At 36.4% G+C, this 72,089-nt stretch overlaps 3 protein-coding genes across 11 annotated transcripts in view; 1 reads left to right on the top strand and 2 right to left on the bottom strand.

The window, feature by feature from the left end:
• Epp (Ecdysteroid phosphate phosphatase) overlaps positions 1-1,958 on the top strand; it is a 52,488-nt gene extending 50,530 nt beyond the window's left edge. For 2 of the 4 annotated variants that reach the window (XM_067088331.1, XM_067088328.1), the window contains one exon: positions 1-1,958. This exon is cut by the window's left edge and continues 3,550 nt beyond it. The gene's annotated coding sequence lies outside the window, so the exon portion shown is untranslated. The other 2 variants (XM_067088330.1, XM_067088326.1) reach the window with 2 other exon arrangements.
• Positions 1,959-13,962: 12,004 nt separating this feature from the next.
• On the bottom strand, positions 13,963-66,568 carry Cad74A (cadherin-74A). Its single transcript, XM_067088325.1, has 35 exons — positions 66,420-66,568; positions 51,720-51,848; positions 50,690-50,874; positions 50,301-50,521; positions 49,788-49,910; positions 49,492-49,632; positions 47,145-47,369; positions 46,812-46,932; positions 46,249-46,470; positions 45,157-45,259; positions 44,695-44,784; positions 44,181-44,463; positions 43,010-43,196; positions 42,488-42,607; positions 41,812-41,981; positions 41,018-41,125; positions 40,212-40,396; positions 39,736-39,866; positions 38,421-38,576; positions 38,111-38,235; positions 37,889-37,996; positions 37,151-37,306; positions 36,612-36,728; positions 36,282-36,468; positions 32,849-33,075; positions 29,290-29,416; positions 28,794-28,969; positions 28,437-28,557; positions 28,138-28,226; positions 27,886-27,981; positions 20,205-20,353; positions 18,480-18,696; positions 17,949-18,136; positions 17,498-17,612; positions 13,963-14,953 (listed from the first exon to the last, which is right to left on the bottom strand). Exons 2-35 carry the CDS (start codon positions 51,845-51,847, stop codon positions 14,564-14,566), a joined length of 5,487 nt encoding a protein of 1,828 aa, XP_066944426.1. The 5' UTR covers position 51,848; positions 66,420-66,568; the 3' UTR covers positions 13,963-14,563.
• A 3,501-nt stretch (positions 66,569-70,069) lies between these two features.
• The window catches only part of LOC136829520 (serine-rich adhesin for platelets-like), a 46,952-nt gene continuing 44,932 nt past the window's right edge, over positions 70,070-72,089 (bottom strand). For all 6 annotated transcript variants that reach the window (XM_067088322.1, XM_067088321.1, XM_067088319.1 and 3 more), the window contains one exon: positions 70,070-72,089. This exon is cut by the window's right edge and continues 227 nt beyond it. The gene's annotated coding sequence lies outside the window, so the exon portion shown is untranslated.

The raw sequence follows: 72,089 nt of genomic DNA, 5'->3' as shown, positions 1-72,089 counted from the left end.
CAGTCTTCCCCAAGTATCTATTTCACAGCAGGATTGCTGTTCTATTGCATATTGCTAAATATTACTAAACAGTTTTTACTTTGCCTTATGTTATCATCATCTCATGAGCTCAGTTAGTTAGAACCACACTACCATCTTCAGTCCCCAGAATTTAACATAGAAATATAGCAGAAGTGGCTTCTGCTGGTAGGAGCTTATCACCAGAAATACTGGTGATCTTGTGGTTGGTATAGGTTATTTGATTTGGTTATTGATTTTCCCTTTTTGGAGACAAGCCCACCACTGTCACCTCTAGTAGACTTTTGTACATAGAGCCTCAACCCCAAGAGGTTCCAAGCTTTGTACAGCAAAGTGAGGTCAGTGTTGCAGAAAGAATGTACAGTATTTGAGACATTCTTGAGGCTCTACAAGGCACATAGTAAAATTGAATACTGTCTAAGAGTCAAAAGACCGTCACCTAGGAACATTTAGAACGTACTTGTGAGGAATGTATGATTGAGATGTTTGTATGAAAAAATCTTTCGTGTCATAAAATCTATAGTTATTTTACTAATAAATCTTAAGAAAACACTTATTCATATAAATGAATGTTAGAAGTGTTAGATATATTTGTGCCAAAATATTGTGCAGTAATGCACTGCAATTATGTAACTGGTGAATATTGTACCTGGTGAATTATAAAGTGGGCATCAAATTGTATGATGATTCACCTTTGCTGAAACAGTATTTATTTGATGCCTTCTTGATGATGAGTGACATGGAGCTGAAGTTTAATTTATAGCGTATAAGTAAGATCTTTGGAAAAAATTTTTTTTATGGGTTTCTTTTTGAGCAACGCAGATTCTCATATTTTGTTGTTGCCTTTAATCTCGTCATGAAACCGAGATAAACTTAGTACAGGCAGTCCCTGGTCATCGGCGCAGGATCTGTTCCGATAGAATGATGATAAGCGAAAATTGCCGATAACCAAAACTCGCCGATTTTTGGGACTTATCGGCGCCGCTGTTAGGTATGTATCGGCGCCAGTGCCCGATTATCGGTGCCGATAAGCAGAAATCAGTGCCAAAAATCACCGATTTTCATTCATAGACAAGCACCATAAAACCAGATCGCCAATAATTGGGGACTGCCTGTATTGGTGGCACTGATGGTTAGTGGAGTGTGGGTAAGCTGAGCTGGTAGGAGGAAGTTACTGGCTGTCATATTAATTTTATTTTGTCATTTTCCATGATTTCAGAACTTATTTAGTAACACCGCAGTTTAACAGATGCTTTGGAGTCTTTCTTCCTGATAAGTAACAATGTCCCTATACTTGATTATTTCCTTACTTGATTACTTCCTGGATGCCCTGCATCTAACAGCAATTCCACGTAGTTCCTAAACTAAACTAACCGGTACATTAAACTTAACATTTAATTTAAAAAGTTAAGCTAAAAACGTATCACTTCTGAAATGGTAACATAGCAAAAAATAATCATCGTAATGTAGCTAATAAGTACAGAAGCTCTCTAAGTAGAGATGTTTGTAAGTGAATATCCTTTTCATGTGTATTTCTTCATTTACATGTAGTACACTCCATTCCCCTGATATGTAAAAATATGGTCACTAGGAGGTATCTTGTAGGGGCTTTTTATTAGACACAATTGTTGCAGGAGGATGGGAACAGATTCAGAGGTTAAAGAAAACTCTTTTCACCTATCCTAATTTATTAACCTTAATATTACAGTGGCCCGAAGACCTTCAAACAGAACCTTATCCTATGCCTATTTACATTTGCCACAGTTTATCAATTATCTTCTTTCAGTACTTAACCTAGCTTATTTCCTACTTACCACTAAAGTTTATCAAAACAATCTTCTTATACTTAACTTAGCGTAACTTAATACTACCAGTAGTCAAAATATTATCAACAAATCTCCAACTCTGGCGTATGTCCCAAAATAGTTCCTTATCTTTCTCAGCACTTCATCTCAGAATAATCCAAGATGATCATGAAAGTCAACACAATTTGGGGATCACTACAGAGTTTATTTTAGCTATGACATCCAAGCTGAGGGCAGACATTGCTTTGGAATTTCTTCATGCAGTCTTTTTCTACACAAAAACCCTTCTCTCCTTCCAAACAAGAATCTGAGATCTCATTCAACAAAATAAGCCTACAGATATTAAAGCACCTTCTCTAACCCCGATCCCATTTAGGACAATCACTGTCTTAAGTAACTGACATATAATAACTTCACACTGGAACTTGAAAATGGTTCGGTCACACCAACTGTTCGACTGCTTTGGTAGTTGCCAATGTCAGTTTCCTATTCCAGGTAAAGCCTCTTCCGGTTTAGGTGAAGGGAAGCCAATTACTCTACCCTATCACACTTGAGCAGACTGCAAATAAAAAATAAAAAACATGAAAACTTACATCAGACATTCATTACAAAAACACAAACATAATAAAAAAAATCACAACAACAAAAACAAAACAATCAATTCACACAAACCCAAACTTAGCCCACCACACTCCCCCTTACTAAAATGAAGGAAATCTCACTTCCTTTTCTTCAAAATCTCTTTCTTACCACCCAGTCATACTCCGGAACTGGACCTTGACTTTGGGTCCATGGCCTCTCAAGCACCACCTCTTCTTCACTCATTTCCACTCCAACCACACTAGACTCACCTATCCTTGGTTTCAGACTACTTACACCAAGCTCATTCCAACTCTGGAAACTTAGGTCGGCTCTAACCTTATTCACACCTGACATGGCTGCTATCATCTCTTCCATGCTCTCATTTATTTCTTCCACACTGTGCCTCAAGCTATCCAAAACTCCTCTACTTACACTCTCCAGCACTGCTAACTCTCTCCCATTCACACTCACTCTTTCAACTCTTTCACGCAAAGGAAACACACACACTATACGTACCGTCTTCCTCACGACTTGGCGTTGTTTCCAATTCACCCAACTCTTGCGTATCCTCGTCAACATTCCTCGTACTCACCAAGTTCACTCCTTCCACATCCCACTCAAATCCTAGCATACACTCTCTGATACTTTCCCTTCTGACATTCTTTGCATGTGACTGCCACATCATACAAATCTTCCTCAAATACAGGGAAAACATCCTCTCTTTCATACACTCGATCAACTTAAACTTCCCCATATGTCCATATTTCTCATGGACTAACATGCACATCCCTACTGCTCCACTCATCGAGAACACTGGAACATACATCAGCTCTCCAATCTTCTCTCTCAAAGAATATACCACTCATTCACACAGCACAAATCTCTCAGCAAACTGCATCTGTTTACTCAACAACAAAGGCCATCTTCTTCCAGGTACTCCCTCTCTAATACATCTCAACACACTCACCACAAAACACTTCTGCTGCATCTCCTCAACGTCCTCCGCTGTCAACAATTTATTCTCACTCTTGTCCAACTCCACTACATCCTCCTCCTCACTCAGACTCATATCAGTCATTCCCACAAACCTTGCCATATTCACTGCCTCACTTTGAATCTTCCCTATTACAACCTTGTCTTTCAACAGATCTGTCCCAACATCCACTACCAATCCATTCTTCCTCAAGAAATCTATCCCAATCTAACACCCTTCTCTCACATGCAATACATCTATCCCTTCCATACCAGAAGGCTCACTATGGTAAACCCCCTTCACACTTAGTTTCTCTGAGGTTGGAATTTGGTACAGCAGACTCCCTTCACATGACCCTCCATTCCACATCCTCCACACTTACTCCGAGGGTTCTTACATGTTCTGGCAAAATGCCCATTCATTCCAGTTTCCACAATGACTTCCATTTACTCCTACTCTCCTTCTACTCTGGCAGTCTCTCACTCGATGCCCTATCTTTCCACAGCCAAAACATTTGAACTCTTTCACTTGCAGACAATCCCTCAACATAAGCCCTCCCTTTCCACAGCCAAAACACTCGCCATTGGCCCATCTGCAATCCAGTTTCACATGACCAGTCCTTCCACACCTGAAACACCTCTTACTACTACTACTCACTCTCATCTGCCTCTCCCTCATATTCCCATTTGCTCCACCCACACGTCCACTCCTAAACCTCTCTTGGCTTCTGCTCGAGCTCCTTTTCCCATTACTCTCCACATTCACTCGCACATTCTTTTTTCCTCTTTCTATCTGGTCTTTCCTGCACTCCTCCAACAAGGCTGTCATCACACTTAGCTCCTCACTAACCAAAGCGTCCTTATATGTCCTTCCCTTTACCACCTCAGACCCAGTGTACATCTCTTTTAGCTCATCCTCATCTACTCTCATATCTTCTAGGATCTCTAAAACACCCTCCCAATTTAAGCTCTTTCCCGAGCACCGCTTCTGATCTTTTTTCTTCTCATTTAAAATTACGCTAATCTTCTCAGGGATAGTGACCAAGAACTTCTGCATGAGGTGTTTGTTTTCCTCAATTCCTTCCTCTCCATACTTCCTTCTGGCCAGCACTTCCAGCCTGAGCATACAAGCCCACTTCCTCTCCAGCCTTCATCTTTGCCTCCTCAAACCTATCATCCTTCTTGTATACAACACTTCCTTTCATTCTCTTTGCCTGCTTAATCACTCTAGCCTTCACGGACTCTTACCCTGATTCACGCTCACACATACTCCTGTAGCATATCTTCAACCACCCATCCAAGAACTCTCCCAGCTGCTTGATTCACACACTTTTATTCTCCCCATACTTTTGCCTACAATACTTCTCTTACTCATGAAAACCCATGTACATCTCTTCCCTTCCCAATGTTAAATTTCTCAATCTGGGGAACCTCCCTCAGGAACATTGGTTTGGCCTCCTTCTCTTCTGCCTCACTACTACTACTACTACTACTACTACTACTACTACTACTACTACTACTACTACTACTACTACTACTACTACTACTACTACTACTACTACTACTACTACTAGTCCAAACTATGCCTCAAAATCTGGGAACTCAATTCCTTTTTCCTCACACCTCTCCCCTCTCATGTTTTCTTCTTCCCTCCCTCTTTTTTCTTACTACTGTCTTCCCTATCACTTTCATACGCCTCACTCACACTGCCCTCATCAAAGGCAAGTCCTCCTTTACTCTTATTTAACAACTCCTTCCCTTTCTTAGGGATTTTCTCTGCACCTTTTGCCTCAGCATCTTTACTTCCCTTCCCAACACCAGGCTCAGTCCTAGCCACCCCAGCCACTTTCTTCATCATCTCACACATCTTCTTATGTATTGCCTCCATTCTAGCAACCAAATTACTTTCCCTTACCTGGGCTTCCTCCAACTTATCCTGCATGCTGACCATCATGCACATCAGCCTATCCAACCTCTGCTTCCAGCCCTTCTCCCCTTCACCTGACACAACACCTTCTAAACCTCCTCCCTCTGCCATCTCCAATTATCCACCCCACTTTTACTTTAATATCAAAGAGCCCCAAGTTGGGTGCCAAATTATTATGTAGGAGCTTTTTATTTGACACAATTAGTGTAGGATGATGGGAACAGATTCAGAGGTTAAAGAAAACTCTATTCACCTATCCTAATTTATTAACCTTAATATTACAGTGGCCTGAAGACCTCCAAACAGAACCTTATCCTATTCCTATTTACATTTGCCACAGTTTATCAATTATCTTCTTTCAGTACTTAACCTAACTTATTTCCTACTTACCACTAAAGTATATAAAAACAATCTTCCTAAACTTAACTTAGCTAACTTAATACTACCAATAGTCAAAATATTATCAACAAATCTCCAACTCTGACATATGTCCCAAAATAGTTCCTTATCTTTCTCAGCACTTCATCTCAGAATAGTCCAAGACAATCACGAAAGTCAACGCACAATTTAGGGATCAGTACGGAGTTTATTTTAGCTGTGACTTCCAAGCTGAGGGCAGAAATTACTTTGGAATTTCTCATGCAGTCGTTTTGTACACAAAAGCCCTTCACTCCTTCCAAATGAGAATCAGAGATCTCACTCACAACAAAATCAGCCTACAGATATTAAAGCACCTTCTCTAATCCTGATCCCATTTAGGACAGTCACTGTCTTAAGTAACTGACATATAATAACTTCACACTGTGGAACTTGAAAATGGTTCGGTCACACCAACTGTTCGACTGCTTTGGTAGTTGCCAATGTCAGTTTCCTATTCCAGGTAAAGCCTCTTCCGGTTCAGGTGAAGGGAAACCAATTACTCTACCCTATCACACTCAATCAAACTGCAAATAAAAAAGAAAAAACAACATGAAAACATACATCAGACATTCATAACAAAAACACAAAATAAACATAATAAAAACATCACAACAACAAAAACGAAACAGTCAATTCACACAAACCCAAACTTAGCCTACCACAATCTTGTGTTATAAATTCATATTTTATGAACTGCACTTTTTACGGTAACAAATGCATATGGCTGACATATACCCTTTGTTAGTCCAGTATGTATACTTATTATCACCACTTTTTCTTGCACAAATCCATACATTCATGCTGGGTAGCTGTTTTCCAACACTAGCTTTAGCTTACTTTTGGCAACATCAACATCTGTTATCTAGCCCCTGACTCCTTCCATGTTGGTTAAGTCACAACACTTCAGTAACCATTTTTGAATCCCAAGGCAGTAGCTTCAATACTGGTTAGCTGATTTCACAGCGGATTAAAGGCACATGTAAAGTGAGGATTTTTACGTTGGGAAATATATGATTTTTTCTTTTTAATGTAAGCCTACAAAATATTCTGTATTTTCATTCAGGGTAGTAGAGGAATCCTGTCGTCATTATATACTTTGAAAATATACTTTGAAAGATATGTGAATTGTGCAGAGAATTGGGGCTTATGATCTTACAAATATTTGCTCACAAACTGTTTTTGCAATGTTAAGTAGGGAATATGAAAACTGTGATTAGATTAAAAATATTGATATTTTGTTGTAGTTTTGAGGATGTATGATATCCATTTGTTATTCAAATTTCCACTTAAGTTTAGAGGTGACGAGGACTGCAGTGATGTGGTAGAATTAGTGAAAAATTTTGTCATGTACTCTGGAATAAGCAGTAGATTTTTTCAAAGGAAAAAGGTGTTAGAGTTTCACAAGATTCATCATCATACAGTGACATTAAATGCACTGTATTCTTATTTTTCTTTCTCTGAACTTGAATGATTGAATGAAACTGCAGACCAGTTTTTAAAAACTTCATGTCAAAGTTCCCACCCACCGATGAAATATATTTCTTTGCCTACAAGGTATGCACCCACCACCATATCACCAAATTGGCTTAGTGTGATAACAATGTACTGTACTTATATTTATAAGAATTAGCCATTTTTATTATTTAAATATTTTGTTGTATAGATATATATGCTCAAAGGATATGATTATGTAATTTAATGACTTAAGTTATACCGCAGTTATTTGTTTGCCACAGTTGCTAGAATACATGCAGTTTTAAGTATGATTTGTTCTGCCACAGACCAGTTATTTTACGACAGCCATATGTGCATCCATACACTCCTCTTCACTGTCAAGCATATCCTATATTGTATAGTTCTGCTTCACATTTCCCCTAGTATATTCTTGTTAAGTATTTATGACCTGAATGAAAATTGAGAAGAAGGATGCATTTTATTACTAATACATGAACTTCATCAAAACATTAGGCAATTCTTCTGAAGAGAGTAAAAAAAATTGTGCAAATGCACATAAGGCTATTGTAAAGTAATAATCTGTAAATTGAGAAACAAATTTTGTCTGAGAAATTCAATTTAAACTGTTAACTTTTATGATTTTATTCTAACAATACTCTGAATGCTATGGAAAATGTTCTTATAGTATTCTCTTTCCATCCAACTGCATGACTGAGTATTTTCGACCATGTTGTCAAAGAAACCGTGATTGTAATAGTTATAGTTGAACTTTATAACTGTAATTACTACATGTATGTGATGGATATCCCCTGGCTTAACTGTCCTGTGCATACTGCAAATATCATGGTCTTATATTGAAAATTGTCCTTGTTATTTGAACTGCACATTTAAGCTTGCAACTTGTATGGCAAATGTTGCTAGAAAGTCTCATGTGAAAGTTATTTCTGTGACTAATAAATTGTTAAGTTTTACAGCAGAAAGCCCTTTTTTACCCAGACATTTTGTGTAAGGGAGTAAATCGTAAATTACTTCGTTCTTGAATGTTTCCTTTTAAGTATATTGGCAATAATATCATTAGGCTTTTAACAATGATTAAAAAATGAAAAAGACATTTGTGTTCAACATTAGACAGTAAAGTGATTATTTTATATTCTACCAGTGTCATTTTTGCTGATTAGTGGTTGTTCAACTGGACTGTGGCACAGTTATTTTCATGTATGTACTGTTTTGTAATAGCCCATTCAAGTATTAGACAAGAAAATCTGTTGTATATATTTCAAAATTACCCCCAGAAAGTTTTGTTTCATCACAATCACAAATTGTAAAGAATATTTGCTTTTACTCATGTCTCAAATATTCCAGGTCTTCAGTCTTTTGTTTGTTGGACAGTAGAAGGTAGTCTTATTATGCAGGCACACTCTGCATCCTCAGGTATGTCTTAACTAGTAACCTCACTTTTTTTTTTTTTTTGTAAACTTGTGTCAATACTCTGTTCACTGTTTACTTTGAGAGAATTGCCATACTGATGCTGATTGCTAATTAATTTTCCATTTTTCTGCCATAATCATCATTTACTGCAACCCATTTTCTATTTAGTGTACTCGTTAATGACAAAAGTGACTTCTGCTGTTAGCAGGTACTACCTAGTTGCCGGTATCACCTCTTGGATCACCGGCTTTGTAAGAGGCGTGTCTTTTTTTTTTTAGGGTACTTGGTGATGCCAGTTGCCTGTAGGCATAATATGAAATTATATCCTCTTTTACATTCAGGTATCTGGCAATAGCAATCTACCTTTGCTACTTTTTATATGAGACACTCATAGATGATTGGACTGTTATCCATTGAGGCCAGTAGTCACAGCTAGTCATGTTTTACCTGTTGGGGAAGAAGTTGGGGACAAACCATTTTCCCCATCATCATGATTCATCTTCATCTCTCGTTTACAGCACTGTCATGAGTTGTGCACTTAATGGTAGTAAGTGTCCTGCATATCTTATTCTTAAGTAATTTTACCTGATACAGGCACCTTGCTTTACATACAAAAGATTTATTACCATGCTATTTACAAACCTTAAGTTACCAGAGTCTTCGTCGCTGAATGCTTACGGTCCCCAAGTAATCGAATCCTACGGGCATGTACAGATAGTGTGATATTCAATATCTCAGCTTTAAACTTTCAGTAGTGATTCAGGCCTATGATAAATAAGGGCATGATGAAACGAACTGTAATTTTATTAAGAGTTTCGTTAAAGTTGTAAGTTGTTAGAACTTGCTGATTCACAATGGTGGCTTCCATAAGTAAAAATAAAATACATTTTTATTCATCCTTCACACAATGGAGAACATCTTAAAAATACCACTGAATTAAAGCTACTGGTTATAGCTGTGGCTGAATAAAAATGAATACTGACTGGCAGGCTGCAAAACATTTTGGAATAGGTTAAAGCAATGTTCGGAACAGGGGAAATCACACTTTTACTGCTTTTAAAATCAAGTAATTTGCATGCTTTGAACCCAACCTTGTTAATTTACAAGAAAAAAGTATCTCCGAATGATGCTTCTTTTAGCAACTAATAGCAATGCAATGTCAGCAGTACGCAATCAGCTGAGATTTTGAGATTGTAAATATCAAATGCAAGTGGCATACAACTTCATTGTTTATATTTTGCAATACAATAAGCATGATGATAATACATGCAATATAATGTAACTGGATACAGCAAGCAAAACAAATTTTATTTAAATCATCATTATTATAAATATTGTTACAGCATACCGTTTGACTTCTGCAAATGATTACTTTTCTCCAAAAAAATATTTCAATTTTTAGAATTACTGATAAGCGATCGTTAACTGTATATGTTATTAATGGGTTTGTATGAAAAAACTGTTATAAAAACATAATATCTTTATTTCTCATAGCATATAATTATGTAATTCCATCAAGATTTTGTGTACTATTTTTCTGGGCATGTGTGTTTTAATAAAGGGAAACTATTCAGTGGATCTAAGGGATATAATTCTGTTTATTTTTTGGTTACTTCCTGTGTGCAGGTCATGTCAAATTTACTTTAGAGTTTTCTTTGCTCTTCTTGGCTGCAAGTAACTTATTTTTGGATGTAGTCTTTTCACATGGATTTCAAGATTTCAAGATTTTTGTTGTATAAGGCTTATATCCTTGGTCACCTCAGTTGACAGACCATTTGTAGGCACCATGCACTTTCAGGGGAGGAAGTTGTTTGATCATCATCTACTTCACCTTAACTTTTCTTCAACTGTCAAAAAATGGACTTTTGAGGTTATTAACTACCATGTCTCTTACTGATAGTGAGTGTTCTTCCTTTTCAAAAAGGCTCTTGATTCAAGTGCCATTCTTGACACAATATTGGTTTTGTCTTCACTAAGTACAAACCTTTTTGTTACCAGAAACTTGGTTCCTGACTGATTACAGTCTGCAAGTGCTCTACTGGATCCTAAAGGCATATGCAAACACTGGGACATTTAGCATCTTAGTCTCCCACCTAACTAGCAATTCGGGTATATATATATGGTTAAAGGGTTATAATGAAACAAACTACTGTACTGTAGTATCATACTAACCAATTAATCATATAGTGAAGACCCTCGGCCCACCCCCACAGTTCTCATTTTCTCACATACAATTCACACAAAATGTGAGGTTACTGGTTGAGATGGTGAATACCTAGTAAGAATAACTTCCTCTGTCTGACAGACAAAATATTTATGAACCTGGGGACATTCAGGAAACAAATATAGACTCATATAGGACCAGTGGGTTAGTATGAAAAACCTTTTTTGTCATAAAAATGTAGCATTGTATTCAAGACAGTGTGTGGAAGAACCAGCAACTAACACTTCAAAAGTTGAGAAAAACAGCTTCAGCTTTTTTCAGTTTTGATAAGCTGCAGAAATGGTATTTTGGAGGTGGAGATACTTTTTTAAATGAGCCAATTTCCTACAATTAGGTAATCAGTAACATGAGCCAAGCCTTCAACAGCCCATCGGATTTATGTGCAACGCAGTATTATCATTTGATGATAAAAACTAGTGAAAGAGGGAAAAAAATGAAGAGACTGCTACTCATCGTTCATACTTTGAGGTAAACTTTAAGACCCAAGGAAAACAAGTTGGATCAGATTTTTCATTAAATACTTTAAGCAAATATATAATTTGATGGACAGAGTCTTACAGATGTTTTCAGTTAATTTTGTATACATAAGCTATATTTAAAAAATGTTATTTGAGATTTGAAAATAAGGTTGTGAAATTTTGTATGACTTTCTGACCTCATATGCAAATTGAAAACTGGATTTTTTTTAAAGAAAAATCTTTAACTATACAATAGGGTGGAAAAAATTGTCTGACACTGCCACCCAATTTTTTTTTTTTTTATTAAATATTTAAAGGGAAAATTACCTCAGTTTTTACCTTGACTTTTGAAGTTCACCTCAGAGATAAAATTTCAAAACCAGGAAGATATCTTTTTGCCGGTTCTTGCACACAATACATATGTATGAAAAGAATTTGATTTGCACACAATACATATGTATGAAAAGAATTTGATTAATTTCAGTTGACTGTTGTAATGAGACACTGATACATATTTGTAGGTCATCATTGTATAATGCAGAAAACTTTAGCTTGAATATGTTTTGGGTTAAAGTAACCCACTGTTATGTAAATGTCATCAGTGTAGATGATAATATTTTTATTGAGAAGATCCCACAGTCTCAGATATATTTTTTGTGTACATAAAGTATCAAAATGTTCAATTGTGATTATATTTTAGAACATTCATAGTCATAGGATATTGTACTCTATTTTATTCTTATTTGCTGTCAGTTAGGTGTCAAATTCTCTTTTTCTTGGTCCTGATACCCTTGTTTTATGGTATGATTACCTGTGATTTGTAAATCATTAGGAACCAAAAATATTTATTGTACCTGTAAATATAAAAATCATTTAGAATGGTTGTGAATTAGAAACAAAATGATTGTGTGTGGCAAGTTGAAAATACAAGATATTCTGAAAATACAAGATTCAGGTTTGAATTTTCTTAATATCCATTTATATATGTCATGATCTGTGACAACAGCAACGGAGAAAAGGTTAGCATTTCCATGTTTATTTCAACATCAGACAGTGTTATCTCTACATTTATCGATTCAGTTCCTTCTGTGCAACATTATTATTTTTACTTTTATTACTTCCAAAATAATAGAAATGTTATGTGTTTACATGTGCGTGTGTCTGTTTGCAGGGTTTTGTAAGAATAGGGGAACAATTTAAAATCTTGACATGTTTGGCCCCCTTGTGGCTCAGCATGTTGGTTTCGAGTGGGTGTATTTACGTAGTGCAAGGATGAATAAACTTGTGCTTTAGAAATAGCACAGAAACAAGTGTGAACACAGATATGTGGTGACTGCAGCCTCTGGGACTAATAGTAGACCCTCAAATGTTGAATATTCCAGACACCAAGCAACAAATACCAGCAGCTATACCAACTCATGAGGTATTTTAGTAGTAACTACCCAGCTAGGGATGACCAAATGCACTTCATGTGGCCAAATTGTCATTTCTCCTCCACAGCAGATAATCTTGCTGCCAGGTCACCAGTGAGACCCTAGTTTATTCAAGACTACCATAATTGCTAAAGTGAATGGTGAGATAGTTAAGAGCTTTACTTTGATACTGGTAGCTCACAGAGTTTTTTTTATCTATTCAGTAATGAAAAAGAACAAATGGATATTCTTACTTTGTGAAGGCACTGTCTCACTGGCAGGCAACCAGTGTGCAGCCTACTATCCTTTCTCCTGTAATGCTAAGATTGGGCTTCATTCCAATACGTATCATAATGTGAGATTGATTGTACTTGGCACTCTCCACAGACAGATTACTCACACTTGATGGTTTGAATCAGTACTCGTGTCAGTATTGACTTTGGTCGACCTAGTGTATCTCTTAATGTACATTGGTCTGGCTGAACTAGCATGAATATTCTTGCTTCTGCTCCTTTAACAAAGTTGCTCCTTAAAAGTGGTCTGTACAATTGACTTGGGAAGTGCCTATTATCAATTCTGATTAGATTGGAAGCCTTATTATCAAACTGATTATATTGGAGGACAAACCCTACACTGTTTTCAAAGCATGCAACTATTCTATGTATTCACTTTTTTCAACAGTTTTCCTTTAAACTTCTGCAAAGGCAGCTTTTGAAGGCCTCAAACAAACAAGTTATAGCTTGAGCTGTGATGATAGGCCATGCAAAAGTAATGGATTTATGAAAAGGATATTTAAAAAAAAAAAAAAAAATTTCACATAAATTGCTTTTATAGAGAATGCACTCCTCTCAGTCCTGCTTTCTTCGCAGCAGGTTCAGACAACAATAGCAATGAACCAGTGTGCCCTTTTTGTGATCCCCTGCATCCAATGGCACATGCATTATTCTTGGGAACTTCACAGTTCTACCTTTCATTTTCTTTCTTTTGAAAGCAAGTCTGAAATTTGGGCAGAGGCATCATAGGCTATGTAAAGGTTTGTATTAAAAACAAAATTACAAGAAAAAGCTCATTTTTATCAAACATGTTATTTTGCCATTGGGCAAACTTGATGTCTTGGCCTCACTCCTGGATTTTGACTCTGAATTACCAAAGTTTGTCCATCCATTTCTGTCATTATTATCTACAAATATCCCTCATTTTCTTTTGTTTTTTTGCCCAATTTCTACAATTTTAATCGCAGAAGGACACAAAAAGTACAACATTAGTACGTTAAGCAACAACTTTCATATTTTATTTACTATCTCACATATAACCATCTATACCAGACAGAATGATGAAAGTTTGAATGTATCAATTTTAACAAAATTATAACACGTAATGTTTTGTTTTGCAAGAGTTTATGGACGTTGTTGACCTTACCTCATGCAACACTATTAGTCAACACACAACAGAATACTTTATGATGATGGAGCAATAATAATAGGACCTTAAAAGCTCCATAACAAAAGTAAAACAATAATAATAAATGCAGGACTTGATTCACCAATAGGATGCATGAGTATGGAAAAATTATTACTACTGTGTAAAGTAATGAAAAGTGTTTGACATAACAGTTACAGCTATTACAATATCCACATTCTTGCATACACTAAGCATATATTCCATCACCTGGACTAAATTTACAACATTAAATTACATATATGATTTTTCTATAATGCTATGATAAAATATGCTATAAACAAATAAGGCACTTTTACTAAACTCTGTTCTAAGGCCAAATAACTGCTCTTTTTACAACTTGTAACTATAAAAATATTACATACAGTACGTATATGTATTTTATTGCGTTCCTGCAAGTAAAGCTACCTCTGACCACTTCTATAAGAGATGGCATCAAGGGGAAGAACACGATCTTGACGTTCGAACGCTCTCGGAGGCTCAGCGCTCAACACCGAAGCTGGAGGTCCCATTGGTTGATGGAGTCCCCCAGGGTGTGGTGGACCTGGTGGTGGAGGAGGGCCGTGAGGTAACATTACAATAGAGCCTGGAGGTAGAACCTGACCAGCAGCTACTGGATTCTCAAGCAGACGCAAGTGCTGCTGGTGTCGCTTCAGCTGTCGTCGATATCTTGAATACAGACAACATACAGAACAAGCTGCTATGGTACCACCCACCCCGATAAAGGCTGCTATAACCAAGACCCACACTTCAACCCAGTCAGCTTGCCGTGACTCACGACGTGGAACACATCGCTGTAAAAGAAAAAGAAAAGTAATTTAGTGAGACTTTGAATTTAAAATCCTTCAATTGCAGAAATATTTAAATGTAACTGCAGTTATGCAATTGTCTTAAATCTCAACTTCAAGAATAACTCACTTATGTAACTTCAAATCTATTTCTTTTCATGATGAAAAATTTTAATATCATTGTATAATAAAAATTTACAATTGTATAAATAAACTACTAACATACAAAAAATAAAACAAAGACTTTTGAACTCCTGAATAATGTTCCTCCTCAGTTCAGATGTTCAGAAGTCTTTGTTTTTATCTTATTTATATCAATGTAGATTTTGGTTATACAAGTTTTTCACAACATGAATTTCTTAGCAGTGATATCACTACCATATAAAAATTTCACCTGAAAACTGATAAAATACAAATGCTGTACAGTAGAATCCCGGTCCTCAACCATACCAGAGCTCAACATAATCGGATTTTGACACGAATGTCGAGTAAATTTTGCATCGGAGGTCAAACAACAAACCAGAATCCGCCCCAGTGAATCATATGATGTTTGTAAAAAAAAAAAAAAAGTTTCTGCCGGCTGCTGCTAGTTGGCGTTGTTGGTGGTGTTCTTCCCATGCGTATTTAAAAGCCTTTAAAGCTCAAACACGCTGCTGCTGTTGTTTGGAGAAGTACACGCTTATACAGGTATATCATAATTTTTTTGCCTTTCTGCACTGAATTTTCATCCAATCATGGGTCCCAATATGTTAGGGTATCATAATATTTATTGAAAGATGTTTTACAGTGATTTTGTACACTATTCCAGTAGACTCTGTATGAAATTTACTGTTTACGTTCAGTATTTATAGTAAATTAGTACCGCGATACGCCACCAGGGTGGTGCTTTGGTTTGTTTACATCTGCTCATGCCACAAGCTGCAGAGTGCCGACGTAACTTGGGAAATTTTTCTTAATTTTATGATAACACATACAGTAATTCGGCTTATAAATACTGTATTATTAATTTACTATAATAATCAGGCTTGCTATAATAATCAGGCTTGTTTTTCAATGTTATTTTTATTAACAACAGTTTTTGTGTGTACCCATTACAGTACATTCTGGTAGTGCCTATAGGCTACCTAGCCTAGCCTATGGCGCTCGGTCTACCATCAGTAATACGGCCACATTGGCCGTAGGCCAATTTTTTTTATACAGTATGCATTTAAAAATGTAAAAAGTGTTTCTGATATGGTAATTTATTTAACTCTGAACTTATTTAACCCTTAAACGCCGAGCCTCTATTTATGGAAGTGTCTGCCATATGACAGCGGCGTTCGGGAGTTAGCGCCGATGCGGAAAAAAAGTTTTTTTCAAAAAATCACAGCATGCTTAGTTTTTAAGATTAAGAGTTCATTTTTGGCTCCTTTTTTGACATTGCCTGAAGTTTAGTATGCAACCATCAGAAATGAAAAAAAATATCATCATCATATATAAATATTGAAATATATGACAGCACGAAAAAAAAATTTCATATATAATTGTATACAAATCGTGCTGTGAGCAAAACGGTTAAAGCTAATGAGTTATTTTTTTTTTGTATTGTACACTAAATTGCGATGATTTTGGTATATAACAAATTGTAAAACGATCAAAGCAACACAGAAAATAATATCACAAAATGATGCATGAATTCGAAACGTGCGGACGTAAAAAGTTTTTTCTAAAATTCACCATAAATCGAAATATTGTGCTAGAGACTTCCTGTTTGTTGCAAAATGAAGGTAATTGATTGAATATTACTAGGCTGTAAGTGTTTTAGCTTACAATTGCAGTTTTTTACCATTTCGGTCGAGTTAAAGTTGACCGAAGGTCGAATTTTTTCTATTTATCGTGATTTATATGAAAATATTTCAAAACTAATAAAAGCTACAACCATGAGTTATTTTTTGTTGTATTCTACATGAAATTGCACACATTTTCATATATAAAAGTTTATGTAACGACTAATATAAAATGGTGCAAACATTACGACAAAGTGACGAAAGAATTTCCGAGATGTTCGCCCAGTTACCAGCGTGGACGGACTTAAGGAAAAGTTTTTTCAAAAATTCACCATAAATCGAAATATTGTGCTAGAGACTTCCAATTTGTTGCAAAATGAAGGTAAATGAATGAATATTACTAGAATGTAAGAGTTTTAGCTTACAATTGTGCTTTTCGACCATTTCGGTCTAGTCAAAGTTGACCAAAGGTTGAAATTTTTTGTAGTCGACGTACGGTACATCCGATCGTCACCCGACTGACAATTTTAGTCGACTTACGATACGTCCAGTCGGCGTTTAAGGGTTAATTGTAGTGTAATGTTTTGTGTAAAAAGGCAAGGTTGGGGTAATGACTGGTGGTCAGGAATGGATTAATCCCTTTTCAGTTATTTCTTATGGGAGAAATTGATTCAGAATTCAACTAAATCGAATCTCGATGCTTCTTCTGGAACAGATTAACATCGAGGACCAGGGCTCTACTGTACTGTAAATCGTTAAGTAAAACAAGAACCTCTGAACTTACCTCCACTCTTTTAACAGAATACTTATCAAACACTTGCTGTAATTTTTTGTTAATTGTAGAATCAAGTAATACTTTTGTGTCATGCATATTACGACCCACTAAATGGAAACAGGACCTGAAATAAAAAGATTTCACTTTTAAGAACTGTACAATATCTCTATTAAGTTTCAATCATCAGATAAAAAGTATTAAAACACTTCTTGTTTATAAACAAAAATGTTTAAAAAATACCTGATAGTAGCACAAGTCTTAAAATGGAGAAACAAATCCATAGTTATGTAACTGTACAAATATATTTACCTGTACAGTTACATAACTGTGGATTTGTTTCTGCAGACAAAAAGTGTTCTGTAGACTACTGTATTTGATTAAACCTAAAAAATTAAATACGTAACTGAATATAGTAAATGGGAAGTTCAATCCTTGAATATTTTATAACTAATCAACTTACCCTGTGCTTGAGAAATCAATGGCACCATTTGAGTCCGAGTAATATGCTGTGTCATATACATTAAGAGATGCCGCCACTGGCAGTACATTTTCTACATCCTTCTTGAAAGTTGTTAGTTGACGGCGCACCTCGCTAGGGGTCATTCCGAATGTGAAGCGGAGAAGGTCAGAATCCCGCAGGACATATATCTGCATGAAAGTGACATTAAATGATTACATTTTTTTACTTTTGAATCAAACCTGGCCCCTGAGAGCTTGTTCCATATGAATAGGGGTTTATCTTCTGAATAATAATAATTACTATTCAAACCTGTATTGCTATTCAAGGCAGAGATGCTAAGCAGTAATTAGATGGTATGTAAGACCTCCCTTTCTTGGGGAAGCTCATGCATCCTATTGCAGTTTATCATCTTTCATAATATAAAGTTAAAATATATAGCAAAGGATACGAGTTAAGACATCACACCACAAAATTTAGACTCACGCAATACCTTAAAATACCAGACAATATAGAAACAAAAAAAACACGTACTGTGACTTTTGCAACTGCAGGATCGTCATGAGGAGTGGAACGTGCCGTGACAAAGGCTGTGAAAATACCATGGGCATATCTAGTTAAAGGTGCATTTGTCCTCAAAACACCTGTTGATTCCTCAAGTAAGAAAACACCTGTGGCATTGACCTCTTCATCTGGGAGAAGCTCAACAGAATCTTCTATATGAGAGAAGCTGATATTTTGCATATTATACCTGAAACAAAAATATTAGCTTGCCTTAAACAATTGTAAACATACAATGTACTGTATATTACACAGGCACTATTATTAATTTTAAATTTTTATAAATGTTTCCTCACATACTCATGCTTTACAAAAGCCTTTATTCCACCAGAACTGACAGAGAACATCACCCAAACCAATTTACGAAAAGAAAGTCAAAACAGCACTGACACATCAACGATCCTCATAGCCATTTTATCATAAAAGCTGACACTTATTACCAAATAACCAACATAGATCAAATTAAACCCACAATAGAACTGTGGATTGAATCAGATTGGATTATGAAATTTAGGCCCGAGGCCAAGTGGTGGGACCAATGAGGTCATTCAGTGCTGAGAAGTAAACAGTTAGGATTTTAAGGTGTAACAGGAGGAAAACTTCGCAGCTGCACTATGAAACAATTGTTAGGAGAAGGTGTAAAGTAAGATAAAAGGAAGATAATATGAATAGAGGTCCAGTAAAATGAATGAAAGGGGTTACAGCTGGGGGCAGAACGAACACTGCAAAGGACCTTAAGTAATGCCTACAGTGCACCGCATGAGGTGGACTGGTGACACTACTCTCCTACAGGGCAAAAGAATTGTGGCACTCAATGACACACACAGTAGTATTTTCCCATCTGAAAATTTGACATACCCAGTAACACAATGTTTACTTTTGAGTAACTCCTGTGAATAGACAATGCAATACAGCATTGTCACATATATTTGGTCACTCTTAACTGTAACTAACATCAAATAAACTGAGGCCCTTTCTTCAATAGTTTCGTAATCCTTGACTCTTTCAACATCCAGTTATTAGGCTTTTAAAGTTATAATTTATTATCAACAAAAATAAAAAAATACCTCCCCCATTAATGAACCTATTCCTGTTGGCTTTGAATTTATATAAATCATCATCATAATTTCTGTTAACTTTTCAATTTACTGTATATGGTTATCTCCACTCTTGTCTGTCCTGTACACTTTCTGCCTGAACCCCAAATTAGGTCAGGTCTTAATCTGTCCCATTTTCTAGCTCCATCTCTTTTCTAGCCTCTTGATACAACATATCTTCCAGCAATTCTTCATTCAAAACCATGGGTAGGTCCCCCAAAAATAAAACGGAAACAACAATGTTCAGTTGTTAGGATAAGATCAGTGTTGAAGAATAAATCCTTGCACAATTTTTAACAGAAAATGTAGAACATACACTTTCCCTATACAAGGTAGCAGATTTCCTGCATGCATGTTACTACTTGGCAACCTCTTCATTTTGGATGCTCTCCCAAGAGATGAGGACTTTCATGAGTAACCTGAAAAACTTGTTGGTTTCCAAATATGAGGCAACACCAACTAATGCAATTCTTTCACACAAAAATGTTTTTACAAGCCAATACAGTCAAGACTGATAACACTGGAATGAAAGGAAAGGGCATGTTAGTGATGTTTGAAAATTAGATGGAACATGGAAAAAGGAAAAATTACAGGAACATACCTTATTGGCAATGCAGTAGGATCTTCATCCTTAGCTTGGAGTCTAAGTACCTCAGTCTGCAGAGCAGCATCAACACGAACACCTGATGTCACCACATTATCAATAAAGGTGGGCTTGTTATCATCCAAGTCACTTACCATTATGATCACCTGGAATAAGAAAAAAAACTAAATTTATTTTTGTCAGAAAACATTGGCAGAAATGTTCAAGTACAAAATAACTCTGAAGTCCTAAATTATAAAGTTATCCAACATCAGGGTTAACATTTTTTCTTATGAAATTGTTATTACAGTATTATTATTATTATTATTATTTTTTTTTTGTCTATCACAGTCATCTTATTCGACTGGTTGGTTTTTATAGTGTGGGGTTCTGGGTTGCATCCTGCCTCCTTAGGACTCCATCACTTTTCTCACTATGTGCGCTGTTTCTCATAGCACACTTTTCTGCATGAGTCTGGGAGCTGCTTCGGCATCTAGTTTTTACAGATTCCTTTTCAGGGATCTTGGGATCATGCCTAGTGTTCCTATGATTATGGGTACAATTTCCACTGGCATATTCCATATCCTTCTTATTTTGATTTTCAGGTCTTGATACTTTTCAATTTTTTCTCTTTCTTTCTCATCTACTCTGGTGTCTCATGGTATTGCCACATCAGTGAGTGATACTTTCTTCTTAATTTTGTCAATCAACCTGATACCATAGTCCCAGAGGATCTTTGCCTGATCATTTTCTATCACTCACTCAGGTTGGTGTTCGTACTACTTATTACTGCAAGCCAGCTGATGTTTCTTGCACAGGCTCCAGTGGAGGACTTTTGCTACTAAATCATGCCTCTTTTTGTACTGGTTCTATGCAAGCGCCAGACATTCGCTTGCTATATGGTTTATGGTTTCGTCTTTCATACTGCACTTCCTGCATGTGGGTGGGATGTTATTTCCATCTATTGTTCTTTGGACATATCTGGTTCTTTGGGCCTGATCTTGTGCCGCTGTTAGTATTCCTTCTGTTCTCTTCTTGAGCTCTCCCCTCTGTAGCCATTGTCATGTTTCATTGCTGGCCAGTTCTTTTGTCTGTCTTATGTACTGTCCGTGCATTGGTTTGTTGTGCTAGTCCTCTGTTCTGTTTTTCATTCTCCTGTCTCTGTAAATTTCTGGGTCTTCATCTACTTTTATCAGTCCTTCTTCTCATGCACTCCTTAGCCACTCATCTGCACTGGTTTTCAGGTATTGCCCCAGTGCTCTGCTCTCGATGTTGACGCAGTCCTCTAGGTTTAGTAGCCCTCTCCCCCCTTCCTTTCGTGTTACGCATAGTCTATCTGTATTTGCTCTTGGATGTAGTGCTTTGTGTATTGTCATGTGTTTTCTAGTTTTCTGGTCTATGCTGCAGAGTTCAGCCTTCGTCCACTCCACTACTCCTGCACTGTATCTGATTACTGGTACTGCCCATGTGTTTATGGCTTTCGTCATGTTTCCGGTATTGAGTTTTGACTTGAGTATCGCCCTAAGTCTCTGCATATATTATTTCCTGATCATGTCCTTCATCTCTTGGCGTTTTATATCCTCTCCTTCTATTATTCCCAGGTGTTTGTATCCTGCCTCATCTATGTGTTTGATGCTATTCCCATCTGGTAGCTTTATCCCTTCAGTCCTTGTTGCTTTGCCTTTTTGTATGTTGACCAAGGTGCATTTTTCTATTCCAAACTCCATACTGATGTCCCCAGATACAATCCTTAGTCTGGATTAGGGTACTGTATCTATTTCCTTGATGCTCTTGCCATCCAGCTTGATGTCGTCCATGAACATCAGATGGTTAATTCTGTTGACTCCTTTCTTGAGTTGGTACCCAGCATCCATCTTCTGCAGTGCTTTTGTCATGGGAATCATGGCTACTATGAAGAGTAGTGGGGACAGTGAGTCACCTTGAAAGATCCCTCTCCTGATGTTAACCTCTGCTAGTCTTATCGCAGGCCTGTATTCCAGTTGTGCATTATATTTGTAAGGAAGTTGATGGTGTTTTCCTCTGCCCCATATATATTTTCAGACATTCTATTAGCCACATGTGCGGTATCTTGTCGAAGGGTTTCTTGTGGTCAATCCATGCCATGCTTAGGTTGGTTCTCCTTCTCTTACTATTCTTCATTACCATTTTGTCTATTAGGAGCTGGTCTTTTGTGGCCCTACACTTCCTTCTGCATCCTTTCTGTTGGTGGGGGATGGTGTTTGTATCCTCTAGGTAGTTGTATAGCCTTTCACTGATGATACCTGTTAGTAACTTCCACATTACTGGTAGGCAGGTGATAGGCCTGTAGTTACTTGCTATATTTCCCTTGTTCTTGTCTTTATGTACTAAGGATGTTCTCCTTGTGGTCATCCATTTGGGCGCATGGTGGTTTGTGATACAATGCTGGAGTTGTTCTGCTATTCGTGGGTGTAGGGCCTTGAAGTTTTTGAGCCAGTATCCATAGACTTGATCGGGACCTGGAGCTTTCCAGTTGAGCATTTTATTTAGTTGGTGTCTGACTGTGTCTGTTGTGATCTCGGTGAATCTTTGTTTTATTCTCCCCATTTCTTCTGCCTTGATTTCCTGGACCCATGTTGCATGTCTGTTATGTGATACCGGATTGCTCCATATGTTTTTCGAGTCTCTTACTCGGTTTGGCTTCAGGAATTTCCTGTTGGTTGTCTTCATCTCTTAGTTGGCTGTATAGTCTTTTCTGGTTGGTTCCGAAGAGTTTGTTCTGCTGGTATCCTTTATTCCTGTTCATGTACCATTGGATCTTATGTGCTTTGGCTTTAAGCCTCTGTTTTATATCTTCCATTGTGTTGTTTAGTCCCTTCTCCTGTACTTTGTATTTCTCATTCAGTTCCTCTCTTGTTTTCTTGCTTCTTAGCCTCTTTCTGCCATCTCTTTCAGTTTACTCAAGTCAGATCTCATCGCCACGATTAGTTTTTCCAGGTACCTTTTCCAAGGCGGTTGCTGTTTTGGTTTCTGTTGGGTTGGTTGTGATGGTGATGTTGGTCTTTGTATCCCCATGAGTTCTACTACTAGTCTTGCTCCTGCATATGCCAAGTTATTTGTTTCTGTGATACTGGTGGTGTGGATTAGTCTCATTATTTCATTAACTTCACTTGTTTTTTCCCTTAATTTCTTTGTGTTGTAGGCTTTCATGGAGGGGATCTTTTCTCTCTGTATCTGGCTTCATCTATTGTCTGATCTTTTTCATCCATTCCAACCTCTCTGTTACATCTTCGGTGTTTCCTTGTGTGTCATTGTTTGGTAACTCATCATTCCTGTCATGTTCTGTGTCATCATCTCATAGTTCATCTTCTTGTCCTTTGTTGGTGGGTGTTATTTCTCTTTTCAGTTCCTCTCTTTCTGTTGTGGAGTGCCAGTTCTTTTTCTTTATGTTCCTTACTTGGTCTGCCAGCCTCTGTTCTGTTTGAGGGGTGTTATTTCTCTCATTCCAGATGATGACCAGTCTTCTCCTGTATCCTCTTTCTGTCGGGTTGCTTCTGATGTAGCATCTCCATATATTTTCTTCTCTTGTCCATTTCTTATTTTGTTCTGCCTCTGCAGCTCCAGTCTTTGGTTGCTGGTTACTGTCATGGTGGTGGTCAGTTGCTGGATGATGACCTCCAAGTACCTGACCGTCCTCCCCGTCGATTGGGTTGTATACCTGGCTGCCGGACAAAGCTCCTCTGTTGCCTGAGGTTCCATTTGTAGCTTATTTTTTCATTTCTTTCCTTCATTGCTGAGTTTTACTATTTAACCCATAGCTGGACCCTATCTCAACGAGAATAGGTACTCATTTACAGCTGAGTAGGCTAAGGAAATTATAGTAAAGATCCTTTCCCAAGGAATCAACCCCAAGGAAAGCAGGTCACCCATCCAACGACTGACCAGCCCCAATGTTGCTTAACCCTTTAACGCCGAAGCCCTATTTTCAAAAACGTCTCCCGTATGCCGGCGGCCTCCGAGAGGTAGCGCTGAAGCGGAAAAAAGTTTTTTCAGAAAATCACAGCGCTTAGTTTTCAAGATTAAGAGTTCATTTTGGCTCCTTTTTTCTCATTGCCTGAAGTTTAGTATGCAACCATCAGAAATAAAAAAATATCATTATCATATATAAATATTGGAATATATGACAGCAAAAAAAAAAAAAACTCGTATATAATTGTATACAAATCGCGCTGTAAGGAAAACGGTTGAAGCTAATGAGTTAATTTTTTTTAGTTGTATTGTACACTAAATTGCGATGATTTTGGTATATAACAGATTGTAAAACGATTAAAGCAACACAGAGAAAATATTATCACAAAATGATGCATGAATTCGTAATGCGCGGACGTAAAAAAAAGTTTTTTTCAAAAATTCACCAAAAATCAAAATATTGTGCTAGAGACTTTCCAATTGTGCCAAAATGAAGGAAATTGATTGAATATTACTAGGCTGTAAGTTTTTTAGCTTACAATTGCATTTTTGAACCATTTCGATAGAGTTAAAGTTGACCGAAGGTTGATTTTTTTCTATTTATCGTTATTTCGATGTAAATATAAAAAAACTGTGAAGAGCTAAAGGAATGATATATTTTTGTTGTATTCTACATGAAATTGTGCACATTTTGATGTATAACACTTTATGTAACGAATAATATGAAACGGCGAAAAAAAAATTACGGCAAGCTGACGCAAGAAATGACAGGATTTTCAGCGAGCGTCAGCTTGGAGTTTAAGGAAAATTTTTTTCAAAAATTCACCAAAAATCTACATATTGTGCTAGAGACTTTCCGTTTGTTGCAAAATGAAGGTAAATGATTGATTGTTGCTGAATGTAATAATTATGGCTTACGGATGCGTTTTTCGATCATTTCGGTCGAGTCAAAGTTGACTGAATGTTAAAATTTTGTCAGTTATCGTGATTTCGGCGAAAATATTAAAAAACTGTGAAGAGCTAAAGGAATGACATATTTTTTGTTGTATTCTACATGAAATTGCGCACATTTTGATGTATAACACTTTATGTATATAACGAATAACATGAAACGGCGAAAAAATTACAGCAAGCTGACGCAAGAAATGACAGGATTTTCAGCGGAGTCCGCGTGCGCGCGGAGCGAAGGAAAATTTTTTTTCAAAAATTCACCAAAAATCTAAATAATGTGCTAGAGACTTTCCGTTTGTTGCAAAATGAAGGTAAATGATTGATTGTTACTCGAATGTAATAATTATGGCTTACGGATGCGTTTTTCGATCATTTCGGTCGAATCAAATTTGACCGAATGTTAAAATTTTGTCAGTTATCGTGATTTCGGCGAAAATATTAAAAAACTGTGAAGAGCTAAAGGAATGACATATTTTTTGTTGTATTCTACATGAAATTGCGCACATTTTGATGTATAACACTTTATGTAACGAATAATATGAAACGGCGAAAAAATTACGGCAAGCTGATGCAAGAAATGACAGGATTTTCAGCGGAGGAGTGCATGGACTGAAGGGAAATTTTTTTTTTTTTCAAAAATTCACCAAAAATCTAAATAATGTGCTAGAGACTTTCCGTTTGTTGCAAAATGAAGGTAAATGATTGATTGTTACTCAAATGTAATAATTATGGCTTACGGATGCGTTTTTCGATCATTTCGGTCGAATCAAAGTTGACTGAATGTTAAAATTTTGTCAGTTATCGTGATTTCGATGTAAATATTAAAAAACTGTGAAGAGCTAAAGGAATATATTTTTTGTTGTATTCTACATGAAATTGCGCACATTTTGATGTATAACACTTTATGTAACGAATAATATGAAACGACGAAAAAATTACGGCAAGCTGACGCAAGAAATGACAGGATTTTCAGCGGAGTTTGCGGAGCGGAGGAAAATTTTTTTCAAAAATTCACCAAAATTCTAAATATTGTGCTAGAGACTTTCCGTTTGTTGCAAAATGAAGGTAAATGATTGATTGTTACTCGAATGTAATAATTATGGCTTACGGATGCGTTTTCGATCATTTCGGTCGAGTCAAAGTTGACCGAATGTTAAAATTTTGTCAGTTATCGTGATTTCGATGTAAATATTAAAACACTGTGAAGAGCTAAAGGAATGATATATTTTTTGTTGTATTCTACATGAAATTGTGCACATTTTGATGTATAACACTTTATGTAACAAATAATATGAAACGACGAAAAATTACGGCAAGCTGACGCAAGAAATGACAGGATTTTCAGCGGAGTTCGCGTATATGAGCGGAGGAAAATTTTTTTCAAAAATTCACCAAAATTCTAAATATTGTGCTAGAGACTTTCTGTTTGTTGCAAAATGAAGGTAAATGATTGATTGTTACTCGAATGTAATAATTATGGCTTACGGATGCGTTTTTCGATCATTTCGGTCGAGTCAAAGTTGACCGAATGTTAAAATTCACTTTGGTTGCTGGGTCCTTCTCCAGCATCCCAGTCTAAAACTCGCCTCACACTCTCACTTCCGACAGGCAGTATGCGCCTTTCACGGTCCTGACGCCTTTGTGACATATCTACAAACGTCCTGTTGCAGCACGAATACGCAAACACTCGCCAAAGTTCTGCAAAACACGTCTGCGTCAAAATATCGCTCCCGCAAGGTCCGACGCTGATGCTATCTGGCGTGAGTAGGAGGGAATTCGCGCATGCGCGTCTGGGTGATGCTCAAAAACAACACAACACCTGGATCCGTGAACTCCCAGCATCCGCCAAGGCGCGTGATTTGAAATCTTCCGCAAACTAGGCCTATAATTATTTTTCCGCGAATATTTAAAAAAAGCATTTTCAGTCGACGTTTGCAACGTCCACTCGGCATTCGACAGACAATTTTTGACGACATTTAAAACGTCCAACAGGCGTTTAAGGGTTAATCAGTCCATCGAAGAGCTAAACCACTCTGCCACGGTGCCCATTTATTATTATTATTATTATTATTATTATTATTATTATTATTATTATTATTATTATTCAGAAGATGAACCCTATTCATATGCAACAACCCCACAGGGGCCACTGACTTGAAATTCAAGCTTCCAAAAAAAATGGTGTTCATTAGGAAGAAGTAAGAGGTAAAAAAAAAATACAGAAAGACAAGATCTCATTAAAAAATATAAAAATTAATATATTATGTATTAAAATGCAAGAATAGTATTAGGGCAGTAATGCACTGCATCTTTGCTTGAACTTTTGAAGTTTCAATTGCACAACATCCTCATGGAAACAGTTCCACAGCCCAATGGTGTGAGGAGTAAAGGACCTCTGGAACCAAGTTCTACAGCAAGGCACTTTTACTGCATATCGGTGCTGCTGTTCAGCAAATCTGGTTGATCTTGGCAGGAAAAGGGGATCAGAGACCAACTGAGAATGTGAAAGGTCCCTGCTAAAATACAACTTATGAAAACCTGACAAGTGACCACCCGTCGGTGGTCCAAGTTGTAACCACTCTATCTAAAAGATATAAATCTCTAGCAGAAGCAGACATCTATACCAGAGAACAGGCCTCATTTGGCAGGTCAAAGTCATATATGAGTCTAAATGCATAGCTACTGGAACTGGACATTCTTTCCGCAGCATAATTATAACACTTTATGACGAGCTTTAACTTACAGTACAGTACCATTCACAAAATCCAGAACACAGTTGGAAAAATCATATACCACTAACCTGCATCATAGCGTGATTTTTGGGTTCAAAATTCTTTCTGTTTGGCATTCTGCGACCTAACTTTTCACACAAAAGGGTTAGGGTCACAGACTCGACCTGAAACAAAATACAAGTCATAATCAAAACAAAGCTTTAATTCTATTTAGAAATTTAAAATTTGTATGCATGTCTATAAACAGTAGTTCAAACTCATGACTAAACTGTTCCATTCTACCATAAAATATAACCATTACTAATGGTAGAATTACTTGCCTTTTCTCTGTCAATACGATCTTTGACAAAAATCATACCCTGGTTATCTGCTGTTCTGTTTATGCCAAAGAGACCATCATCATTGCCATCTGTAAAAAAATGAAGCCGTAAAACAAAATTTTATATTAAAACAAAATCCAAATTAAATTTACCATCTGCAATCCACATAGCCATCTACAATAATCCACATAGCCTATCTTACTCTATGTAATCCATATAGGTATCTCACAAGAAAAATAAGTAATATAAAATAAAAGAAATTCAGCATGTACATATGGATACCTGTACATTATACTTACAAGTTATTCTGTAGTCAACCAGAGAATTGTCTCCAGCATCATCATCTATTGCAGATACATAACCAACGACAGTTCCAGTGGCTGCCTCCTCTTCTACAATAAATTCCAGGGGTTTGTCTCCCTAGAATACATTTGGGTTGTCATATATATATTTTAAATAATTATCATTACATTTATACAACAGTAAATACAGTTGCTCTACTGTATTTACATTTATCCTCCGAGCAATTAGCTAAATTATTTTAGCTCTCAGAATGAAAAAGGTTCGTATGTACTGATATTATTAACATCATCAGTAACAATGAGTGTAATAGCAAACACTGACTTTACAGTGAACATAACATGTAGTTAACTTACTGGTAACCTGGCAAAAACTGGAGCATTGTCATCAGCATCCGTTATGTTGATGACCAGAAGGCGTGAGGCCAGCTGTGGAGGGCGTCCCAGATCCTGTGCAACAACCACCACTGTATACTGATCCCTTACTTCCCTGTCAAGCTCAGCTCTAGTTGTGATCATTCCTGTTGTAGGGTCTGGATGAGATAATGAAAAATTATTGAGATATTTTTCTGCAGTAAAATGTAAAATATAATACAGCATGTGGAAAATCACAGAGGTTTATAAATTTGCCATTTTAGATCATATGTAAAGTGAAGTTACATGCAAGGAAAGTGTGCTAGGGTAAAGATATTAACTGACAGACATACAATTAGTACATTTTCAGTAACAGTGCACACATACATTTTGCTGTGTTATCTATGAAGTACTATGAGAATCAAAATTGACCAACTGCAATGGTGTCATATAATTCATGGAAAACTAGCTTCTTTTTGCAATTTCTTATACTACGTACCTATGTCAAAAACACCATTATCACTCCCATCGTCTAAGAAAGAGTAAACTATCTTGCCGTTGGGTGTTGTAGGGTCATCTGGATCTTCAGCTTCAACTTGGAATACTGCTGTCCCAATTTTAGAATTCTTAAAATAAGCAAAAAGAAAAATATCAAAATATTTCTCTCTCTCTTCAGGTTTCAATTTCCTCTTTTTTAAGTTAATTTGATTCTATTTTCATCATTAAAGATAACAAGAAATCACCAAGAACAGAAGAATTTAATATACTTAAAAGGAGGGACTTCAGTGTATTGCAACAGCCTTCCTTTTATAAATAGTGTACCAATGTTTTATTAACATATGATCTGTGGATAAAAACTATACATAGTATTGCAGACGTTCCTCTATTTAAAAACTTTCCAAGATACGAACATCCATGATCGTAAATTAAAATTTGTTTGGAGAGCTCCATCCGCCACCCCTAAGTTCAAATTTTGTACTGCACATCTTGGCTTAGTTATAATTTCTGCTGCTACCAATGCTGACAGCACCGTAGCCGATGCCAATACGCCGGTACAAGGTCCCAGACTCCCAAGCCTACACAAGGGGTTAAGACATCATGTCTTGTGCTCCGATTTATTAGTGTGATTTTATCATGAAATATCTAACCCATCCTTTGTCTATCATAGCTAATGGCAGGCATAAGGTCAGTGAAGATAGTAGTAGAGGTAAAATGTGGCAAGGTATCTCACTGGAAACAAAAGTGGCAATTATAAAGAAATTAGAAAGTGGTGAAAAAATGGTTGAGGTAGCACGCATGTATAATATGAATCGCTCAACTGTCAGCACAGTTTTTAAGAACAAAGATACAATTAAGGAGCACATGAAAAGTGCTGTGTCAATGCAGTCCACAATTATAAGTATGGGGGGGGAAGGGTGGCAGAAGAAATGGAAAACTTTTGGGTATCTGGATGGAACACCAGAGACAAAGGTCTGTACTGCTTAGCCTCAAGCTGATTCAGGAAAAGGCTAAAAGCCTTTTCAATGACTTGAAGAGTAAGGCTGGCGAAAGTGTTACTGATGAAACATTTGCTGCAAGTCATGGTTGGTTTCAGCGTTTCAAAATATATGTTAACTTACTTCACATGTCTGTTAGTGGTGAGTCAGCAAGCACCCACAAAGCAGCAGCTGAAAAGTTTCCAGAGATACTCAAGGAAATAATTGAAAGGAAAGTTATACTCCACACCAAGTTTTCAATATTGACAAGACAGGGCTTTTCTGGAAAAATATGCCAGAAAAAAAGTACATCAGCCGTGAAGAGAAGATGATGCCAGGATTTAAGGCGTTGAAGGATAGGCTAACTTTACTTTTGGGTTGCAACACATTGGGAGACTTGAAGTTAAAGCCTCTCCTCGTGTCTTGTGCTGCAAATCCGTGGGCATTGAAAAACATTTCAAATTCTCTACCCGTAATCTGGACGTCCAATAACAAAGCCTGGGTGATCTTGCTATTTTTGAAGACTGGTTTTTCCATCACTTTGTTCCCAAACTCAAGCTGTACTGCCACGAGAATGGGATTCCTTTCAAGATTCTCTTACTCTTGGATAATGCCCCTGGTCACCCATCGCACTTAGTTGATTTCCATCTGAATGTAAAAATTGTCTATTTACCCACTAACACAACTTCACTCATTCAGCTGATTGATCAAGGCGAAACAGCAAATTTCAAGAAATATTACACTTGCCATATGTACATGCAAGCATTGAAGGAGGTAAATGACCCAGGTGTGACCTTACATGACTTCCAAAAGGGTTACAACATTTACAATTGTATAAAAAATATTGATGCTGCATGGCATGTGGGTGAGTGACATAAACATGAATGGAGCATGAAAGGCTCTATGCCCACAGTTTGTAAACGATTTTAAAGGATTTAATCAAGAAGAGGAGGCAAAGGGAATCACTGACAGTCTTGTTGCCATAAGTGAAAAGTTACAACTTGACTTAGGGGAAGATGACTTTGAAGAACTGTTTGAGTCATTCAGAGGAGCTGACGAATAAGGATGTAATGGAACTGGAAGAAATGCACAGAACAGAAGAATATGAAGAATGCACTGAGCAGAAGAACATGAAGAAGATGAAGGACTTGTTCCTTTAAAGAAGTCTGAAACAGAATTGATGGCCAAGGGGTTTTCTCTTATATAAAAAGCTTTGACTAATTTTGAGAATCAGGACCCAAATGTTGAGATTCTCAAAAGTAGCAAAAACCACCAACCATGCTATCCAGTGTTATCGTATCATATACGATGAAAAGAGAAGAAAAGCAATGCAAACTTCCTTGGACAAATTCTTCAAACCAGTGTCTTTAACCTCAAGAGCTTCCCCAGTTGAAGAAGAAAGTGATGCCAAAGAAATCCTTGCCGAAGCAATCCATCCTGAAAAAAAGTGATGCAAAAGAAAGTGATGCCGAAAAAAGCCTTCCTGAAGAAATCATTGACATTGATGACCTGCCACCCCTGTAATTCCACACCACTCCTCCTCCTCTCATCATCCATCACATTAAACCTACGACACCACTTTCAAAGGTACGACAAACAACTGTACTTTACTGTATTATTACCATAATTTGCTTAATGTACAGTATTAAGTTTTTATGTATCATTCGTTGTAGTAAAGTGCTCTATAAATTGTATTATCATCATCACAATATAGTACAGTACATGTACTTACATATACATGTACAGTAATGTATTTAGGTTTTATATATCATTTATAATAGTAAAGTGTTCTTGAAGTTGTACTATTATCATCATAATTTAGTATAGTATTTACTGTATAGTATTTAGGTTTTATATATCATTTGTATTAATAAAATACTCTATAAAATACAGTTCAGTACTAGTACTGTGTTGCAGTATGAAAAAACGAATAGTATTGTATGTGTTGACTTTGCATATATGAAGTTGAACTTACGAACAAATTCAAGATACGAACAGTCGTTTTCAAAGTAACTCATTCGTAAGTCGAGGAGCATCTGTACTATTAAGTCAGTCTGTATTACTGCATTACTCATAAAGTTAACATAATCCCTGAAGAGTCTAAGTTTTACATGTGAAGAGAGAAATCATCAGCACAAGTAGAGTAGACCACTCATAGCATGACTACTTCCAAGATATGACATCCATGAGAGGAAAACGGCCCAAAAATACAGAGTACAGTATACTGCATATGTCTACCATGACCTGCAAGGAAATGTTCGCAAAGAAAGTGGAATAAAGAAATACCAAAAAGTTTCACTGAGGATAAATAACGATGACTGAAAATTAAAGCTTACCAATGGAGCACCTGACCTTTTTCTCACTTGGGACCAAGGAATTACACTGGAAATATAATTGCTTACTTCCTAAATAAATCACTGTATATCTACTGTATATTCACTGGAAACAACCCCTCTGGTACAGTAATAGTTTTAAAATTTGTTTGAAAACATTATAACACTGCAGCATCTCAATAATACAAAATATTTTCTGATAAAAAGGAAGAGTCAAAAAACCCATTAACCTGTGCAACTTCAAAATTACCTCCATAACACTGGCACCTTCATTTGGCGCAGGGCTTATGAAAGTTGGCACACCATCGTTGGTAGAGACATCTCCAATAAGCAATCTAACTGTAGCTTCTGAGTACTGTTGAGGAGTGCCTTGGTCAATTGCCCGAACTGTTAATTCATAGTGTTCGGTTCTTCCTTTACCATTGAGAGGAGCCAGTACAGACAATACACCACTCTCAGGGTCTAAGGAGAAGAGTCCTAAGGATTGAGAGAAAACAGAATTTAATAAGTGAATATCATGGTGATGCAGTTTAATAAAAAATTATACCTAAAATTATACAGTACATACATACACAGTTTTTTTAACAAAATACCAAATTAACAAGGAATTTGTATTTTTCTTAACATACAAACCTACACTTTCATATGTGGAACAATCCGTGCTTACCTAGCCTCAGTTGTTCTTGAAACATCTCTGAAAAAACAAAATCCTAATGCTACCTGGTTCATGCGGTGTGACCTGATCCGACATACATCGGCCATTGTGTGAGACACCCCATACACAGCTCTGCTCAACTTCCTAGTGGGAGTGAGAATTAAAACTACATGGGGCAGTATGAAGAGGGTAACCTTCCCTATATGAAAGCATAGGTTCATATGTTAGGAAAAATACAAATTTCTTTTTAATTTCGTATTTGTTCCGACACATAAACAAACCGTAGAGGCGTTACCTCTCGATACCCCCAAAGGCATGCAGAGGTGTAAGCTGATGTACCGTACTCACTTTTCCTAATGATGCAGCTGACAGCGTCTTCCCCTCCCAACGGAACTCCCATAAGCAGTGATGGTATCTAAGGACTTGTGTGCTATATCCTTGAGGTAGACAGAGGTGAATATTGTCTGCCTCTTCCAGACCCCGGCCCCGGAGGACCTGACCTACCAAGGGTAGTTCTTAAATGCCAAAGACAGTCCTATTCCTCTGATGTCTTGAGCCCTGACTCTGGCAGGGCCCAGGTCTATGTTACAGTCCAAATGGTATGCCCTCCCAATTACCTATCTCAGCCAAAAGGAGAAAGTGTTTCTTTATATCTCCCTTTTCTCTCGACCCCTACTTAAGAAAAGTCTGCAACAGACTCGTCTGTGGGGGGCTGTGCGTTTAAGGGCTCTGACTCGGCATAGCATGATTTCGTCTTGTTAGTCCCCTACGAAGTCCTTTACTGAGGGAATAGAAAAAACCAGCGAACCTTGGGTCATGTGTGGAGGAGTTCTGGGTCTTCGCCACAAACTCTGGGAGGAAGGTGAAGCCCATCGACATCCATCCATGGGTGTAGGTCATATTGTATAAGAGGGCGTGAAGTTCACCCACTTCTTCATTGATGCCAGTGCCAACAGGAAAACTACTTTCAGGGTCAAGTCCCGGTCTGACACCCTTCTGAGCAGTTCATAGGACATTTTCCTCAAGGAAGCCAGGACCTTGGTGATGCTCTATTCTGGGGGTTTCAGTTCTCAAGGAGAACAACTCTTTTCAAAAGTTTCTAATCATGTCCAAGAGCTTCCATGATGCTGACAGGTCTATGCCTCTAGGTTTGAATACATGGGTGAGGACAGACCTATAGCCTTTAATTGCTAACACTGAGAAGGTGCTCCTCCGGAAGACTTTCCATTTTCCCTGGTACAGACTGAGGGAATAGGGCCTGAGGGGGCTGTCAAAGACTGCAGCAACTTCTCCTGAAAAACCTTTCTTTCTAAGAAGTTGCTGGATAGCCTCCACCCGTGAAGCTGGAGGGAGGCCACTGCCCAATGAAACCGGCCATTGTTCTCTTGCTTCAGCAAGGTGGGGGTGGGGGGAAGATGCCTTGGGATGTCTGCTAGGAAGTGGAGGAGGTCTACGTACCATTCCGCTTGGGGCCACTTTGGAGCTACAAAAGTCATCCTCAGACCTTGACACGAACAGCCCGTTGATGACCTTCCAATATTGGCTAAACAGGGGGAAGGCATACAGGTTGTCCCATGGATGCTAGAAGATGTCTTGCAGGACAGCTCTTTCGTCAGATACCAGTGAACAATACAGGGGCAACTTGCTGTTCCTTGCTGTTGCAAACAGATCCAATGTGGGGCCCACCCACAACTTGAGCAACCTATCCACTACACCCCGTTTTAATGACCATTCCATTCCCACTACCTGAACTGCCCTGCTTAGTTGGTCCGCCACGATGTTCTTTTTCCAGGAATATACCTGGCTGTCAGCATCAAACCCTAGGTTTCTGACCATTCATGCATTTCTACAGGTAAGCTGTTCAAGCCAGGGAACATCGTGCTTCCATACTTGTTTAAGTATATGACCACCGAGATGTTGTTGCTAATGACGACCATGGTCTTCTCTGGAGGAGATCTTGGAAGTGTTGGAGTGCCAGCCAGACGGCTCACATCTCCAAGACGATGATGTGATATTGGCGTTGCTGCTCATCCCACTTCCCTGAAATGCATGTGCCATTCAGATGGGCACTCCAGCCCCTTCAGGATGTGTCTGAGTAGTATACCAGCATCTCCAGGACAAAAACCAATGCACAAAGCACAGAAACAGCAATATTAACTACAGACTTGAAATAGCAACACTAGATGCAGCAAACAGGGTCAGACAATCACTAGGCATGGGGAGTACGTACTCCCAATCACAAAGACTAGAGAAAACAGTATGAATGCAAAAAAACAAAAAGAGACAACTCGGAAATGTGTGAACACTAGTACAGCTGCGAAAACAATGACTGATGTAGGACAGGTCAGGTAACACCACGTGACCCCAGTAGTGTTAGGATTTTGTTTTTTCAGAGACAATTTAAGAATAACCAAAGCTAGATAAGCACAGATTGCTTACTCCGTATGTGAAAGCGTAGGTTCATATTGGTGTCAGAACAAATGGCAATTTTAAAAACATTTTGCTATACTAACACAGAAACAACTAATATCATTTTGGTTTTATTTGTAAAAAAACTATGCTCAGAAATAAATCTTAAAATAAATTTTAAATTATTTTAACCTTACATATACTGTACTGGAAAATCTTTGTTGGTGAACTGAAATTTTATAAAGTCTTGTATGATTTTGGTTTGTCCTTCAAATGCATTATGAATTAAGATTATGTTAGACTTGATACTTTTAATCAAACTATAACAGTAATGTTCTCGATGTCTTCTCTTCTTGTAATTGACTGATAGACTGATTATGAGGTTTAGACCTTAAGCCAAACACTGGAATGTACTGTATATGGGTTATTCAGGACTTAATGCTACTTGTAATAAATTGAGAATGTAAATCTTAAGTCAAACTACATGAGGATAAAATCTGTATTTGTCATGATTTAATAATTAATAATTCTCATATTTTTTTATTAGGATTTACAAGCAAGATTATCAATTTTGTAAATAACTATTTATCAAAGGTTGTAAACTGTTCCTCTAACTTACCATCAACCTCTCCTTGTGGTTCGGGTAACTGGTACCTAACAACCCCATTGATGCCAAGATCCGGGTCAGTAGCTAGGACATTCATGACAGGACTACCAACTGCTGTGTTTTCTGCAACCACAGCTGTGTACGAAGATTCACTCCAAAGAGGAGATTCATCATTCACATCTGTCAGTTCTATTTCAACCTAAGGGAAGGGTATTAAATTAGAACATACATTTATGTAATAATGTAACAACTTTTCAGTGACATTATCTCATAACATTCACGGTGAAGTTAAACTGGACGTTCCAAATTATTACAAGAATCAAACAAACTTCCGACACTTACTATGACAGTAGTTTTACGCTGGTTAATGCCCCCAATGGGAGTATCATGGGCAGTCACCTCCAGAGTTATAGTAGGTGTTGTCTCTCTATCCAGTTGGGCACCTCGTGCAACTTGAATCTAAAATAAGAAGTTATTTTTTCATCCTTTTCAGAAATGTGAAAAAGCAAACTCAAAACTTTTGAAGAGTTATTCCAAAATATTTTCTGCTTCTCTTCCCTCTCTCTAGCCATATACGATCATTCTTTTAACTTTCAAAACCAACTTATCAAGCGTTTCACTTTCCAAATATGTATTGTATATAAATACAGTACAATATACTCAAAATTTAATATCTCACACCATTCACCTCAAAAGTGAAAAAATCCTTTTGTCCTTTCTTTATTGTTGTCCATTTTGGAAATTATCCTTATCTCCAGGCCATAAATTTGAATAAAACTTAATCTTCTAGACCAAGCCTCGAAGAGCTTTGTTTGGAGGGGAGAGGTTTGATTAAACTAATGAATACCTATTTGAGAGATAGGATATTCACAATCACTAACCTCTCCTGTTGTTTTATTGATGACAAATAGCAACGCTCCCTCACCACCCAGAGTATAGTAGACTTCACCGTGTTCCTTTGTATCAGGATCTGTTGCTGTTACAGTTAACACTGACTTCGGCCAACGAGCGTCTTCAGCTAGACGGGTATGGTACTCCTATAAGGATTAACAATAATCAAAGAAAACTCTCATTGACAAAAGAAAATTATCAAGTAAATAGAGTATAAGAAGAGCATATACATCTAAGAGTATACCACTTAAATTTTATATCAATATAATTTTTGGGTTACAGTTTTCCAATATACATAACCATGAAATTTCCAAAAATTATTAGACAAACAATTACACTTAAAACCCTCTTTTGTTGACAGGCAAGGTCCAAATTCTAATTCTAAATTAGCAAAAGGCACTCTTTGTTTGGCAAGCAATACATGCCTGACTTGAAAACAAGCTTAATACCATGAAAAACAAATTTACAACATGCAATTACATACAGAAAGTAATTGCAGTGTCTATAATCAGTATTAATGCACTTTTCCATATATCAATTTTCAGGGCCAACCTCCTTCAAAATCTGTTATTTTTTTTTTTTAAAGGAAGGAAAGTATGTCATCAAAAGGAAACATTTAGCCTACTGCTATTTGCAAAATAACAGGTAACCATACTGCACTTTCACACAGCTGTGATATAACTAGGGCATTACAGTATAGATGGTCATATTTTTCATCAAATACTTACATTCTCAGTAAATATTGGGCTATTATCATTTACATCCTCGATGTTCACGGTAACAAAGGCCTCACTTGAACGTTCACCAGCGATGGCTAATACTTGCAGTGAGGTTTTCTGAAAAATTGTAATAACATATCAAGGCCATAGCCAGTTTAATACATTTGATCATTTACATCTTGAGAAATGTTATAATCAAAGTAAGCGTGGCTCACAGAAACCTTTACGAACCTTAGTCTGAGATGCTTCATAATCTAATCTTGAATTAAGTGACACTTGTCCTGTTATGGCTGCTACAGTGAACATACCATCAGGGTCAGACCCTGGAACCTTCTCATATCGTCTTACAGGCTGACCTGCAATATGGTAATTTATAAAACCATCAAGTTTAAACATCATTCACATTAATAGGAAAACCTATCTATTAGGAATCAAAGTGATTAAGATTAAGAATGTTCCTTAATTCAAAATTCACTGCCAAACCTATACAGTACTGAAATTATCCTTAAATACACATTCATAGTAGCTGGGTATATCTCACCTGAAACAGGATCCTTAGCCGTGACAGAAAATACAACAGTTCCAGGCTCCTGCTCTTCTTTAACTATGACCTCTAGCTGCGGCCTTGCAGGGGTCCAGGGTGGAGCAAATATGGGATTTTGGTCACTAAATGCTTGAATATAAATTGTTACCTCAGCTGAAAAAGATCATAAAGTAAATAGAGATTTTTAATTCTTGAATATTTAAAAAGGAGCTTTCTTGAACCTAAGTTTTTCTGTTCTTTAGCTAAATTACTATTTAAAATTTAAAATTCAATGCAGTATACATAAAATATAACACAGGACAAATAATACCTATTAGATTATTATAAGCTTATAGTATCTGATCTTAAATGAGATTTGAAAATTGAGCAAGGCAAAGCTCAAGAAGTTAGACAGCGATGCTAGAAGAGACCAAAGGGAATTTATGTAAAGTAAAAGGAAGATTAAATAACAACAAGGACTGAAGGGGCATTACAAAGAACCATTAGTACCACTTACAGTGCATCATGAGTGGAAGTATTAACCTCCTCGAAGAAGTAACTAAATACAGAATCATAGTAAGTTAACAGATCACAAAAGAACAACATTATCTTTCATATGAAAATATTTCAGGCCAGTACACGACAGGGTAAATGATAACAAAAAGACCAACCCTATCCTGACCTGAGGCTAGACTCAGTGATGGAAAAGTAATACCTTAAGAAACTTGTGACATGTCTCATAATGCTGAATCACCATTAGCAAAAATGATGAGTAAGTCAACTAGGAAGCTTGACTGAGAACTGTAATAAAGGCAGTCCACGGGTTACGTCAGGCTCGGGATGTGTCCTTCCAGACTTAAGGCACTTCCTCACGGCACCGTCAACCCCAATTTTTCGGTGCCGTAAGTGGATTTACAGTGCCATAACCCAGACTTATGGCACTTATGGCACCGTAACGGTGCATACAACGCCTTTAACAGCGCTGTAAGTGCTATTTATTCCCTTTATAATTATGATGCTTCGGGTTACAGCGATTTTCGGCCTCCAGGGGCGTAACCCCTGCCGTAAACCGGGGACTGCCTGTAGTCCTTAACAGTTATAAAAGAAAAGTCAACATTAATTCAAGATTGAAGTTTCAGACTGCAAGGTGGGTTAGAGAATGGGAGCTATACTTGACTTGCAAGGCATCTTTCATTCCCTGGCAGCGCAAGGTTGTCCTTTTGGTAAATTCTTTGTCATCCTAGAGAGTCAAGATACTATAATAGGCTCTAGCAAATAAATGGCTTGTATTAAGGAAACAAATTTGTATTTTTTACAGTCAAATTTTTGTTACCTGTGTCATTCTGATCAGGAAAATCTTCTGTAGCATTCCGATCCGAGACGGTTATAGTCAAGATGATGACAGCAGCTGCATTATGATCCAAAGACCCTGACACCTTGAGTTCTCCTGTAGTCTCATTTACACTGTAAGGACACAAAGCATTCCTAATGAATTTTTACAGAAAATATATAAAATAACATGACAACATTAGCACAGTACTGTGTTTCAGCAAATGTAATATCATGGATGATTGGTCACAGCTTTGAAAATTACAGGAATAAAACAAATAACAATAGTGGAAAATATTCTTCAAATATATATTACTATGGCTCTAATTTTCATAATTTTTATAAAAAGAGAAATATAAAAATAATAATTTGTCAACACATCTGTAGTGAGAAGTTATCAAGGTGGCAGGTGGTAATGACCTTTAACTTCCAAGAAACAAAGAGAAAAAGTTATATGTACAGTACTTAACAATAACTTACCTAAAGACTTCCAGATAATTGTAAGGAGATGAAGGTACAAGAGTGACTCCTGTTTTATCCCTGGCCATTACTGGTTGGGTAATTTCATAAACCAAGTCAGCACCGAGGTCCGGATCACTGGCAGTCACAGTTAAAACAGTCTCCCCAACAGGCAGACGTTCACTAACATACCTCACATAAGATTCCTGTAAACAATAATGAATATAACAATATGAATTTGGTCATTCAAAATACTAGTAAAGTACCAATTTTAGCATTAGTGTCTTAAAAGTTTAAACAGTAACTCAATATGGTCTTTAAAAATACTAGTAAAGAATTTTTAGTTTTAGCACCATACTTTCTACAGTAACATAAACATTACACTACTCTCTTTGGCTAGATTCATTCATCAAAATATGCAATTTTTTAAAATATTCATAATAACCCTTGTTCTATAAATAAAAGTTGCTTATTTTTCTTATATACTGTCTAAGATGGGGATGTCTTTGACAAAAATTGATTTACCAGAAGATGAAAGACACACTGCGTTTTGCTCTCAGGTTGGTATTCCAATTATAATGGGTCCCCTTACTTGTGAGATAACAGATACAACAGCTGCCTTGGAAAGGTGTAGGAAGATTAGGGTATAGGTCATTCCAGTAAAATAAGAGTTTTATCAACAGAGTAATTTTCCTCCTATTTATGTTATACTTATTTACCACTAAGGCAAAGATACTGCAGATTTGTACCATTCTAGTCTAAATGGACATCAGGAAATTTAGCAAACAACTCCAGTACACTTTAAAGAATTATCATTACAAACTCACCTGATTAAATTTAGGAGGCTTATTATTAACATCTTCTATATCTACAGTTACAGTAGTTGTTGAAGTCTGTCGTGTTTGATGGCCACTGTCTATTGCTGCAACAATCAACTGTGGAAAGAAAAAAGGTAAGTTGAAAGAAAAGATAATGTTAATGTATCACCTAATAACCCAAAATTGACAGGTAAATACTGCTATTTTGAAAAAAGCTAATGTAACATGGCACAATGAACACATGCATGTTTCCCAGTGGAAAGAGAAGTGTCCATATTAATGTTAACTGACAAAAGACACCAAAACATGAGCAAGTTCCTCTGCAATTTTTTTAAGGAACTTTGCAGGAATATCACCTGGGTCAGAGGCTTCATCGTTTTTCAAGGATGCAAGAAGCTATGGACCTTATAAGCTAAAGATAGTAGGGAAAGCATAGGATTAAAGAATGGTACATAAGAGAATCAAAAGCACTGGAAATTTTGCATGAAGAATTTGCTGGATAATGCAAGCTAAATAGAATGACCTTTTCATAAGGTCTAGGTGAGCAAGCTGAAGAGCTATCAGATTGGAAGAAAGGAAGACACCTGGACTTAAAGAATTTACTAAGGCTCACAAGTTACTAAACAGTACCCCAACTGTGCAGTTAAATTTCAACTACAGTTCTTTGATACTGGCTCTATTCATAGCTGAGATAATTATTATTGTACATCATGCATCAATTTGTGGTTTGTACTTGTTATAAAACAATTTGAAAAAATTATATCCTAAACACTAAGAAATTTAATACAGCAAGGATCACTAACTTGATACTTTGGTGTTACATCACGGTCCAGACTAGCTCCTTCAGCTACTGTAATTTCTCCTGATGTGCTATTCATAACAAAATTGTCCCTAGCCCCTGCTGTCAGCATATAAGTAACAGCTTCGTTGGGACCATCAGGGTCATTAGCTGATACTTCAACAACATTTGTGCCTGAAGATTTAAAGAAAATTAAGATGGAAAAAGGATAAATGCAAAATTATGATGCCATTCAGTATTATGGTGCTCATCAAACATGAAACACAAAGCCTTAGGGAATAACTAGCATCACTATAAGAATTCACTACATCATCATAAGACAGAGGCACCTGATTATAAAAGAGACGGGTTTGAATATTTATGGGAAAAGGGCTATAAAACTTTAAAATTCTTTACTAGAATTAAAATAAGAAAGTATATTGACAGGGAAAATGCATACTTCCAAATGACTTAAAGGATTTGTAAAGAATTCTTGAAACAACAATGTGTGATAATTCTTCTTCATATCATCTGACCACTCTTTAAAATTTCATAAATAAGGACAACACAAGGGAGAACAAATATGGTTTCAGTTACAACTTTATCAAAGAAATTATGCATTTCAAAAGAAGGATAACTTCCATATGTTGAATCCCCAATATTAACATTCTCAAAAGTCATTTCGATAGGGAAACACTTACCTGATTCAGCATCTTCTCTTAAAGTTGCCTGGTATTCTCGCTGCTTGAATCTTGGAGGTCTGTTTGTGTCCCTTCCAACAGTGATGAACACCCTCACATCACTGTATCTCCTTGGTTCACCTACATGAAGAATTATAGAAGTAAGTAGGGACTCTAAAATTTGCTAAACATCTAATGGAGAAAGTTCAAAGAAATGGTAAGATATCTATAATACAGCACTGACGGCTGATTTCACATAACTAACTTAACAAAACACTGAATTCTGTAAAAGACTACAATAAATACGGACAACAGTGATATTGTAATTTACTCCAAGTACAGTATGTGGAAACTATTGTCAAGAAAATTTCTCTTCAATGTTGTTGCTCTTACACTGGCTGGCCTTGTATACACAGGTTCTTTTTCTTTAGAAAAGCCTGTATACATCTAGAAACTTTTTCAATAGGTTACAATATGACAAAGAGAGCTTTACAGGACTATATGACATGAAAATTTCTCAGGATGTCAAAATTTCCTACTCACCTGCATCTGAAGCACGAATAGTAAGGGTATATGTAGATGTAGGAGTATCGATGTAACTCAGAGGTCGCTGTATGGTTATTTCACCACTAACAGGTTCAATGAAGAAAGCTTCATCAGGTGTATTTCCATCTTGCAGAGAGTAAAACACCTTCCCACCACCCTGAGTGTCTCCATCATCATCTGTTGCCTGAGGAATAAGGTTTTGTAAGGTACATCTGGATTAAGGAAACATTCCTACAGAATTGGTAGATGAATGTATGATGGCAAAACAGAGGCGACAGTAATTATCTAAGGACCTAACATTACTTAGTACACAAGGAAAAATGTAAGGAAGAAATTTGATTGAGAAAGTAACACAAAAGGCAGACAGAAGGAAAGGGCAGTTTTAAACATGGAAAAAGGTATGTGGACCTAGAACAAGCTTATGATAGCAATGACAGTGAGGAAATGTGGAGAATGTTGAGAATACACTATGTGGTATAAAAGATGTCCTGTTGCAAGCAATTAAGGAAGCAAGGTGTCTGTATAATCATATATACATAGGACAGTGACTGGTTTGGCATTAAAGTTGGTCTAAGACAAGTGTGTTATATTTTCATGGCTACTTAACCTCTTTCTGGATGGAGTGATCTGACAAGTCAAGAGGAAGGACAGTGTATGTACAGGTACAAAGTAGCAAGATAAAAAATCAGTAGTGAGCGGAATGTGGGATGACTGATGTTTGTTGATGACACACTGCTGATTGGTGACAGTAAAAAGAAACTATAGAAAATAGTAAAAGTTTGAAAGTGCATGCAAGAGGAGAAAGCTGAGAGTAAATGTGAACAAATTAAGGTTATGAGGGTAAATGGAAACCAAGAAGATGGAGCCATAAGTATTATTATGGATGGTGAAAAAATGGAAGTGAATGGTTCACACATGTAATAGGGGGTAAGTATAATGAATGATGGTAGGAGGAGGGAAGGGATGAATCCCAAAATGCAAGAAACCAGATAGATGGCATGGTGTGAGCATAGGACTGGGAAGGCACATCTATGGAAGCCAAGGTGGGAAATGTATGGTGGAACTGTTGAGCATGAAAGGACCCAAGTGTCCTGAGGAAAAGGAAAGAAATGTCTGAAGATATATATAAAAACATTGCATATCCAGTACATTCTTCTATAGCCCTTACCTTTATGAACAGAGGTGGGTCAAACACAGCTGCACCTTCATCTACAGTTCTTCTGTATTCACGTCGAGAGAACTGGGGGGCATTGTCATTCTCATCAATTATATCTATGAAAATATTAACAGATGTGATCTTACCACCACCATCGGTGGCAGAATACGTCAAGGAGTATGTCTTTTGGCGTTCATAGTCCAGACAAAATTCCTGACCACAGTTGGCAACAAAAATCTCTCCAGTATTTTCGTCCACACGGAACTTCTCAGCACCAAATCCTTTGATGGTATACCTTAAATAAACATAGTAAGACATTTTCAGGTGACTGGATCTAAGTTTTCCATAACTAACTTAACATAACTTTCCAAAGTTCAAGCATTTTTATTAAACAATATTAAAGTTAACAAATCTATTCAATATAACAAATTTATATGGTGACACTTGCTGTAAAAGTTCACTAAGCAAATTTTTACAATACTGTGAGATTTAGTCAAGATGAAATCGCAGTATAACATTTACTTACTTCAGTTCTCCAAAGGCTCCAGAATCCGAATCATTAGCACGAAGGGTGTTAATGAGGAAGCCCCTGTTCACACTTTCACTTACAGAATACCTGTATAGAAACATAAGTAAAAAAAATATTCAAATCTAGATCCAAGAGGAAAGTTAACAATGAAGGACCATATTTCTATTGTTAATTATTCACTGTACTGTAAATGAATATAACTCTAACAAAGTAGCCATACTTTTAGATACTGACGGCTATATAAACACAAATCCACAGTAAAACCAATAGAACAGGACTAAATTTTTTGCTCCTTAAACTGAATTCTAACGCCAAGTTTATTAGTTATGAAAAAGGTCCATAAAATAAAATTATTTAAACATTAAAATCATGTAGCTCCTTTCATAATAAAGGAAAATTATGCCAAGAAGTGAAAACTGCTATAAAATTGCTACGCTTTATCACATGACACTGCAGTACCTGTAGGAAGGCTGTTCAAACACTGGCGAATTGTCATTAGCATCAGCAATTGTTACATTGATAATGGCAGCAGACACTGGAACTCCTCCTTCACTGGCAATCACTAAAAGAAAAAGTACCAAAGATTACAGTAGTTAGTTCACAGTACAGTACAGTACAGTACATCGAATTGGAATGGCAACCTTGAAAGAAAACATACAGTACTCGGCTAAAATTTTTCATCTTGAATTTCAAGATATGTCAAACAAACCTTACAAAGCCTTATGCTTCAAAATTATGACTGCATAACCAAACTTTTTTCATTCTTACAATTTCCATTAGAATGGAGACAGCATCTTCAGGACCTAATCTCAAGCACATTTCTTGGCTTTTATCAAACATCAAGACAGTTAGCCTACTCACTGAAGCCTGTACCAAGATCTTCCCATTAATCTTTGATTTACCTTTAAAGTGAATCTCTAAGTTTTCAGCCTTTGTCTTGACCTCTTCAAGGCGCTTCAACCCGTGATGGTCCTAATTAGACAGCCTTCACTTCCTTGGATGCTGACCTTGAAATTTCTGATTCTTGATTCCTCAGGATTAGATAAGAACCCTCATTTTTACCTACTTCAGGGTATTCTCTCTCTGCACAGTTATTTTCAATGTCATAATGAAAACAAATCCCCAATTCTGGCCAGCAGACTGTCATCTTGGAAATAATGATAAAGACAGCACTTTTAACATCTAACCCCAAAAGAACAGACACTTAAAGACCACTGGATAACCTCAACCTAGAGGAGGAACACTGAGCTTTTCAAAAATGGTTGGCTTACTATATGAGCTCTCCTTATTCAGGAATTTAGCTTGCTAAAAGCAATGTCTCATTCATGTCATTACAATGGGCACACACATCTATATACTGAAGGAATCAGTAGAGGGAACACAGACTTACCAATCTTGCTACAGGGGTGTCTAGCACCACTTGGTGAGATGAATTCTTTTTTTCCTTTACTGAACTAGAGCATAAGTCTATGTAAGGCCATGGATTGTACGTGCAAAAATTTATATTTTTCATTTGAACAGTGTACTGGATACATAAGCAAGGTCACTAACCTTTAAAGAGAAACTTTGAATTATCAGGATTTTCAAAATCAAGTCTTGAAGAATCAGCCACTTTGATGATAACTGGAGTTCTCCCAACAGCTGTCTCAGGGAATATGGAGAACACACCTTTCGAGCCAAATATATCTTCTATTTCAAGGGAAAAACGGGCATTTTCTCCCACATCCCCATCACTTACAACTAGATTCAGGCCTGGTAAGGGTGTCCCATTTGCTGTAAATCAAAAAATAAAATACAAACAAATGATTTACCTAGTCAACAAAGCTTGTGTCATGAATTATTACCTGAACTTATACACAGGTCACTTAAAATACGAAGTGGGGTGTAGCTAAATATTAACGTTATCAAACAAAAAGTCAATTCAATTATCATTTAGGGAAGATAAATATCAAGAAATGAAATTACATCTCAACTACTACAATCACTACATTCAGTACATTATCTTCTTGAGTCTGCCATCACTAGCAAATATTCAAACTGACATAAATTATTTTTTCATACATTTAAAAATAAGTAAATAAAATCATTTAACCAAAACAAGACATCATATTCACCAATATCCTCTGGAACAGTGACGTGAATCTCATTCTCACTGAAGACTGGTCGTTGGTCATCAACATCAGTCACTACAACAGTTACTTGAGAAACAGTTGCTTGACCTCCCTTCTCCTGAGCCTGAATATAAAGAAGGGAAATATTAGTTAATTTGTAAGGCATATAATTTTGAGCTTCCTCAACAATCTATAAAAAATATTATATGACATAAAGTTTAAGTTTCCAAAGCATAACCAGTTACTGTACTAAAAATCATTGCGACTAATTGACTGATTTATGATTACTAAAACTGGCAACACAATCATTGCGACTAACAATAATAAACAACATACCCTAACACTGAAGGTATAAAGGCCTCCATTGTCAAGAATCAGAGGGTCTTCTCTATCCAAAGTTACTTCAGAGGTGGACAGCTTAGCAGTTAAAGATCCATCCGGCTGAGCTTTTATATTTGATAAGGTGAAGTATCCAGAGTCATCGCCTTCTAAAGTGAGGGTCAAGGGACGAGGTTCTCCCAGGTCACCATCTCTTGCATGGACTTCCAACACTGGTGTGCCCTAAGGAGAAAAACAGAATTACAGAACAGGTTCATCATTGGGTGTGGCTGAATTCCCTTAGGGAGGACCTGACTAGCTCTTTTGAACTACTGTACAATAAAATTGAAAAACAGGAATGGCTTTTTGTAAACGACTTTATAACTACAACTCTGGAGTGACCTAAGGAGAAAGACAGAAATAAAGTACATGGTTCCTCACTGAGTGTGGCTGAACTTTTTCCTCTTTTGGGGTGGGTCTGTCAAGCTCTCTTGAACTGCATAAACATAAAAAACAAGAATGGCTTTGTAAACTTTGTAGAAGACTTTATGCCTACAAGTATGAAGTAACCTAAGGAGAAAGACAGAAATAAAGTACGTAGAACTCCAGACCTCAACGCTAATCTGTTCTAGAAGGAGCGTCAAGATGCGTTGCAGTCAAGATCTGAATCAATTTTTCCCATAGGAAATAAATGAAAATGGATTACTGTAATCCGTTCTCGACCATCAAGTTATTACCCTAACCTTGCCTTTTTATACAAAACATTACACAGAAAGTACAATTAAATAAGTTCAGAGTTCAATAACATAATTTAAATAGGAAACACAACATTAAAAAGTTTTTAACAACTACAGTATGAACCCATACCTTGACGCTGAGGAGGATCTGTATCTGTGGATATGGATGTGCTAGCTGCTTTTTAGGAGTTTTTTCCCTTCTTTGCCTTTTTTCACTGGGACCTGGCTGGCTTTCTTCTCTAAAAAAATCTTTCTAATATGGTCTGCTGTTGGTGTTTCTTCAACTGTTTTCTATAAGGGCTAACTAAAGTTATCAACAACATAATTAATAGCACGGTTAACCAGTTCCTTATCATGATGATTTTTTTACAAAACTCTTGGAATATCTCCCAATGAAGAAGCATATCTTTGATTTCTGAAGATTCCACATGGCATTTAACTTACTCTTGATAACTTTATGTTTCTTAAAAATTCTAGGGGTTTTGGAGTGGTAGACCAACAGAGGCTTTATTTTTAAATCACCACTAGCATCTGCACACAACAAAATTAGGCTATCTTTCCTTGGTTTGTGGCCTGGCAATTTCCTTTCCTCTTTAGTAATGTAGGTCCTCTTTGGCACTTTCTTCCAAAAGAGTCCTGTCTGGTCAAAATTAAACATCTGATTTGGCATAAAGCCATTTTCATCAACAAATTGCTGAAATTCTTTCACAAACTTTTTGGCAGCTTTTTCATTGGCACTTGCTGCCTCCCCCTGCCTTACAACACTATGAATGCCATTTCTCTTCTTAAACCTTTCAAGCCATCCCCTAATAGCCATAAACTCATGCTCAGTACTGCTTGATCCAGGTTTGTTTTTCATAAGATCAGCGTGCAAGGTACAAGCCTTAGCGCAAATCATAGCCTCTGAAGCACTCATCACCAGCCAACTGTTTTTCATTTATCCACACTAACAACAATTTTTCTATTTCATCTATTATGGGAGGCCTCTGTTTTGTCAAGCTTGCAACCCCCTTAGCAACACTGGCACTTATTATTGCCTATTTATACTTTAAAAATGTACTTATGGTGGATCTCAGCAGATTAAACTGAGACACTAAATCAGTCACAAGAATGCCACTTTCATACTTTTCAATAATCTCTTTTTTAAGTTCGGTTGTGGTTCTTACCATTTTCCTTTTTTGCTTGTCTGCAATGGCTTTCTTGGGACCCATGCTGTTTATCAAAAAACAGTACAAAAAGCCACACAAACTAAGAAAATATATCAACACTCGAAGCAAGGCTGAGCAAGGTTTAAACAGCCCCCATAGGAACAACACCAACTGGCGCTGACTAACCGAATCACTTTGTTTACAAAAATCATGTGGTTTATTGGGTCAGATTCTGGTTCTTTGTTCGGGCTCCAATGCAAAATTTACTCAACATTTCACGTCAAAGTCCGATTATGTCAAGTTCTGATACAGTCGAGGACCAGGGTTCTACTGTAAGGTTCCTCATTAAGCGTGGCTGAACTTTTTCCTCTCTTGGGTTGACTTGACTAGCTCTTGAATTAGAACACATATAAACAAACAGGTAGGGCTTTGTGAACTTTGTAGAGGACTTTATGATAGGAAACAACTCATAATACTTACAGGGGGACTGGCTTCTCTAACTGTTGCACTATACGGAGCATTAAGGAATATGGGAGGCTGATCCTGTACATCTTTAACTTCAATAGCTATGGTTGCTGTAGAGCTCAGCTTCTTTTCCGTCCCTCCATCTGAGGCTCTTACCTTTAGAAAAGAAATTCATATCAATATTCCATTTTGTTTGTTACGGATTATAATTTAGTGAATGTCACCACACGTATAAATCACAAGACTGAAAAATCATTCTGAAAAAGAGTGACTAGCACTGGCATTCAGTACAAAAGTTAGGAAAAACTTACAACCATGGTATACTTTCGTTCCGTTTCATAATCCAGGAGTTGCTTCAAGGATACAATTCCAACATATTCACCCTCCTCAACACGTGCTTCACGAATTTCAAACTTTTCACAAGCACGAGGAGTCTAAAACAAAAATGGATTTACTTTTAAGATCTATTCACCATATCCTCGAGAGATTACTCCACAAAAGATACAAGAGATTAGTAACAGCATTTCATATGAGAATGCTAATGATTTAAACATTATGTACTGAAGCATAAAATAAATTGTCTTAGGCTAACATTAAAGTAGATCCTGAAACAAAAGGTTTTTTGTGGTTTCTTTGGTTAAACATAGCTTTACTTTCTAATTACTTAAAAATGAGAACTACAAAAGTAACAAATTCTCATGACAAAAAGCAAGGGAAGGATGGATCTGCTCCCAAGTTAAGACTGTAAATGCTCCTTGAATGATGTGCTTGATTTAACCTTCAGTTTAATCTGAATTAAATAAAAAATAATTTATAAGTCTTACCTCCTGTTTCACACATTCTAACCTAACCTCTGCATTGCTACCTCCATCAGCATCTGTAATTCTCATCTGGGAAAAGAGAGTTGCACCTGGTGAGGCAGATTCTAAGACACTAAAGCTGTATGGAGTGTTGTGAAACTCTGGACTGTTGTCGTTGACGTCCAAGATGGGGATTTCACGTCTCAAGGGGACAGTGTTTGGTTCGTTAGCAAAGACACGTTCATCTGGAAGATACAGAATTTATAAGAGTGTGAAACAATATGAATATTACTGTGTATATGGAAATGCAAACATAAAATGTGAGGGGGAATTCACTGAAGTAAAATACTGTACAAAAGTTCAGACATATATGTTCTCATCTCATGTGCAAAGAATAGGCATATTTAACCTACCAGTTATAGTAATTATAACTTCAATCATAGGAGTAGTTTCCCTATCCAGGGGTTTAACCAGAGTAACAACTCCAGAGTTCCTATCAACACTCAAGTGGTCGCCAGACACCGTGAAAGAGACGTCGGTTCCCTCAGGGTCCTTTCCCTGGAGAGTATATACAGATGATCCAACTGGAGTATCTTCCCTGTGTGTAAAATAAGACCTTAAATTATTTCTGAAGAACTGGAACATACCTTTTCACATAATCTATCAGAGTGCCAGTCAAAAGGTACCCCTCACTAATATCTGGTGGACATGACAAAATACAGATAAATACATTGTACAAATAATCATAATGATAAAAGTGGAATTTTCAGACACCATGTGTGTTTATAGTATTGGCTTGTTAAACTTCTAAAGGTCTGCTCGAATTTTGTCCTTCCTCCTTGATTAGTACTGAAGTGATTTCCTCAGGCTACTGACAACCACCAAGTCAACTGGACTTTTTTAAGTCTTTGGGTAATATACTCAAAGAAAGGAAGAAAGCCTACTTTAAAATCCAATTCGTAGTTACCTATAAGTCAGTGGTATGTAATGTAGGAGGGATAGTGAATCTACTTGCTCTCTAGATTATTCCAAGGCATATGACAAAGAGAATTGGCAGGGGGAGATTGCTGACTAGATGGAAATGTCAATTTATGAAGTGCGTTGAGTCAAAGACACTGGTTTAGCCAGCACCTTCCAACTTAGTTTCCTGATAGATCTGAAGTGCTTTAGAGTGTCCTTCTGGTCCCACGTGCTGACTTTCACTATCCCTTTGGAACCATAGGTATTGTATCTGGTGACTATTTTGTCTCACAAAGGGAATTTCTGCTATAGTTTATCCTCTGGAAAATGACTGACTTTTTGCCAAAAACATTCTAATTTTGCCAAAAACATTCTAATGTTATTATCGAATTGTTTTTTAACCTACAGTTATCAAAGAGATTAGTAACACAATAGGAAGAAATAAATATAACTGCAATAGGCAGGAATGAAGTAATTTTTTACCTCAGGGAGAATCTGTTCATGTCTCCTCCAGGAAGGAACTCCGGGGACTTATTCCTCTGCTGTGACCATGTTGTTGTCACCCTGGTCAGCATCACCACTGACAAGGCTAACAGACTTGATGCCTTCATCCTGAATAAAAAAAAAAAAAAAAAAGACTGCATGAATCTTTAGAATTTAACGTTCCATTATAAGAACCATGAATGATCTAATTTTATTGAGCATGACTGAAATTGTGAAGGGGCCATTGATGTTACTCTAAAATCAAATACCTTATTTCTTCTTAGGATTTATTCTTCTTTAGCCAACTAAATACCCATAAAATCTGACAACGGCTAACTTCCAAGAAAGCAACAAAGGGAATATAAAAGCGCATTTAGGATCACTAGCGGATCCAGGGGGTGGGGCACCTGGGCACATGGCCCCCCGTAAAAAATAATGAAAAATAATAATATTGAAGATTTAGATAATAATAAATACAAAAATGGGAAAAAATAAAATTGATTAAAGAAGTATATATATATATGTGTGTGTGTGTGTGTGTGGGTGTGTAATATGAAATTGGTGTCCGCCCCAAGAAATTTTCCTGGGTCTGCTAGTATTTAGGATCAACTGGAATGTTCAGTGTCTCAGAAGTCTTCTGACTCTAAAATTAAGAGGCTTGGATCTATGATTTCTGCAAAAATAACTGGAAAAAGTTCTTTTGAGGCTGGAAAGGCACGGGAATTGGGGAACCTTTTTCTTCTATCCTAGGTTAGTGCCTGAATAGTGATGTCTGGCAATGTACCTTGGAATATAGCCTGTGGGAGTGATGCTCAGGATGTCCCCATATATGGATGCTGTGATGAAGAAGAAATGGTAGCTGGTTCAAATTAAAGGATACAAGTATGATTGGTTGACCCATGGAATTCTATGAAAAAGTAAAGCATTAAAAAAAAGTAAAATAATAAAAGATTAATAAAAAGAAGCATGGGCTTACCTGACTGAAAGTAAAAAACATAAAAAAATTGCCAAGGGAAGGGAAACAGCATCTTGACAAAAAAAAAAAATTCCTAGTTTTGTACCACATTCCACTAATTTTTCTTGGATTATGAATAAGCTAAAAGACAACACTTCCATATATGAAAATCTTGAGTGAAAAACAAGTTACCCCATATCATGGAAAACTCAATCTATAAACCTGTTTATAAGCTGCCTTATGGGTTTCCCACCATCCCCACGAGCCTCTCAAGGTCAGTGTGAGAATTTGATCCATCCCGTTAGGTTAGCAGTACCGTTTACCGTTTTGATATTTCGAAAATATATATATAAAAAAGACGAATACAAAGAGTATCTTCTCTTCAGTACTCCGTAGCCCCTAAAATATGATTGATAGGTTTTTGTTTCATATACGTGAAGAAAATATGATACTCGTAATGACAGAAATTTTAAACATTCATAATGACTTAAAATGTTCTTGAGAATATTAATAGTACCGGTAGGAGTATCACAATTACAATTATCAGTAACAGCATGGTTATGATGATAATTATGATGATACTGGTGACTGATAATTGCACTTGATTTAGTCTCACTGCAAGAAACTAAGGTGTGAAGCATAACAATGAGCTCAAACATCAGGAGTTATTACAAATTAATGGTACAGCACAAACAGACAGTTCCCCCCAAAAAATGTTATTCAACTCTACTAAAATTATACTCTACAATTTTTTTAATGAAACTGAACAGAAAGGGGCGGTAAACAACATTGTAGTGAATTGTACGTTTCTCCGACATATTGTTGTATGCTTTGTACTAATCTGATAAAGATATTTTGCTAGATTCCCATTGATTTCGAATTAGGGTGAGCCTCCTCAACTCGTGAAAATTAATTTCCGCCAAAAATCAATGTCAAAATATGTCGAAATACGTGAAAATACACTAGAAAAATAAACAATCGACACTACACTGGAGCAATTTGAAAGGGAAGCCTCATCAAAATTACGTCACAAAGAACAAATGGCAATTATAGGTACATCAAAACACAATCTTCCTCCAGCCACAAATTCAAGGATGCTAAATTTTTACGTATGTAACATCAACTAGCGGACGACATATAAAAGGAATCTTAATAGTGGATGAATAACGAAAACGTTTGAGAAAACATTAGTCATTGATGAAAGGTGTATGCAGTAAAAGCGAAAATGACAGACAGATGGCAGCACATTCGACTAAATATGGCGACACTTGTAAACAAACAAAAAATTAGGATTTCTGCATTATTTCAATATCTTTGTAGCTTAGTAACTTACATTCGAAAGGAGGAAAAATGACCGAATGTTTTCAGCATATGTGGCCAAGTTATTAATTTGTGTTCAGGTGTTCAACTGTCAAACGCCATCCCAATGCCGAGGTAAATAAATGCGACTGATAAAAGAGTTCAATAAACACAAAAAGTTTAAGCACCATGAGAAAAAAACACAGACGTACACTGTTTTTCTGAGCAAAACCTCCAATGAATAAATTTCACAACAGACGAAAACATAACCTTGTAACATAATAAAACATGGAAGAAGATAACTCGGAATTAATGACAAACAAGGCCACAAATATACTATAACCATAAATAGAGATCAATTAAGTAATTAGTATGTAAACAAGTAAAAAATGTGCCTAGGTTTCCTCGAAGCAATCGAGTTTTCTGTACAACGTATAATCAAGACCACCGAAAATAGATCTATCTTTTGGTGGTCTCGGTATAATGCTGTATGAGCCGCGACCCATGAAACTAACCATGGCCAGGTGATGGCCTATCCTATATCGTTGCCAGAAGCACAATTATGGCTTACTTTAACCTTAATAAAACAAAAACTACTGAGGCTAGAGGGCTGCAATTTGGTATGTTGGATGATTGGAGGGTGGATGATCAACATACCAATTTGCACCAATTTGCAGCCCTCTAGCCTCAGATCTGAGTGCGGACGGAGAGACAAAGCCGAAAAAATAGTTTTCTTTTCAGAAAACTAAACAGGGCCTGTCTGAAGGGTGAAGGCATGTGGTTTTACGGGGTGGGTGAAAATGCTCTCTACTCTTTTAAATAATATATAGGCTATATTATTTCCTATGGCGAGATGTCGCTATTGGGTCAAGCTTACAAAGTATATTAATCTAATTTTATTTTTTCATAGTTCATTCGAGAAGAGGCTGGAGTTAAGATTGCATAACTTATCTTGAGTTGATGCATTCCATGTCAGCAAATGATTATGAATAAATGCAATAGAAAATTCTGTAACTAATGCAGACACTGGTTTGCTCATCGGGTGAAAGAGAGAGAAAGGAGAAAGAGAGAGAACAGGACGACTTTGGCATACCTTGCTACAACAATTGCGCAGGCTAGTTTGGTAACCAGAGAGAGAGAGAGAGAGAGAGAGAGAGAGAGAGAGAGAGAGAGAGAGAGAGAGAGAGAGAGAGAGAGAGAGAGAGAGAGAGAGCCGCTTTAAAACTAAATTGCAGTACATCCATAACCCCACTCTGGGTTAATTTAGACACACCACCCAACACCCCCTCCCTAAAAAAGAAGAATGTCTTGAGAAAGTGAGCATATAAATACTATACTGCCGTAAGGTGATGTCATTTTAATATGGACGCCACTAGCGATTACTAGCCTGGCGAAATAATTACGCGTGGAAGATAAATAGCTCCACGAGATCATTCTGCGCTCGGTGCAGAGATTACTACACCTCGTGAATTAAACTGAATATAGAATCTGGACCAAAGGCCAAGCACTGGGGCCTATGAGGCCATTCAGCGCTGAAACGGAAACGGAGAGTAAGAAGGTTTGAAAGGTGTAACAGGAGGAAAACCTCGCAGTTGCACTATGAATCAATTGTTAAGAGAGGGTGGAAAGTGAGATGAAAAAAAGAGAATGTGAAAGGAGGTACAGTAAAAGGAACGAAAAGGGTTGCAGCTAGGGGCCGAAGGCATGCTGCAAAGAACCTTAAATAATGCCTACAGTGCATCGATAAGGTGCACTGACGGCACTACCCCCTCCCTACAAAGTATTGGCGAAGATGAAACTAGAGGAATTACTACAGATAATAATGAATTTCCAGCGACTGTCATAACCGGAAACTAACTATTCGAGAAAATACACTTTCAATACATAAAACTCATTACCTTTTACCGCACAAAGGTAGTTGTGCCGTTACGTAACAAAGGCCAAGGAGAAAACGGAAACAAAATAATTGCTCCACCTTAACGACATGACATGGCTTTGTACCGGAAAGAAAAGGAAGAAGAAACGCCGGGTAACGCTTCTTCTTTTTAAAAGAAGAATGTTCTAAAGTGTAGTTTTCTACTTTTAGTTTTCTGTAAAAGAAAACTAATGTGCCGGCTTTGTCTGTCCGTCTGCACTTTTTCCTGTCCGTCCTCAGATCTTAAAAATTACTGAGGCCAGGGGGCTGCAAATTGGTATGTTGATCATCCACCCTCCAAATACCCAACATACCAAATTGCAGCCCTCTAGCCTCAGTTCTGATTTTATTGAAGGTTAAAGTTAGCCATAATCGTGCTTCTGGCAACGATATAGGATAGGCCACCACCGGGCAGTGGTAAATTTCATGGGCCGCAGCTCATACAGCATTAAACCGAGACCACCGAAAGATAGATCTATTTTCGGTGGCCTTGATTATACGTTGTACAGAAAACTCGATTGCAATACTTGAACAGGCTTTGTAGAATCAGAAAGAGCAATTTGGCCATTTCCTTAATCGTATTAAAAGTAGCTGATGGGATTTACCTTTGAAACAGATCCCTGTTCGTTCTAATTTTTCTTTTGCTTGTGTTTATACAAGTTTACTGTCTCTGTAGAACATTCCTATTATCAGTTTCTTCTTTCGACAGATCTGGAAATACTAAGATATAAATTCTTTGATGTTTGTACGGTTACATTACTCCAGTAGTTTAAAAGGGGCTAGACCTGTTCAACGGCACCTCATTTTATTGAACTGAATTGAATTGAATATAGAATTTAGGCCAAGCACTGGGACCTATGAGGTCATTCATCGCTGAAATGGAAATTGACAGTACAAGGTTTGAAAAGTGTAACAGGAGGAAAACCTCAAAGCAGTTGCACTATGAATCAACTGTTAGGAGAAGGTGGAGAGTAAGATGGAAGAAAGAGAATATGAACGGAGGTACAGTAAAAGGAACGAAAGGGGTTGCAGCTAAGGGCCGATGGAACGCTGCAAAGATCCTTAAGTAACGCCTACAGTGCACCGCATGAGGTGCACACCTCATTTTATTGTGCAATATTCTTCAGCCCTGGATGTAAGTTTCTTAAAGCTGGTAATTTCTCTACGTACCTGCGAATGAGTACGAGACAATTCGCGCTACGTGGGAAACACGCTTTCTATGTCATTGGCTGTACTCTCTCTCTCTCTCTCTCTCTCTCTCTCTCTCTCTCTCTCTCTCTCTCTCTTCTGTGAAAGTTCCGCTTGGTCGCAAAGCACGATTCTCTTCTTTTTTTTTCCACGATGTTACTTCTAGGGTACATTTTCACACGAATGTACCATGTTTTATATATCTTATGTACTTCAGATAAGCATATGCTTTCTTCAGCTGTTATGTATATTAGTTTATATATTGAAGCTTGATAACATAAATATATATATATATATATATATATATATATATATATATATATATATATATATATATATATATATATATATATACATATATATATATATATATATATATATATATATATATATATATATATATATACATATATATATCTATACTTATTATATGTATTATATATATATATACATATATTATGTATATGTATAATTGAATCACGAAAATATGGAACGAAATGAATATATAAATATAGACAAAATCTAAGAAGGAAGGAGAAACAATGGAGCACTGCAAGGCCTTTCGACTTCTTGTTCTTTACTTAGCAGACTGCTAAGTATGGGACAAGAAGTCGAAAGGCCTTGCAGGCTACTCCACTGTTTCTCTTCCCCTTCGTAGATTTTTATATATATATATATATATATATATATATATATATATATATATATATATATATATATATATATATATATATATATATATATATATATATATATATATATATATATATATGTGTGTGCGTGTGTGTGCGTGCGCGTTCGAATACAAATTGCAAGTCTGCCTTAATAAGCCGACGGCAACAAGCCTACAATTTAACCAGCACCGATTACGCATCCAAAATCGCCGTCAGGAAGAGTCCGTAACTGTTAAGACTGAAAGCAGAGAGAGCACGGCCCGCGACACGGTCTAAGAACACGGTCCGTAACACGGCCGAAGAAAAGACCACGGTCCGTAACTTACAGAGCACTTCCCCCAACCATGCATCGTCGGTAAAGTTCAACGCGTGGAACTTACGCAAACTAAGAGTAGCGCAGTAAATCACGACGATTATATTTTACGAAAAAAATTGCGCTATCAAACAATTCGTATTTAAAGTAATTTCCGGGTTCGGTATCATCTACGCAAATGATACAATACATAAAAATGATATTGGAGAGTGTGCGAGAAACATTAGTGCTGATGGATATACTGTAGACGTTCGGAAGTTCCAACTCTTGCTAGAAAGGTTTATGGAGGTAGATATTCTATCATGTTGAGCCTTACCCACATTTTGGAGAGTGAACACCTACGCTAAATAGAGGAAATTACTCGGTAAATGCTCTTAATGTGAACCGGAAATGATGGGGTTATCAGAGAGAGAGAGAGAGAGAGAGAGAGAGAGAGAGAGAGAGAGAGAGAGAGAGAGAGAGAGAGAGAGAGAGAGAGAGAGAGTTCATAAGGTCATCAACGCCTTGATGATGGGAGTGATGATAACAAGAACATAGAGAGAGAGAGTTCAAAAGGTCATCAACGCCTTGATGATGGGAGTAATAACAAAAACAGAGAGAGAAGAGAGAGAGAGAGAGAGAGAGAGAGAGAGAGAGAGAGTTCAAAAAGGTCATCAACGCCTTGCACGGCACAGCTATATTTATACAATCTCCATTCGCTTCCTATTTCCACAGGAGCGACCAAGCTTTGCAAACTTTCCAGAGCCATAAATGCCAACAACGGATACGTGGCAGAAACTCTCAAGTACCGACAGGAAGAAGAAGAAGAAGAAGAAGAAGAAGAAGAAGAAGAAGAAGAAGAAGAAGAAGAAGAAGACTTCTAAGGAATGTCTCAATCCAGAAGAAGAAGAAGAAGAAGAAGAAGAAGAAGAAGACTTCTAAGGAATGTCTCAATCCAGAAGAAGAAGAAGAAGAAGAAGAAGAAGAAGAAAAAGAAGAAGACTTCCAGGGAATGTCCCAGTCTGCACAAATGTCGGTGAAATTCTGCCAATCTCTTAAGAACAGCTTCGTTTGATGCAAAAGTGCGGCAAAATGTTTGCATATACACACACATAAATACAAATATAGGCTGTGTATAGCCTATACATACCTACGATGATGGACAATGTAAGTGTACAAGAGGTGTATGTGTATATAGCCCTGAGTTCATTTTCAATATCTAATATATAGGTAAATAAATATATATAATATACATATATATATATATATATATATATATATATATATATATATATATATATATATATATATATATATATATATATATATATATATATATATATATATATATATATATATATATATATATATATATATCTATATATATATATATATATATATATATATATATATATATATATATATTATATATATATATATATATATATATATATATATATATATATATATATATATATATATATATATATATATATATTATATTTTATCTTATATATATATATATATATATATATATATATATATATATATATATATATATATATATATAGAGAGAGAGAGAGAGAGAGAGAGAGAGAGAGAGAGAGAGAGAGAGAGAGAGAGAGAAAATACAACATTCCAGGCACAACAAGGTAATTTCAAGGCAGTGCAAAATCTGAGAGAATGCACGCAGTGATATTATTACTACAACTCAGCAACGTAGACAAATGGCTATAATGTATCTACGCTTAACGTAATGGAATTATTGTAACTTGCAACCTAAGAAAAAACTGCTTTATTGGCGTGAATTCCGTGTTATATATTTATAATGCAATTCGTCTCATCTGATCAAATTTGCAACGCAGTTACACATAAAAACAAGTAAAAAATGCGCCGAAGTTTCTTTAGCGCAATCGAGTTCTCTGTGCAGCCACTACAGCGTATAATCAAGGACACCAAAAATAGATCTATCTTTTGACGGTCTCGGTATAACGCTGCCTGAGCCGCGGTCCATGAATCTTTAACTATGGCCCGGTGGTGACCTATCCTATATCGTTGCCAGAAGCACGATTATGGCTAACTTTGACTTGGAATAAAATAAAAACTACTGAGGCTAGAGGGCTGCAATTTGGTATGTTTGATGATTGGAGGGTGGATGATCAGCATACCAATTTGCAGCCCTCTAGCCTCGGTAGTTTTTAAGATCTGAGGGCGGACAGAAAAAGTGAAGACAGAATAAAGTGCGGACGGACAGACAAAGCCGGCACGATAGTTTTCTTTTACAGAAAACTAAAACTCGACAGAAAAAAATAGGTTTCGTTTTCTTGCAAAATCTTATTCATGTCAAGTAGCACTTATGTTATACGTAACAAACAACATCTGAAATCCAGTCCAATTCCGTGCACGTGATAAAATGCAAGACCTAAACTATTAAAAGACACAAGTTGAAAATCATACTCCTAGAACAAGTTCGCTTAAATATTTAACTTTTTGGGATTCCCTTGCTGACTAAGCTTCCACGTAATCTCTGATCTTGTAGAACGCACTGTCAAATACAAAGAAATTTTCCTTGGAGCTGTAGACTCACTTTAGCGTTTATCACCCTTTAATTATTTATGGAATAATCTCACTCTATCATCTAGAGCAGTGGTTTCCAACCTTTTATTGACCATGCCCCGCCTAATCACCTCTAAAATCCTGATGCCCTATGTGGTGATATATAATTCTCATATAGGCTATCACGCGGAGGAAGCCTAAAAGGCCATTAAGTTGGTTTTAAACATTCTTAAGTTGCCCCCTTAAAAATCAAATTAACCCCCTGGTGGGGCATACACCCCACGTTGGGTACCACTGATCTAGAGTATCTATATTTAGCGCTAACTTCTTAATATTGTGTCATTATTTAAAACTAACTTCTCACATAATATTTCTTGTTCCTACACTTTAAGCCGCCTCAGTTTTTTTCAGGGGTAAAATATTAAACGAAGTTATTAAACACATGTCAGGATGCATAAAAGATTGTATATTAGTAAATATAATAAGAGAGCTCTCATGTTTTCCAACACGCCTCTTCATAAAGAGGCATGGTGGAAAATATGCGAAAGATCTTGTTAATATAATCTGAAATATATAATAGTATAAACAACAGTGGATCTTTAAATCACATAAAAATAAGTAAAAATTGCGCCGAAGAAATCAAGGCCACCGAAAATAGATCTATTTTTCTGTGGTCTCGATATAATACTGTATGAGCCGCGGTCCATGAAACTTTAACCACGGCCCGGAGGTGGTCTGTCCCATATCGTTGCCAGAAACACGATTATGGCTAACTTTAACTTTAATAAAATTAAAAACTACTGAGGCTAGAGGGCTGCAATTTGGCATGTTTGATCATTGGAGGGTGGATGATCAAAATACCAATTTGCAGCCCTCTAGCCTCAGTAGTTTTTTAGATTTGAGGGAGGAGAGAATACAGCGCGGATGGACAGACAAAGCCGGCACAATAGTTTTCTTTTACAGTCATCTTCTTCAAAAACTTTTAAATAATGTATATATATATATATATATATATATATATATATATATATATATATATATATATATGTATATATAATATATATTATGTATATATATAAATAAATATATATTTAGATATAATGAGTATTTTATATATGTATATTTATATATATTTTATTACACACATATATATATATATATATATATATATATATATATATATATATATATATATATATATATATATATATATATGTATAGGCTATATGTAGAATCTACTGGTCACAAAATTTTACCAGATACATAGGCTATGTAATTGTAATAGCCACAATGCGTTAGGTGTTGGCGGATCGTGTTAAATTCTTGATCCAGGTACTCATTTGAACATAAATCTTAACTTTCGACGTCGTGGTAGCTTAAGAAATGAATTTTCTTGTAAATGCATACCTGTTCTGTTTTCTTATTTTCCTTTTCCCATTCTGTTTTAAATTTTATGGTCGGAACTGGGAATTTAGATATGCTATTGTCACTACAAAGCTAGAAGGGGTGATAGGGGACTTCCCATGCTACAGCCAAATTTTGTTTGTAAAAGACCATTGAAAGAAAAACACGTTGTTAGTTACACAGAGGTTGATAAGTTTTAAAGTTTTATCTACGCTGTCTCCTACATTCATTTCTTAAGCTACCACGAAGTGCAAATGAGTACCTGGATCAAGAATTTAACACGATCCGCCAACACCTAACGCAACTGCTCTATTTAATAAAGCAAATAAAATATACTACAGAGGTGGACAAATAGATTTGAGCTTCCATACGATGAAAACATCCAAAAGGCCACCGAGCAACTCAGTTCTAATAATCCTTTCATTTTCCATTATCCCAAATCCATCAGTTCGCTCACCGTAATCACAAGGAAGGTCACCGTAATTGTTGACATTCATGTATGAGACAGGTAGACCTGACCTCCGTTGTGATTACGGTGACACGGGTAGCTGTCCGTACAAAAGAAAGATGCTGGAATCTGCTATCATCAATCAAACCAACAATATGAACCTGTCAGGAGGACATTCATTATTTTAATCCTCGGACCCTTTTGAAGAAGATGACCCAAGAAACGCGACCGCCAGATCCATCGCCAAACCGGAGCTTGCAAAAACCACTAGGAATTTTACTCCTTTCTTAAGAAACGCCACCTCCTTAACATCAGGCCTAAGGCCATATCAAAAATTGTAACTTTCCACCTGTCCATATTCTACCAAGAAACAAATATATGGTTTCAACGTTTAAATAGTGTTTTATGGGCCTTCTTATTTTCATATTACACTGTAGTTAAGAGACATTTATATATATATATTATATATATGTAATTGTAGAACAGATACATATATATATATATATATATATATATATATATATATATATATATATATATATATATATATACATTTATATACATTTATATACATATATATATATATATTATATATATATATATATATATATATATATATATATATATATATATATATATATATATATATATATATTATATAACATTTATATATATTATATAATGCGTACGTGTTTATGGGTTGGTGACTGATTTATGAAAAAATTACTATAAAGCCAAGCACTGAAGGGGCACTTTCAGTCATTCAGCGCTTAACACAGTCAAAAGATAAAACTGGAGTGGTTGGACAGCAAGACTGAAGAAAGGAAGCAGAATGGGGGTACACTAAAAGGCTAAAAACACCCTTTAAACAATCTTTAGCAATGTCTACAGTGCTCCGCGTGAGGTGCACTGACGGCACTAACCCCCTATGGGAATAACGGCATATTTGGTGCAGAGATAAAACGAAGTATGTCAACTTCTCATTATGCGAGAAGTTAGTTTTAAATAATGACGCTATATTAAGAAGTTAGCACTAAATATAGGCATTCTAGAATCTAGATAACAGAGTGAGATTATTCTATATATAATTAAAGGGTGATAAACCTTGAAGTAAGTTTAGCTCCAAGAAAAATAAAATATGTAAATGTGGCGTCAAAACAGTGCTCGCAAGTTCATTCCATATCGTGTGTATTATGAACAGAACGCTGTAACCTCTCTCTCTCTCTCTCTCTCTCTCTCTCTCTCTCTCTCTCTCTCTCTCTCTCTCTCTCTCTCTCTCTCTCTCTCTGGTAATGGGCATATCTATCACTAGATTCAAGTTCACAGGTTGAAGGGTGAAAATAATGTTACAATTACAGTACATTACACTGGAAAAAAAAGTTTACCAAACTGGTATGTACCAAGTACTTGAGCATCTACGTATAGAAACTAATCATAAGGTTACTTAACTGTCCTATTTTTTCCCTTTTTTAGTTTTCTGTAAGAGAAAACCACTGTGCCGGCTTTGTATGTCCGTCCCCACTTTATTCTGTCCACCCTCAGATCTTAAAAACTACTGAGGCTAGAGGGCTGCAAATTGGCATGTTGATCATCCATCCTCCAATCATCAGATACCAAATTGCAGCCCTCTAGCCTCCTCAGTAGTTTTTATTTTATTTAAGGTTAAATTTAGTCATAATCATGCTTCTGGCAACGATATAGGATAGGCCACCACCGGGCTGTGGTTAAAGTTTCATGGGCCGCGGATCATACAGCATTATACCGAGACCATCGAAAGATATGTTTATTTTCGGTGGTCTTGATTATACGCTGTAGCGGCTGTACAGAAAACCCGATTGTGTCAAAGAAACTTCAGGGCATTTTTTACTTGTTTTCTCTTATATTCCTTCCAAGCATTCGGATAAATCAGGATAAAAGCACGTTTGACTTCATAACTGTATTTCAATGAGTTTTAAATATCAGACGTCATTTAAATAAATTTTAAAATACTAAATTTTAATAAAAAATCCAAAATTTAATAAAAATATTAAATTTTATTCTTGACAATATCTGTGGTACATATTTTATAAGAAAATATATTCTGAAATAAATACATGTTGCTGATGACATGTAGGCTATATTTTGGTGAAAAAACTTAAACCTGTCATTTTTACATATTATTAACTGTAATATAACTAGAACTTATCGATACATGGGTGCAATGTTGACAAAATCCTTGCTTGTAAATACGTTTAAACGATTGGGCTACAGGAACACGGAGGTGTTATGAATTCCGGAGCGCGAGGGAGCAATTAAGCAACTCCATAGCGTCCACTAATAGACGATAAAATAACGCAAACCTCTCACACTTTATACTTAAGAAATTGCCAAACTAATTTTGAGAGAGAGAGAGAGAGAGAGAGAGAGAGAGAGAGAGAGAGAGAGAGAGAGAGAGAGAGAGCAACCCTCTCACACTTTATACTTAAGAAATTGTCAAACTAATTTAGAGAGAGAGAGAGAGAGAGAGAGAGAGAGAGAGAGAGAGAGAGAGAGAGAGAGAGAGAGAGAGAGAGAGAGAGATCCAACCATATTCAGTATAGTCATGCAATGACTATAAAAATCTCTGAACATCTATCCGTGAGCGTAAAAAAAAAAAAAAGATATTTACTGTAGCACATACTTTTGTCTACATCAGCAGTTTAGGCTAATATGACCAGCAATTTTGCCTATCTACTTCCGGTTATCACGTTTTAATATCCAAGGATTGAAAAATAATGTGATAAAAATGCATAATTTATTAGGTTTTACTGTCAAAAGATTTAAAAAACAGTGTATGCTAAAAATGTATAAATCACTTTCACTTTGATCTTAATCCTACTGATAATAGACAAACCGAAGTGACAAACTTTTAAAGCAGTGTTGAAAAGGTTTCCGTTAATAATAATAATAATAATAATAATAATAATAATAATAATAATAATAATAATAATAATAATAATAATAATAATAATCAGTCTTGTTTTCCTGTTACATTCAATATGCAAAAACGTGTCAGCCATAAGATGTGAAAAAAACGGGGTTTTTATAATTTGGTAAGACGGAAAAAAAGAATGACATTTAAGTAAATGTCTACAACTACTCAGTTAATTATCGACGCTTAATCATTGTTACCTTATTTAAAGAAAATCAAACTAATAATTATAATAACTGACGTATCTAATAAAATAAAATAATTAATTATTAGGATGCGGCAGGAAATCACTTTGTCCATTTAAGTAGGTTTGACGTTTCCTCTACTGTAGTGATTTCAACAGGGACGTAAGTAGCAAATGTTCCAAGATGTACAGTACATCGCATACTTCGATATTTTTGTAAGTTGGCCAAAATAGTAGACATTATACATATATATATATATAAATTTCAATCGGTGTCAATATTTTTCGTCTTAAAATGTCGAGAAACATCATTTCCCTAATTCTCACAGGTGGAGATAACTGTTCCGTTAAGATTCTTCCCGAATTTGGGATGCGTCCTTGACCTCAATGTCACAGGAGGAATAAAAGATATTAATATAATAATTGAATTATCATCCAAACGATGTGTATACGTAACTTTAGCCTCCCTAGAAAAGGGCAGTGTATAATATTACGTTACCTAACGTAACGCTGCATGCCTAGGCCTACGGAACAGGTAGGTTAGGGGGAGGGGAGAAAGCTATTAGCCGAAGGAACCCACTTACGAATTTATCACTCATGCCATCACAAGTACCGCTTAAAAGCTTTTTAATGTGACTTACGGTTAAATAACGTTATGATTCCTAACTCTGTTTAGGTATGTGGCAAATTTTTTCACGAATACGCAAGTCTGTATGATTCATCTACACGAAGGCTTCTTCGGGCACGATTCATATTGACATTTCCTCGCAAACACCTTTCTATTCAACCAGCTTCAAAAGAATGCATGATAATACACTTTTTCCAACATACTTACTCGAATTTGATTTGCGTACACTTCACAATATATTCCACACACTTCCAGGTCACATAGTTCTGCTTTTTGGGTGTAAATTACGCAGGGAAAGCTCAAGAAAACATGATATACATCAAGTCCCACACACTCTTTGGCCTACACTGAATTCTGGAGGAGCAAGTCTTGAGAAGTTTAGAGGTGACGCTCTCGAAGTTGTGCCATTTTGAAATTATTAAATCCTTTGTTCTCCCACCTGATACAGATAAAATAGAACATTCCTTATATCTAATACATTAGATTAGTATCATAAACATTTTTAAGTATTATTATTCGTGTTCATACACTATTAAGATAAAATGAAAAAATATTGAAAATTAGAAACTGGCAACTATTAGATGCGTGACCCGCTAGAGAGTTATTCCCCCCTTTCCTGGCTCCACCATTCCCCCGTCACATCATCCACCTGGAACCCCCATCTCATTGAGCCCATCCCGCTTCCCGTTCCAGGTGTTTTCTACTCGAATATCAATGATTCCTTTCCTTTCCTCTCTGGACAGTTAATTCAAAAACCGGTGCATAAATAATAATGAAAAAAGGCAGTGAAAGAGCCCGCCGACAAGGCTGTTTAGCATTGTTGTTTTCCTGTAGCCTCTCGGTACCGTTACTTCAACAGCGTTTCTTGCGTTCTACAGTGGCCATCAGTTTTTCTGTACAGTATTTAACAGTATAGATTTCTGTAAATGAAAAAATCTAACGAGAACTTATTGACAGTTGTAATTAATTGACCGGCACCAATATTAGTCTGTACATAACGAACTATGTCATCGAAAACAAGTCCACCAACTTTGTCTTTAAATACCGACATTTGTGTACTTCCGTGGAACGGGATGTCTGCAGAACTTAGCAACCTTCGGTAAGTCTAGATTTCGAGCCGCAGCAGCCTTAGGCCAATGCACGATTTTAACTTTTAACTTGCCAGAGATTTGATACTTGTTACCCATTACGCAGTTGTACTGAACTTTTTACCCAATAAAAAAATTACATTTTCATGCATAAAACCTTGAATATCTAGCTTTCTTTTATTACTGGACAATCATCACTAATCAGCTGAAAAAGGAAGTATTGATAATTACGTGTATTACAATGGTGAGCATATTAACCTTTCACTTACCCTTTACTAGCTGAATGTTGGCTCAGTTTTTGTCTATGATAACCTGATTATACTGTATGCAGTATGTATATATATATATATATATATATATATATATATATATATATATATATATATATATATATATATATATATATATATATATATAGATATATAGAGAGAGAGAGAGAGAGAGAGAGAGAGAATTACTGGTTACTTTTTATCAAATACATATTTGGTCCAAAACGTCCAAACTTATCGATTTCTAATCAATATACTGTATATATATATATATATATATATATATATATATATATATATATATATATATATATATATATATATATATATATATATATATATATATATATATATATATATAATATATATATATATTTCTAGTATATATTGTGATATCAATAAACATGAGTCACGAGTAAGCCCGTAGCAGTGCAGGACCATAGAGCATATTTTACATCAAGTACTTTCATTCCATTGTCATTAAAATATTTTTGTTTATTCCAGCTCTCAAAACCTCTGCTGTTTGTTATAAGCTTAGAATACAGTTATATGTGTAGACTCAAGTGTTATTTGCTTTTGGGATGAACTCTGCAAATTAACTGTCATAAAACAGAGTTGTATAATATTTTCAAGTCCGCAGAGAAGGCCAGATATATTACAATGTTCAACCACAAGTAAGGACAAGAGAGAAAATGGGCCAGTCATTAATGTACAGTTACCTGGAATATATTGACAGATATTGCATTTTACACTTTCCTTAATCTTTGATTTCGTAAGTTTGAAATCACTGTGTCAGGGAAGCACAGTAGCGTAGGAGATAGTGAAGGTAGTCTACTGTTCTTGTAACTTGCGCAATTTTGTTGCACTCACTCGAGATGGCGTTGAAACCTTGTTACCCCACTTTTGTCAAGTATTGACAAGAGAGTTTAGGCCAAAGGTCAAGCACTGGGACCTATGAGGTCATTCAGCACTGGAAAGGAAACTGAGAGTTGGTAGGTTTGCAAGGGGTAACAGGAGGAAACCCTCGCTGTTGCACTTTGAAATAATTGTTAGGAGAGGGTGCATAGCAAGATGGAAGAAAGATAATATGAATGGATGTACATTAAAAGGAACGAAAGGGGTTGCAACTAGGCCGAAGGGAAGCTGCCAAGATAGTAATGCCTACAGTGCACACCATAAGTATTGATGGCACTACCACCCCACCTACGGGATGTACTCAATTCAGATGGAGTTGAAACCTTAATACCCAGCTTTTGTCAATGTTGTTTCCATTGCCTGACCAAATCCGAGTCTGTATTTAAGTGTTATCAGCCTCTTAAAAGTGTATTATTCTGATAATCATAGTTATAGAATTCCACTTTCGATATTCAGTTGTGTTCAATTATTTATTCTTTGTATTCAATATTTTCTTGTTCATCTGATTATATCCATCTTTACTATAACGTGCAGCAATTATTGTACTTAACTTGTATCTGTGAATGATTTCAGTACTTTTTTTTTTAAGCTCTCCTCACAGTATAATGAAAAACACCTTCCAATTTTACCAGGTAATTACTTGCCCAACAGGGAGATATAGCTGCAATCTTTTCCTACATGTAATGAGAGGCATAAATGATTTTGCTAACTTGAGCAACTTGAATGGCAGCAATATAATTTACCACCTGGGATCACTTCCATTTTATAATCCAGTTATGTGCAGAAACTTACTAATTTACCTACTTAATTATGGGTTGTTTTACATCATTTTGGCTCGAGAAATAGGCTACCAACATCCTGCCTTCTTCCTAGGCCGCAGTTTCCACCTCTGCTTCTGTAGACGACTTTGCAAATAACCTTTGCAGCTGACGGAGTGGTCAAACATTTATCAATAAATCTGTGTTTACTGACAAACACTCTTCACCACCGATGTAAATAAAATTCCGGAATTGGAACTGGAATATACAATTTAGGCCAAAGGCCAAGCGCTGGAACCTATGAAGTCATTCAGAGCTGAAAGGAAATTGAGAGTAAAAAAGTTTGAAAGGTGTAACAGGAGGAAACCTCACTCTTGCAATATGAAACAACTGTTTTTGGAATATTGAGTTTAGGCCAAAGGCCAAGCACTAGGACCTATGAGGTCATTCAGTGCTGGAAAGGAAAATGAGAGTAGGTAAGTTTGAATGAAAGGTGTAACAGGAGGAAAACCTTGCAGTTGCACTATGAAAAAATTGTAAGAAGAGGGTGGATAGCAAGAGGGGAGAAAGATAATATGAATGGCGGAAAAAATTGTTAGGAGTGGGTGGAAAATAAGATGGAAGAAAAAGAAAATGAAGAGAGGTACAATAAAAGGAATGGAAGGGGTTGCAGCTAGGGGCTGAAGAAATGCTGCAAAGAACCTTCAGTAATCCCTGCAGTGCACCACGTGAGGTGCACTAACAACACTGCTACCCCGTACAGGGATTATAAAGATTAAGAGAGGTCTAAAGGCACAATATATCATAAATGTGGTTCAATAAAACACTTTTAATATAAATAATGGAAGTCTATTAGCACCACAGTTTTATCACCCATTATAACTGAGTTACCACAGTCTTTTGGTGCAGAGCACAAAAGATGTGTTGGCACTGCATATGAAACATGGCTCATTAACAAAAGCAAATGCACTATTAGTTAGTACAAAGAAAACCTCAGATCGCTTTAGATACGGACAAGAATTCACATGGTCAACTACAACTACAAGTAAGTGCAAATAAGTTCACCACAGTGTTGAATTCAAGTCACTTACTATCATACTTGACAGAGCGGCTTTATGGAACCCTTGCCAAATTAGCAGTCAAACGTTTTAAATTCATGACGAGCTTAATAAGACGAGAATGCCTTAAAAAAGACACTTATCACTTGTAGTTTCACTCATCAACAATAGATTCTGTAACAAGTTACTTTATACATTTGCTAGGTAATGCTAATAATTCATACAACGTGACCTACCAATTTACTACTATCACAGGTTATGTCAGTTTAACACACGAATCAGAAACACCATAAATATTTAGTACAGCATTCGTTGCAGTCAATATTCAGCCTAACATGGTATTAAGATTAGTTTCCAACACACATAAATTTACTCTCATATGTACAGTGCATACTTTAAGCTCAAATAAAGTCATTACAATCTAAGAGGAAGAATTTACAAGAGGTTTTTTTTTAAGAGGAATCAAGTGCAAAAGTAAAAACGTACAAAATGACGTAGCCTAACGTACCTATCAAAACCACTGCTATGTACAATGTTACAATACGGAGGGAGAACTTCCAAGAAGCTGCACACAAAATGGTCAAATGACTGTGAAATATCACCTCATGAACCTATTATCCGACGCACTGCTTTAAAAGCACCAACAACATTTCCTTTCCAAGACCCGGAAAGCATTACGGCATTCTCTCCAAAACACCGTGCAGTACAATACATACAGAACCATATAACAATATATCTTGCTGTCTTTTGCAGTATACAGTACAGTATTTACATAAAAAAATTAAGTGTATTGGCTGTCTTATCATATAACAGACTGCTTGCAATTTATATTCTCTGGCGATTTTTTTTACAACAAATAAATTTAGTAATGTACCTTATCACATATTACCCGTCACCAACTGATGACTAGAAAATGTCAAGACTAGATGAACATAATGAGAAGTGTCTTTAAAACTAAAACACAAGTGGTAATCTCAATAAAATATCAAAGTCAATTATAACTCTTTCTTACTTCTGAATTTTTAATGCAGACATTTTTATCTTTCAATCATTTTATATATAATAATAATAATCACCTCCAATTCTTTTCTACCTTGCTTATTATAGCTTCATACTGAACTTCAAAATAAATATCTTTCTTTCCTTATCACACAAAACACGTTCATCATCTTGATCAACCTTTTGTTATTTTTGTAACTTGAGTTTTTCACATCCCATCACTCGAAAAACAAGAGCTAAACATCTGAAGCATACCTACTAGACTGTAAAAGTAATGTCTAGCCAAAACTCCAATTATCACATATCATATTTCAAATCAAGACTCTTCAGGTGTCCCATTACCCAAATGAGTCTCGCTTACTTTTTACCAACTTTGCATTATGCAAAGGATTGGTTTCCTACAGCTCAAATCAAGTGCAGCAGCTCTTCTTACCCTGTATTTTTTGGTACTTTATTCTGTAATTTATTTCCTGAAGAAGTAAATTACACCACATTTTGCATCACCTTACATCACAGGCAAAGGCCATTCAATTAAGAAAAATTAAAAGAGTTATGATTCTGCAACCCAACAGCTGTAGACTAAGTCTAGCTGCATGTTACTCTAGACAAAAGGGAAAGCAACAAATATTGCACTTTGCCTTGAAAACTAACTGGATGATCACTTTTCATACAGCCAATTTTGTCTAGAAAACAGATTTGTGACAATTACATAGAGTACAACGAATTAACATATTTTTAACACATACAAAACTGATCTCCAAGTCAATTTTCTGCCAAGGATTTCTTGAAA

Source organism: Macrobrachium rosenbergii, chromosome 44, assembly GCF_040412425.1.
Source record: "Macrobrachium rosenbergii isolate ZJJX-2024 chromosome 44, ASM4041242v1, whole genome shotgun sequence".
NCBI classification, from domain to species: domain Eukaryota; kingdom Metazoa; phylum Arthropoda; class Malacostraca; order Decapoda; family Palaemonidae; genus Macrobrachium; species Macrobrachium rosenbergii.
Note: the sequence above shows the minus strand (reverse complement) of the source record. Positions and strands in the feature narration are given on the sequence as shown.

What these genes read in the sequence shown, in the direction of transcription:
- Cad74A (XM_067088325.1), bottom strand. Translation starts at nt 51,847, where the DNA reads ATGAAGGCATCAAGTCTGTTAGCCTTGTCAGTGGTGATGCTGACCAGG. An exon ending in AACGAAAGTATACCATGGTT is followed by an intron (nt 49,633 to 49,787) that starts GTAAGTTTTTCC and finishes TCTTTTCTAAAG; the next exon opens with GTAAGAGCCTCAGATGGAGG. An exon ending in TTTGAACAGCCTTCCTACAG is followed by an intron (nt 44,785 to 45,156) that starts GTACTGCAGTGT and finishes GTTTCTATACAG; the next exon opens with GTATTCTGTAAGTGAAAGTG.